Source organism: Coffea arabica, chromosome 9e (assembly GCF_036785885.1).
Source record: "Coffea arabica cultivar ET-39 chromosome 9e, Coffea Arabica ET-39 HiFi, whole genome shotgun sequence".
NCBI lineage: Eukaryota > Viridiplantae > Streptophyta > Magnoliopsida > Gentianales > Rubiaceae > Coffea > Coffea arabica.
In genome coordinates, this window is record NC_092327.1 from 30,655,044 (window position 1) to 30,708,859 (window position 53,816).

Here is a 53,816-nt window from a genome sequence, read left to right on the forward strand (position 1 = left end):
TCGGCGCCTCCACCATCTTCCTCCGCTGATAGCCAGCTTGCAGCCCTTCGGTTCCAGATGCAGCACATAAACACTCGTATGGATCGGTTGGAGAGCCAAATGGGAGGGATGGCCCAGAATTTGGCACAGTATCTCCACCACGTGGGTTTCTGCCCGTCTTTCCCTCCGCAGCCGTGATTCATTTCTGCCCTCCTCCGTTTTAAGGGAAGTGTCATTGCCCCAATACCTCTGATTTGGTCTTTCTTTGCTTGCATTGAGGGCAATGTAAGGTTTAGGTGTGGGGGAGGGTTAACTATGCTTTGGTTGTGTTTTCAGTTGCCTGATTAAATTTTTCCTTGCCTTAGTAGTTGTCTTTCTTTAAACTGTGATGAATGAAATTGAGATATGAGTAGACGTAGCAAGTTCATGCCATGGGGTGTTCTATTTTCCTCGATGACGAATTGATTGATGAATATGCTGAACTTGACATAAATTTGACCACTTGTGCGATTTTTGGGCCTAATTTTTCGTTTGTTTGAGTGGTTATTGCACATGGTTTGTCTTTCTAGAACTTGTTCGGTTATGCATGTCAAGACTGCATTTAAATGAGTTTAATGCATCGAAATGATAGGGCACCTAGGAATGAGCCATTTTTGGACTTTCTTAAAACCAACCCTTGGATTATTTACCATTAGGGAGCCAAGTTGAGTCTTAACTCCTATTCTTCACTTGAGACCTAGTTTTTAGCCGAAAAACCTCTTTTTAGACTTTCTTTTTGAATCTCGTGTGAAGAAGTGCTTTGATTTCATTATACAGAATTTTGGAGTATTATTTGAGAGGCATTACACCTATCTATGAGAAAAAAGAGAAAAACAAAAAAAAAAGGAAAGAAAAAAGAAAAAGAGGGAAATGTGAAAAAGGAGACAAAGTGCAGGAAATCAGCAAGTAAAGTTGATTTTATGTTGTGCAGAATTGACTTTTCCAATCAAAAAAAAAAAAAAAGGGGAGAAAGAAGGTCGAAGGTCGTGGCAAGTGCCAATTCACTTCACTTATATGATGGTTGAGATGTCTTGAAGATTCAAATGTGCAAAGCATCTGTGTAATGAATTTCTGAGCACTTTCTTTACACTTTTACACCCTTTTGATTCCTTTTATCCTACCTTCTCACCCTAGCCCCGTTACAACCTTGCAAAGTCCCTTGATTGCTGCACTTAAATTCATAAGTAAATGGTGGAGATATGATATATGAGCAAGTTTATGGTAGTGTCATTCTATTGTGTTGATTTGAGAGCCATCTTATATACATACCCTATACACTTTGGAGTGAAGGAGTGCACTTTGAACTGTGAGCATTGTTGATTTGGTATATTCTGATTTCGGTGAGGTTATTGGGAAATTTGGAATGCCATTCTTGGTATGAACTGCTATGAATTGCTTAATATCTTGATTGCGCTTCTGAGTTAATTATGCTTGAGAGCAAGCATAGTTTAGGTGTGGGGGAAATTGATAGGTCATAATTTGTTAATAAATTTATAATTATTTTTCCCTTGATTTTAGCCAAATATTACTTTAATTGTCGGATTCTACTTATATTTGGTGTTTTATATTAATTGCAGGGCATTGGAGTAAAAAATGCTAAAAAGAGGTAATTTTCTTGGAGTTGATTGTCAAGCGCAAATGTTCTAATTCAAGATGGAGTCTACGTGGAGCATTGGTTGAAAATTAGGAAACTGCCACCTTTTATTAGATGTTTTATTAGGGAATAATTAGTATTATATTTTAGAAGGTTTCCCTTTTTCAATTAGAATTGGAGTTCTATTCTTTTGCGAGCCTTTAGTTAGTGGAGGCCAAGGTATTAGTACTTGATAGGAAACAAAGCAAATAAAAAAAAAAAGAAAGCCGGATCCCGCGGGATTGCTACTTGGCCAGGGCTCCTGTTTGACTTCAAGAAGGAAACAATAAGAGACGTGAGGGCACTAGACTTGGTCTCCACTTTTGTCTCCTTTGGCCGACTTTGAAAAGGAGAATTGCTTTGGTTTTTATTCTGGTTTTTTTTTTACTTTTTCCTGGGACGGAATTTGGGAGACGGCAATTGTAAGCTTCGAATAGGTTGGTTCTCCATTAATGGGGAACTAGCTTCTTAATTCTAGTCAAGGGGACAACTGATGAAGTGGTTCGGCAATTACTGTGAGATCTAAACCGTTTTTAATTATTTTTCTCATTTATTGGTATTTATATGTTTCCTACTTTTAATTGTTATAACTCTTGTGTATGATTGATTAGTGCGCAATAATTAATTATTCATATAGGTTATTTTGCTAAATAGGGGTAATTGAATCCGTAATTGTTCGTTATCTCTATCTCAGTAGCAACTGGCGTAATTGGGTTTATGTCAGAGAAACATACGATCTAACTTAAACAAACCCTCTTAGCGTGTTTGTTAGTTAGGACTGGGCCTTTCTAATTAATAAAGCAATCTAGAAATTAAATCCTACGGTCGTACCTAGGGTTGTTCTTGGGTTAGGGAAATAGCTAACGGTCGTACCTTAACTATCGATAAATTAAGGAAGGGTTGGTTGTTTATCGCGTGCATGACAACTATAACCACTCTATTAATAAATGTTGGAATTATCTCTGAATCAATGATCAGTTGCATGAACCATTTCTGAAGTGTACCCTTGGCTAGAGTTTCTCCAATTATTTCTTTAAATTAATTATTTTCTGCATTTAATTTGTCTAGTTGGCATTTGATACCAAAACCCCCCCATTAATCTTGATTTGAAAAGAAACAAAATATCTTGCTAGTCCCTGAGGAGACGACCCTGCTTACCACTGTCTACTAGTTAGGGAACTCAGTTAAATAATTAATTCAGGTATATCGGATTAAGCAAACTCTTCGGGAACAGGGTGAATCAAGTAACCCATTGCACACCTAGAGTCCCTGCTCCAGTACTCGAATTGATTATTGACTGCTTTAAGTGGTAGTTAGGTTTTATTTATTATTATTGCACAGGTTCGGCACCTGTCACTGCACTATTATTATATTCGCATTTACAAACCATACTGACTAAAAATTTTCCAAGGAGACTCAGGAAAATTTGATTCACTAGAGAGGATAAGGTTCACGCATTGTTGCAGTCTCATCTTGCACTATCATATTAGGGCTCCATTTGGGGTTGCGATATTTTTGCTGAAAAAGTGTTTTTGAAAGAAAAAAAAAATACTTTTAACATGTTTGGTGAGTATCACTTTTAGAATTTAGGAGTAAAGCATTTGTTCATTAAAATACTATTGGCATAAACTCAAAATTGATCCTTTTAGAGCAACTTTTATATTTTAAAAAATGAAAACATTAATTTTAATAATTTTATTGTAAATTTTGAGCTAAAAGAAGAGATAACAATGTTTTAGAATTTCAAAATTACATATTATCAAATAGCAAAAGTAGTTATGCAAGTATATATGTATCCAAACAATATGATTAAGCACTTAATAAGTATTTTGATGAAAAAAACTCTCCTAGCTGAAGTGTTTCTTGCAAGCCACCGCACCCCCAAACGTGCCCTAATACAGGTGAGGAACTCAAGACGCAAACGATAACAAAGAATTCTGAAAGCGTCACAAACATTGTGCTCTTGAGACCACAGACACAATAAAATGTCTAAACTATTACCCTTTGAGGTCCGAGAGCTTTTGGAAACAAAATGAAATTCCACATTGGCATTGCTTTCATCATTCAAGTAATACGAGCAAGAGATTGAGACGTATACTGACTGATGTCACGTTGTGTCCATGTCTTGTAAAACTCTATGCAAGGCATGTACTAGCTAGCAAAGTTTGATCTTTTTTTTTTTTTTTTTTTGTCGACGCAGGGGTGTCCGGGTCAATTCTTACAGGGCCCGACTAATCCCCTGCGGCCCGGGTCGGACGCCCCAACCCGATCCGAACGCGATAAATGCGCGGAGGAACCCAGCGGAGCGGAGACTCGAACTTGAGACCTTAAGGGTCACCGGTGAGAGGCGCTACTGCTGAACCATTCACGTGGGGGCAGCTAGCAAAGTTTGATCGAAATTAATGTTTTACCTTCAAAATATCAGCTCTAAATTTTTTTTAGTGGGGCTAATGATATAGTAAATTTTGTACTCTAAGTATATGTTTATGTACATATAGGGTTCATCTCGAGGGTGGGGTGCCTAGTCCTAGTAGGGCCACAAATGTTATCTTTTATCACATAATTATAATTGTATAAGAAATTGTCTACATGCAAGAAGCAAGTACACAAATGTGAGCATGTGCACTATAGGTGGGGGAAAAAAATATTGGATTAGATAAATTAATATGCAGACCCAATTTGTAGATATCACGGACAGGATGAAACGGGGTACACATTCTCGAACAATTCATTTTGGATCGAGTCATCCTCAAATAACTAATCCTATTTGGTTGGTTCTGAATTAGATTGGATCACTTATTTATAAATTAAAATACCCCTTTTTGTCAAACCCACAACTAGAGGTGTCAATGGGATTTTGATAAGTCCAAATTCGACAACAAAAAGTAGAAATTTTGGGTTTGGAGTTCCAGGCTAACACTATCAAACCATAATCGGCTCATAAATATAGTGGGATTTCGAGCCTGGTTTGGGCTTAACACAACTCAATATCAATACTCAATTATGTGTTTAATATTATATATTTTATTAAATAATTAAATATAAATTATAAATTTTATGATACATATTTTTTTTATAATACATACTTTAAGCTATGCAGATTATTATATATAATATACACATTTATATTAACAAAGTTCTTGACGGTTTGTCCAAATGAACGATGACTTTTTTATGAAATAGATATCAACCAGTAGGTTCCCATTTTCCCTCCCCAGCGGGGCATAAAGGGCATATATATAGGTGTAAACAGATTGCCTCTAAATACTAAGTAGTCTAGGTTTTTGTTTTTTTCGTGCACAAAACTTAGCTCCAACAATCAAAAACGAATTACAATAACCTAGTTCCTAACCGCCTAGCTAGCTCCCCAAGGAAAAAATGACGGCAGTCGCGGCCAACTCCAACTTCAACATAACTGAAGAAGCAGCCAATAGTAATCTTCTGCCTCTAAAAGTTCATGCAGCAGTTTTATATATTTTCTGCATGCATGTCTACACACTTATATTACGAATGCTTTGTTTTACAATAGCAAGGGATAATTATATCTGTCTCTTGAAATCAGAATGGGTTTTTGTTCCTTGATGGAAATCAGTGGCTGCAAAGGGATTCCAGCAGGCCGAGGTGGAAGCTATACTGAAGATAGCTGGAGATGATGGGATATGGATGGAAGGCAATGGAGGGAATGAGGGATCCAACAACATGGACATGTACGATGAGGACTTCTGAGCCACTGCTGTTGGTGATGGACAGGTGAATAATGATCATATCCTGGAAGATCCATTTTTCTTTCTTTTGCGTTTTGACTAGTTTACGCATGTAGCTTGAATGGTTCCCGCAACAATATCGCTATAAAGTTGCACCAAATTAATTCCTTTCAGCTTATTCACGACCATCGAGTTTCGATACGAGCTCTGAATGCCCCGGGGTGTAAGTATTGTTGGGCATTCGCCCCACTATTGAATAAACGCTGAGGCATTTGGAGCGTTCGGGGTGTTTTTATAATTTTAAACTTTGGTTTTACTATTTTATCTTCCTATCTTATCTTTGTTTTCTGTCTTTATTATTGTTTAATAATTTTGAAGAATAATTCCATTTATTTTCTCTTTGGAAATAGTTTGAAAAAAATACAAAATAATATATAGCATCCATGACTTTGTTTCCTATATGCTTTTTCTTTTTTTTTTTTATCCCAAAATATAACTATTTTTTATTAACATGATTCTAGAGGGCTAATGTGTAAGTTAGAGTTATGTTGTGATTTCACTTGTTAGACAATAATAATATTTTGATAATTTTCTTAATTTTATCAATTTTTATAGTCATTAGTAAGATATATACACACGTATATGTATGATACTGTAATTTTATAGTATTATTACATATTTTATTTTTATATACTTAAAAAATCAAAATTTGTGAGATTTACGTCCCACTTCTCGAGGCTTTCGCCCCGTTTGGATGGACAGAAAATGCCCCACCCAACGTCTTGCCTTTTGAAAACATTGTTCACAAGTATTATATATGTACTAGCATTTAATTTTTTCAAATAATCTTCTATCCAATAAAGCACAGTTTCTTATTAGTTTGTTGAATCTGAGATTCTGGCTGTTTCTTGAAAGGATCCTGACTAATTTTGGGAATTCATATATGTACGGTTCACAGAACGCCAAATTCATTGGTTTAGGTCTTATTCCTAAGCCAAAACCAGTGGACACAACAAGCGCTCAAGTGATAAGGATCGCAAAATTTGCAGTGCAAAAGCACAACGAGGATACTGGGACCAAGCTAGTGTTCATCGAAGTGGTAGGCGGGGTCTCATGGAACGTTGTTGCCGGCACTTTGTGTGCACTCATTATTGCAACTCAAGACACCAAGGGCACATATTGGGACAAAGCAGTGATCCGTGATGCCATGTTTGGTTACAAGAAACTCGTCTGGTATAGGCATTAATCAAGAAGCCCTACTCTTCGAGTGGAGGATGATTATTGTATCCTACATAGTACTGAGTACTTTGATTTTCTGGTGTCTCTGTGTGGTGAAGTATGGGTTGGATGTTTTAGACAGTCGACGTACTGCTAATACACATCTTCCAAATACTGTATTGCATGTAAGAAGGTGCATTTGTGCCAACAAAAATGCGTCATAAATAAATAAATAAAACCAGCAAGCTCTGTGTTTGAGATAAATATATATATATAATATACGTGTATATTTTGTTTCTTTGTTAATTAATTACATGTGTGCAATGGCTGAGCAAAGGAGGGCTGAAGGGGACCATGGCCCCCCCAATTTTGAAAATTTTAATTCATAGGGTGTAAATATATGTGTAAAACAAATTTTGTCCCCCACATTTTTTACATTTTTAATTTATATTATAAGAGTTTATATATATATATATATATATATATATATATATATATATGAATTAGCAACCTCTGAATTAATTTTTTTTGCAAGAATAGTTATTAATTTTTTATTGTGCTAATTATTTAACTTACAAAAATTTAAACATATAATTTGATGATCCATAGTAAATTGATCTAATTTAATATATTATAATAAAAAGACTCAGTTCATAATTATCAATGGATTAAAACAAAAATAATTACTTTAGTGGCCCGTATACAAATATACAACTTAACCCAATTGATAAAAGATTTAAAATCAGTGATCTATTCTCTTATTGACCCATATACACCTACACAAATAATTATTCCAAGACTTGGTGAATATAAGAAAATGAGTGATCTATTCTCTTGTCAACAAATTGATTAGCATTGTTCTTCCTTGTCCTATATCAACTGCAACTACAGAATGGACATTTTTAATTATGAAAATAATCAAGACAAAGTTTCGAAACAAGTTGAAATATAATTTCTTGAATGGTTGCCTAACTATGTATATAGAAAAGGAAGTTGGTGAAAAATTTAGCACTGATTCAATCATAGATGAATTTAGTTATGTGAAAGAATATAAAGTTCAATTTAGTTTCAAGAAAAGAGGTTGAAATTTCACGGTATTTTAATATAACTTTTATCTTTTTTTAATTGAAAATAGTTATATTTGTATTGCATAGTGTTATATATATATAGACACACACACACACACATATATTTGCACAAGTGACATATTGGAGCATCTTCTCATAATGTGCAACTTGGGTGGTTTGCAATATTATAAGATATTTAATCAAAGGTTATTTCTTATTTTAATTTTCGTTATGACTGTGCTGCATATTTATGAAATAGACATACCTTTATAATTAAAGTTAATATTTGATGTTGTTAGATGTCATATATTTGAATAGATGGAAATTACTTTGAACATAACATATTAAGATAATTTTGTTAGGAAAAATTTTGGCCTCCTAAAAAAAAAATCCTAACTCCATCACTACATGTGTGTTAACCACTGAGATCGATCCAGTGGTTAAGGGCAGAATATTAAAGTCTTCTTCGCCTTAGATTCAGGCATTGCATGTAATTTCATCTTCTCATGAATATTTTAAAAATAATGATAAATGAAGTTGTTGGCATATTAAATCAAGACTCAAAAATAGAAATTTTTATATTATTATTTACTAGTATTTTAGTCAAGTTAAGGTTTTACTAATTATATTAGAGTCAAGTTATAGTAGTTTTATTATTTAGGAATTTGTAATTTATTATGAAATTTTTTATGGTTGTAAGACTTGTTTATCAAGTCATATAGTCTACAAATAGGGTGCTTTATTATTATATCAGTTGAGAAAAGTGAATGATTTGAGAGTCTTGTTATTATAGTATGTGATTAATATATTATTATTGATATTTATTTCTCTCCTCCTACACATACTCGTATATGTGTAAATTACCTCCCCGTATACATTAATTTTATAAAATATATCTCCTATAATATTTGATGAATTTTTTGGGTTCTACGGAAGTCTTGCTAATAATGTCTTATGTACAACGAAACCAATCCCCAAAACAAGCAAAAGTTAATTGATATACTCAAATGACATGTAGCCACGCTAAATTTCAAACATAAGACGTTCTCCTTCCTCTCTACTATATACTTCTCTTTGAGTCTATCTCGAAACAGAGTTTATTTGGATGATTTATTTGAGATAATTATTGTAACACTTTTTGTGATGTGATATATGTGAGATAAAAAAATGATTGGAAAGATAAAAAGGTAATTGAAATTTGTGAAGTAAATTATTTTACTTCAAATCTTGTTTGTCCAAACACATTCAATGTGTATCCTAATATGCATGCAATAATTAAGTGTACAGGGCATAATAGATAAGCCAGGAATTAATGGTTCCTTGTCTTGAAAATGTGTTGATAGAATCTAGAGACTAACGAACAGTTGGACTATGATCCCTTTATTTTATTTGAAACTCAATGGAGTAGTAATCGTGAGATTGAGCACCAAAACCACTTACCATTTTAAGCAGTAAAGAAAACGATATTTTATGGTCAACACTTAAAAGTATAAGTTGTATTTCATTCACCTTTTGATTTCCCAACTGTCAATACCAATTGGAAAACCTTGAAAGTTGATCCCATGTTGTTTTGACTACCTATTTCCTGTATCATTACTTCATTCACCTATTACCTGTTTCTTCTTCTTTTTTTTTTTTCCAAATCACTAACAGCATCCAACATATGCAAAAATTTAGTGAGACATTCAAATTACAAAGGGCATTCGTGTTTAAAAAAATAAATAATTTTAGATACCTAAATTATGAAGCTAGAGTGATACAGAATGAAGATTCCCAGCTTCAAGAATTCCTTGTCTGTATCATACACTGATATATTGAGTTATAGTGATTCATTCGGATGGAATATATATAGGAGCATCAACGTTATCTTTATTTATATTATTTTCTTAGATATGTTATATCTATTGATTTCAGATCTATATGTATATGTGTCATGCTTGTTTAATGTATTTTCTGCCATTAATACAGATTTATTTGAATGAAATGATCTTTTCTAACAAAAAAAAAAAATATTCCTTGTCTGTATTGCCTTTGCTTTTCACGCTTCCATTACCGCATCATATAGTCTTGGCGCTTATTTGTTTTGGTTATCATTTTTATCCTGTCTACGTGATTTTGTATGTAATATGCAAAAAGGCATTAGTACACAAGTTATTACATCATGTAGACTTCTGATTAGGGATGGCAATGGGGCGGGGGTTCCTTCCCCCATCCCCCGCCCCATTGTCAAATAACTCCCCCCGTCTCCCGCCCCATCCCCCGTCCCTTGCCCCCCGTCCCCCGCCCCGCCCCTGCCCCATTTCCCCCGCGGTTCCCCACGAGAAAAGAAATTAACTTATCATAAAATGTTCATTTACAATAATTCACTGAATTTTTTATTAAGTTGCACTTGATTGCCCCTCTATGTATATCTGACTTTTCAGTTACCAGCCCATCTCCTGACCGAAATATATCATTTGGAGTTATTTCAGCATTATACATATATCCATGGCTATCTTTTTTTTATAATACTAAAATTTTTAACCATTTAATTACCGTAAAACGAGTATTAGTACATAAGATGCCAAAGATTCATATCCAAAACTACAACATAAATTTACAATAATATAGAGCTTTTCCCATTAAGTAATAGCATTCACAGGTCTCCTGAACTAATTAGCTAAAGATGACCCCCATCATAATAAGTTATATCCATGGCTATCTAAAAGGATTGAACAACTCAGAAATTTATGCACACAAAAGCCAAGTACATGAAGCAAAAAAAAATCAGAAGCAAGCCTATACGAAAAGCAAAACTCTCCTCATATGTCCAAGCATTTTTGAGAACTAACAGGAGAAAGGAAGAATTCCCAAACACTAACCAAAAATACCTTGAACAGTTAGGGGTTTTGTTACTTTTGTATATTTATATATATATTTTTTATACGGGGGACGGGGCGGGGGATAGGGCGGGTGTATGTTGCCCCATCCCCCGCCCCGTTTTAAGGTGGGGGTAAATATTTTGCCCCCGCCCCGCTCCATTTGTACCCCCGCGGGTGCCCGCCCCCATTGCCATCCCTACTTCTGATGAGTTAGAACAGGAAGCCTTCGCAGTATTAAGTATCCAAAAATAAAATGCCTACTCATTCAAAAAAAAAAAAAAAGAATTGCTTGATAAGTAAATCAAACTAGATGTTACTGAAATTTCTTATATTGTAACTAGTTTTCAATATTCTAATGAATAAATCTTACATACACTGACAGTACATACACTATTACGGTTGGATGTATGGCACATGAGCAAAATTTGGATTGTAATTTTAAATTTAGATGAATTGTCATATATCCAATGGCAATGATGTATATACTGTCAGTATATAAAAGATTAATCCTATTCTAATTAGCAAAACAACGAAAAATAAGGAAAAATACCCAAAACCAAACTTAATTTATATTGAATGGGGGGACCTCTGGTGAAATACAAAGCCAGAGAATATGAAAAAAAAATGAATATAATTTGCGAATTTTTTTTTAGTGGGTAAAAGACTGCACAAATTGTAAGCTCGTAAATTGCGGAATTTCAATATCAAAGATCAAATATTAGGTAATCGCTGGAGTATCTTTGAATATCCATGTATTTCTTAGAATTTATTTTCCTATTTTATTGTTGCTTGTTAGATCATGTTACCCCAAGACTTCTTGCTATGATCCTTATTCGATAATAATCAGAACACCACTTCAGGCATCCTAACCTAAAGTACTTTACTCACGTGCTATTATTTGATAGAGACAAATCAATTATTTGATAGAAACCTTTAAGCATTTCACTACCATTTATTCCATTAACTTAAATTACGTAAACAGCCATAGACAATCTCAGATAACAGGAATGATATTCTATATTTAAATTCTTTTCTTAATTTAACCGTTTGGAAAAATATTTATCACAAAATACTTGCATTGAATTGTTAAAATAATTAAACCTATACATTTTTAAGAAAGTGGACATTAAGGGTTCTAATCCCCCTTCTCTCGCTTTGCTTTTTAAATCCCACTTTTCGTCTTTTTCCTCATAGGATAAGAAAAAAGGTGGACAACTCTTCCAACAAGGAAACTTTACTTTAGAGATAATCCATTAATTTTTTTTTTGTTGGACAACTTGTAGTCATATTAGTGTAATGAATTATGTAATATTATTTGTTTGTTTAAAATTATAATCAAGTTACTTATAAGAGCACACGCACACACATATTCATACATACATATATTGACATTCTACAAATTACTAGGAATAAAATTTTTCCAAAATCTAGTATCTAAAACAAAAATATTGCCTTTGGTCATTGGGGGCATATTTGCAAATTAGTATAGTAGAATTTATTTTTTTTTTAAAAAAACCTATATTCTTACTAAGGCCTACACATTTGTGTGCCATTATGATTTTATGACTAATGAGTCTATATTCTTCTGTTTCCACTATGTTTTGCCTTGGAAAAATGCGAATGTGAATGATGAAACATCATCCACTATCAAATGTTGTTTCTAGTTTGCTCTTGTGCCATTCCATTTTGAGTGAAAATGATCAATGACTTTTTCAATGCATTTATTTGTTTGTTAAATAACAATTAATGCATCTCAAAGTAAATAAAGTTAAATGCTTTCCACCACTAATTCCAACATTTATGCTGATGATATATTATTTGACAACTTAGACGAGCTTTTTAGATATAGGGTGAAATGCAGAAAAGACCCTTGTGGTTAAGCTAACCTATAAAAAAAGTCCCCTATAGTTTTAAATCATACATTTTAGGTCCTTATGGTTTGAACTAATAAGAAATAGTGACGGAAATCTTCAAAAGTAACGGGAGCGGATGAAATGACACAATTATCCTAAGATATATATATATATATATATATATATATATATATATATATATATATATATATATATAAGCAAAAAATCCTTCTAACAACTATCTTGGTTAAGCAAACCTACGCAAAAACCCCATAATTAAGTCAATTTTCCAAAAAAAGCCTCCTATGGTTACTAGTTGCCACCATCACTCTTCATTTTTTGCTGTCATCCTCTTTTCCATCAGCAACTTGCTCCTCTTCCTCAGTGGCGGAACCAGGACCTTAGGGTTAGGAAGGTCAATTTTCGGCATCATATCAAATATAATCATAGTAAATTTACAATAAAAAAGTGCTTATGTTAAACATACTTTCTTTTAAGTCAATTAGTCTTTGACATCTAATTTATGCTATTATACAGTGGTAGTTTAGTAACATCAAAAGAGTTTTTTTTTGGATTTATATCAATAATTAACCTTAATTAGATCTAACACTTTTGTGAAGCTTAAGAATTAAGAATTCTTAATTTATTAAAGGTAGCCAATGTAAATAAGAAAGACACACTAAAAATTTTAGTGGGGACAATATAGATAAAAAAGAGAATTTCAAAAATATTGAGGGGCCAAGTTGAGAAGAATAAAAATTTTAAATATTTTAGGGGGGACAAATAAAGGTGTAACCATCACAATTTCAAATTAGTTTAAACCACAAGGTATCAGAGTGTATGTTTTGAAACTATAGGGGCTTTTCTATAGTTTCGCTTAACCACATGGATATTTTTGCATTTTACCCCTTAAGGGTATAATAGGTATATCAGTTGAAAATCTTTTTGTTTCTAGGACAAATAGTCACAAAAATGGTGCATGTACCTCAAACCCGTTAATTCAGATGATTTTTGTTACTTTTTCAAATTAGTTCAAATCATAAAAATACCAGAGTGTATGTTTTAAAACTATAGGGGATTTTTTAGTAGATCCGCTTAATTAGAGGAGGTTTTTTTTAAAAAAAATTTACCCTTAAATATATTCTCATTGTCTAACTATAAAGTGTTTCAGAATTATGATGTTTTACTGTAATTGCTTAACAGAAATTTTAGAAACAAAATAAGTACTAAAAATAACGATACGCTTTAAACAAAAAAAAAAAGAATATTCATAATGTAAAATTTTTTTGCAAGTCTAAGTACCTACCTATATTTTCGAATTACAGAGAATGATATCTTTGAATCTAGACAGGTGTACCTGCATTTCTCGTTTGCATTACACTTGCATTTAATTCCAACATAGACAAAAGAGGAAGGAAGATTAAAAAAAAACTTATTCCTCTAATTTTGTTAGTAAATTTTTATCGCACTCCACTTTTTGTTAGTCGCACTCCTACCATTTATTTTATCATATTGTTTAATAAATGAAAACTATATGATAGATATGATAGTGGGAATATGATTAATAAAAAGTAGAGTATCATTAACATCTCTCATTTAGTATAGCAGAAAAATTTTATATTTTTCGTGAACATATTTTTAATCACTTTTTTATCTGACATACATTAAATTACTATAGTATATTTTTCTACCAAAATTTCTAAAAATAGCAATCCAATCAAGACCCTTGGCCTACAACAATTTCTAAATATATAGGGTATGTACCCTTTACTCTACTTTTGGGGCAATGAACTATAAACACAATATGACACTAACCAGTGCACTGAGTTGGACTTTTGTTAGTTGTCCGAAGTCCAGAGAAAGTGCCACTTGCCATAATTGCTGATTGATCAAGTCCAGTTATATATTATATTTATGGAGATGGTCAAAACTACTTAATTCCTGTACTTTTCAACTCGTTATCAGGACATTATAGATCAAGAAACGGCCACAACTAAATAGCTACAAACTTCGGTTTCCAATATCCCACATCGCCTGGGGGGTTAAGGGGATGGGTAGTTAAGCTCCTGGGTCGTCGTCAAAAGTTGCCGGCTTTTGACGATTGGTTTGGGACTCAGTTTATTTACGCTTCTCTCTTGATTTCTCCAAGAAGTTGAAAGAAAAAAAAAATAGCTACAAACTTCTCTGTCTCCTCTGCCCATGATTACATCTGGTAGACTTTTGTTTTTTGTTTTTTTTTTTTTGTTGAGGGAGGGGGGGGGGGGGGGGTGGGTGTTCTTAATTCATTTCTTCTACAAAATTTTCTCTCTTTGATATTTTATTGTTCTTGTTTTCTTGTGGAGGTTTTCATGACATTTGTTTAGAGCATGGAAATCCCTACGTTTTCAATGAAATAATGAAAGGTATGACGGGCGAAAATAATAAACCTTAATAGCAATAGGAGAACAAAAGATAATAGTAATTATTTAATTTCATAATATATGTATTATAATATTTTTAACTATGATTAGTTTTGTGGCATGTATCTCCATTGAATTATTAATCAACATTTATTTTCTAAGTTTTTTTTGAGGGAGCATTTCCTAAGGTTTCAACTACTTTAGTGCTTAGGAAATATTCTGTCTTCTCTATTATGTGGAATTCTATTCTCATTAACTTCCTCCAATTTCAAATTCTTCTTTCCAACTTGTTTCCTTCTTGAAGGAAATAAACAATGAAGTTTTATTTTTTCTTTTTAAGTGGAAGGTCTTGAATTTACGAATTACGATGCCTTAAAAAAACTTCCTTAAAAAAAACTTTCTATTAACGATTCTTCTCATATTACTATCTAACCCAACCCTGTGCTTATAAACAATGAAATTGGAAATATAATAGAAGAATAAATGAAAAATACATTGGAACCATTAGAAAGGAGCCTCTAGATAAATTATATCACCCAAACACGATAAAAGAAAACAAAAGTAGAAACAAATAATCTTCACGAATTTATGAAAGAACATGCTTGAATATGCCTCCTAATTTATCCATTTTATGCCCATTTCTCCACAAGAAGATAACATACCAAAACATTGTGATGTAAAGATTTTCCTAATAAAACATAAATTTACTAAAAATTCTCATTTGTTCTTATTTTTTTAAATTTGTTATAAGTGACCATGTGTTATCCAACGTGGAAGTAGAAAATTTTTCTATAAGAAAAAAGAAAAAAGAAAAGAAAGATGCAATAACCAATATATATATATTTGTTTGCAGATTCTTTCCCTGCCGTCCCGACTCCCAACAAACTCAAGAAAATATTACAGTTGTTATGGTTGAATTTCAAATCCAAATAAAACTGCCTTTCCTTGTTTGCTGCTGTGAACTTTTCCCATCTCTCTCTCTGTCTCTCTCTCTCTCTCTCTCCCTGGACACAGTCTGTGATTCCAAGTGTGCGAGCAAATCCTGACAATCCCAGGTGAAACTTTCTCACACTTTTCTTTTTCAGATCTTTCATTTTTTTTCTTTATTGTAGATTCGATTGTTTTGATATTTTCAGTGCATCATCATTTCATTCATGTTGGTGAATGATCTTTGGAGGGCCATTCATTAATTCAATAAACTTCTGATTGATATTTGTTAGCTGTTTTTTTGTCTTACTTTGAATTTGTAATTTGGATGGAATCATTTGTCCAAACTTTCAATTATTTGAAAAGGGTTCATGTCCAATGATAATTGTAAGTTAGAAAAAATGTTTCTTCTTTAGTTTATCTGGGATTTGCTGGTTTTGATTCAAGAAATGAATTCTCAAAAAGATTGGATTGTTTATTACCTATGTACTAAGAGATAGACATTTTCCAGGTTGTTGACAAGGACTAACTTGGTTCATGATAGTGGCCTGTTAAGAGAGCAATGAGCTACCGTCAATCAGCCCCTGGGAGACCAACTTCAGGTATGATATAATTCTTTCTGAAGTTTCATTCAAGTGTGGTTATGTGGATTAGTGCAGTTTTACACCTGATGTTTGATGCTATGTACATTCAGTTTCTTATCTTCTGATCGTGACACTTTAAGTCTCTTCAGTTTATAGTTTATGCTAATCGAGGACAAGTAAGAGCTAACTTCATGCATATTAGTCACCGGTGTTCTGTTTATATAGCTTAGCTGCCGGTTCCCCTTAAATGGCAAAGTTCAAAAAAAGTTTTCACGTGAATGTGTTGAAACGCATTGGCGGAAACCAGAAGTCCTAAACACTCAGGGACCAAAGCTAAAAGTTCATTCTTTTAATTAGTTCTTTTGTGCGTCTATATGGAATTTGAGACCTCTGTTTTACTTCTGGTTTCGCCCATAGAGGAGTGACTCGATGATCTCATATTAGCTGAAATTGCAATTTTTTTTTACCGTGCACAAAATTTGACATTTGAATCTTGCATGTCAGATTTAAAGATCTTTTGCTTATATTGTTGCTTTATTGCAATTCGACATTTAGGTGTTGCTACTTGCTTTCAATTTTTTAATTTTGATGTTGTGTTCTTGAATTTTGTTTACTTTTTCCAGAATATAACCTGGATCTTAAAATCCTTTTGGATTCAGTAAGATCAAAGGGGGTAAGGTGTGATATGTTGGGAAGTTTCAAAGTGAAAATTTACCTTGATCTAGAGCGGAATCTGATAATAATTCACTTTGGGCAGAACTTTCACTACTTTTAGCCATTTTTGTGTCATACTAGTCTAGCCATCCTACCGTGAAGTTAGACATGCTAACAGTAGCCCTTGGATGATCAAATGTAAAGGCCTGACCTATACCGGTCATGCAGAGTTTTTATTTTTACTTCCTCGGCCAGGATTTATATAACTTTGGATCATGTTTTGCCTTATTGGGGACAAGTTTTTGGCTCAAGGCTTGTGATTTCATCTTTGTTGACTTGACAGGTAAACGAAGATTAAACGACCTTTTGCTTCAAAGAGATAATCGTGTTTGTGCAGATTGTTCCGCTCCTGACCCTAAATGGGCGTAAGTCTTTGCAGCTAGATACCTTCAATTTCTGGTAGTTACTACAGTACTAATTTTTTCGGCTTGCAAATATTAGGTGTAATAAAGTTTATCCGATATTTGCACCTTATATATTTCATTTTAGATATTACCCGTTAGCTTGTGTTCTAATTTGTTTTCATCTTTTTTGCTCATGTTCATCCTTTTATCTTACTATGCTGTGAAGAAGTTATAGTTGCACGCAACAAAGAGTAGGTTTGCCTGTGAGAGCAGTGACATCTTCATTTTTCCTAAAACTCCATTGCTTTTCTGTGCAGTTAATGATTGTCTATAGTCTTTGAAATGAAAGTCAACATGCTTACAGCCTTGTGACTAAAATCCTAGATCCCATTGCCCAAAACCAAAGTTATTTTAACTTGTGTACTTACACATGAACTGAAGATAACAGAGGCTCTAAAATAAAAGTCAGCATGATTGCTGTCTCGTTGCTTATCTTGTTTAAGTACATAGGGAGAAAGAATTGATCTTTGATCACATTGTCCAGAACCTATAATTTCTATTCAGTAATTTGAACTTCTGGTGCCTGATATGATGGTGTCATACCCATTATCGTTTTATATGTAAAGGGAGAGGAAGGAGTGCGGTGTAAACTTTTTTGGTCACTTTTTGTTTTTCCTTATTTATCCTCCCACTAAAATGCTAATTGGCAGAAACCTCCAATTAACTGCCAATAATTCTATTTCCTTTTTTGTTTAACAACACACCAAAAAAAAAAAATCGCACTACACAACCTAATAAAAGCTTTTAATAATTGCTTATTGTTTTTCCTTATAATTGTTCTTTTAATTTGCACACACATAGGGTGTGCATTTCCCACTAGTATGTAATTATACAGCCATTTTTTTCTTTGGGAAAAAATGTAATTTGAAGTTTCTTCTGCTGGAATAATCTTGGTACACTGCATCTTTTTACCTCTCTTTATCACTATTGTCGTCTTCATTTTATTTTCCCAGCTAGAGATATGTGTTAAATTCTCTACTCCACAGTATCTTTGGCTGAAGTTAACCTCATGATTTTTGGATGTTTTTTCTCCTAGCTGCAAATGGATGTGGCCTTGGTCAAAGTAATGATCATACTTAATCTCAGAGATTCTCCTTTACTGGGAACAAGGAATCTGTTGAGGCTTTGTTTTATGTGTGTTCTCTTTTGTTTCCAAAATAATTTCATTTTGGCACGAATTTGTTTGCTTCGAAAAGCCATAAATCCTCAACTAGACTGGTGAAAATCAATTTTCCTAGGTGGCCTGAATTTTGGCATAAGCATGTCATAGTTTTGCTTCCCAGTTCAAAAGTAGGTACTTGACTAACAGTATTAGGATGACCACACCAGATTAACAAATCTAGCTTTTCCCCCAAGGAAGGGGGATGTCATTCAGCTGAATGGCTTCAAGGTTGTTCTTATGTTTTAGATGGAACCTCGGAGTGTTAAATGCTAAATGTTTTAGGATCTTAATATCAACTGTAGAACAGTATACTTTTGTTTGAAGCCACATGTGATTCATGTGCCTAGGATAGAGGTCCCTATCCATCTCCAATTGGAGAATGTCATGGCAGCAACCCCAATAACATATTCCTAATGGTTATAGACTTCTAGTATTATAGATTGGACAGGGTAACCTAGTCTGAATAAACTTATTCGGCTCTCCAATTTAGCATCCCACTTTTATGATTGGCTTACACCTTTTATGTCAAAACTAGCAATTAAGACGAATCTATGGACCAACTTTTACTGGTTCTTCTTGACCAGTTTTTTTCCAGACAAAATTAATCCAATGGTATCTGGTAACAAAGGTAACCTAGCAGAGCACGCTAAATTTTTTCTCAGTTAAATGAGTCTAATTATTTAGAGATTTTCCTATCGTTTTGTTTGTGTTCTCCTTTCCACGGATATTCAGATTGTATACTGACTTTTCAGGTCGGCCAATATTGGAGTTTTCATATGCTTGAAGTGCTGTGGTGTTCACAGGAGCCTTGGTTCACATATCTCAAAGGTAATTGCTCTTGATACATTTCTTTTCCTCCTCCCTGGAGACAGATAATATATAAAAAGCTCAACCGTGATACACTAGAAAGATCCCAAAATGTTCAGTTGTGCACGAAAACAAACACCTCCTGAAACCAGACAACGTGAGATATCGAGTGAATGTCTTTTGGAGAAAAGTCACTTTTTGTTGTTTGTTATAATATATTCAATGATTCAACTAGTTAATGCTAAAAGAGGCTTGACAAATAAATCTGTTTATCAATTAAAAGGGGAAGGTTTTCAGCTCTGAGATTGGTTGTTTTCAGTCTCCTTTTTTTTTTTTCCCCAAAAACGAGTATCTTAATTGCTAGCATGATTGGCTACATAGTGGTACCAAGTTGGATGTACAGTTCTAAAGTCCTATATTTTGAAAAATTTGTGATATTCTGGTCATTAATTTACTGTTTAAGGTTTTCCCATTGCTCCAAGAGTAATGGTCCTAGTAAATCTTCCTCACTGATTTTGATGGAAATATTTAGACGTAATGCCATGTCAAAAGTAAAAAGGGCTACGAAACATGGTAATCACAGATGGCAGGAAGACCATAAAAAGGTTCTGATTCTTCTTCAGGAGTAGGTTAAGTTTCACTCTTGCTACTTGGTTTTGCAATTTTACTTAAATCAATTTTCATGGATGCCAAGAAAGGATCCTCTTTCTTTTTGGTTGGAGATACACTGTTTAAGTAACAGCCTCTGGAAAGCTTCATTTGGTCACTTCCACAGATGTAATTTTTCTGGAACAATAATCAATCAAGAAAATAATTACCTGATTCTCTTTAAATCACTTTTGTCCAAGCTATTTTATAAAACATTACATAGAGGTTTACATGGTTTGTTTTATGACCAAAAAACTCCCTTGAGAGTAACAAATAAATAATGAACTTCCTTTGGACAAAGTTTGAGCTGAATAAAACTTCTGAATAAAGCTTCAGAAGCCATTTGTGTGATGAATTTTTTCCTTAGGTTGAAAACAGCGGTTTGGGTCTTTTTCTTTCATAGCTTAGTCTCTTGTCAAACAGGAATACTAACAGATCTTTGGTCTGTCAAAGCTTTAAATCTCTCTGACTATCACATGCAGGTTTTATCCGTGACCTTAGATGAATGGTCTGATGACGAAATTGAGTCGATGATTGAGGTTGGAGGAAATGCTTCTGCAAATTCTATCTATGAAGCTTATATTCCTGAAGGAATCTCAAAGCCTGGACCAGATGCCACCCATGATGCACGTTCAAAATTCATTAGGTTAGGGAATATTTAAAGATATCAATTTGTATTTACTATCTATTTATGTAAGCCTTTTTTCATGTTAATTCAAGATATTTTGGTCATACCAGCTGGAGAACCCTTTTTGTTTCTCAACTGATATGAACTTGGTCTGGCTCTTATATAGAGAGATTTGTTTTTGAAACTTAAATGTTTTATTTATTTATTTATTTATTTTATAGTTGTTTAGCTAGATTACTCTGATTAGATCTACAAATAGATAAAAACAGTTGACACATGGAGGCAACGTTTCTGCTGGGCACTTCATTTTTTTTTTTTAATTTTCATTTTTCTCTCAATTTTGTAGGTCTAAGTATGAACGTCAAGAATTTCTGAAACCGAGTTTGCGTATCTTGTCAGCTCCAAAGTCGAGCTCTCTCCAAACAAGTCTTTCCAGAAAGATTATGTCTACCTTCAGAAGTGCAAGTTCATCACATGCCTCAGTAGGTTTTCCTAACTTGGTCGATGTGTCGATTTTTGTCCATCTAATATCTAAACTAGAATGGATTTCTAAAGCTAATGAAGTATTAGTAATGCTGCAAGTGCAACTTACTTGATGATCTCTTTCTTCTTGACATACTATTGTTGATGAAAAAGCTTTCTTTCATCCTGCCTAAAGGTAATTGTGCCTTGAATAGCATTTACCATCTAAAGGTTTGGATCAGAAACAATTTCTGTTCCTCTCACATTGGTGTTTCTGCTTAAATACTTGCAAAGGAAAATTGAAAATTTTGATATGATTAGAAAGAACCTATAGTTTTTTATGTGTAAAAGTTGCAAATGACAAATGACTGCAGTTGTTCTTCTAAATGCTTCTGAAAAATATTAAGAAAGTTAACGATTTGTACATCAAAGTCACTCGAAATTGCATGATGGTAGTTGAAGCTTTATGTATGAATATAACGTTCTTAACATAAAAAGTATACTCTGCAACTTGATATGGATCGTTTGGCAGCCAAACCTTTTAGCTCGTATTTGTTCTAATTGAAAGTGGATGATTCAGAAGCTGTCATAGGACTAGCATAAAGCACATTCTTATTGGTTTTAGTTTGTGAACACTTTCAATATTCTTCTTGTTTCCAGAATTATCTTCTTTGCCGTTTTATTTTAGATATTGCAATCAAGGCACAGTAACACTTTCCTATCGATTTTCATAAGATGATCATTCACACAATATGAAATAAGAATGTAACATTTCTTGGATTAATAAATCATGACATGATAAATTGTGGTTAAATTCTTATTTTATTTTGTGAAAGTTATGAGCAGATTATGAGCTCTTTGGAGTTAATTTTAGTTCATTAATGTATTATGGGCAAATCATATTCTGTCAATCTTGCGAATTTTTGGTCTACAGTCTCGGAATTTCGGTTTAATATTTGGCAAGGTATCGACGATGCCATTGTGAAGTAAGTGGATAATGAGTCTACTGGCAATTCTGGTCCTTAAATCTTGCACTGTCTGAAAACAAATTGGTTAACCAAAATGCATTGGAAACCTTGTTTATGTTCTATTGACATTCTCCCAAGTTTACAATCTCTTGTTTACCTCTTTTGTTATACTTGTATCCTTGGATGTGTTGTTTCTTGTAATTTGTACTGCATGAAGGGAGGGAGGGAGGGAGCGAGAGAGAGAGAGAGAGTGCAGAAACAGGAGAGGTGTGAGAGATAAAGGGATACAGAAAGTTTGCAAGTATAGTTCTATTTCTCTTCCAGCTCAGTTAAGTTGGACATGACAACATCAGAATTGAACAAAAAGACACCAAAAGGTTGTGCACACAAATTTTTAATTTGGATTTAGTACTTTTGATTTGATTTTATTTTATTTTTTTAACATTCGTTGGATCTGGATGGAAAAAATTAACCATTCCATACTATTTCTAACTTTTTTTCTCATGAATTGGATCAAAATAATGAATGTTTATAGCTAGCAAATCAAACACATCTGACTTCTCTAACAGGAACTTGGTCCAAATATTTTAGCTTATTAAGGGCTTTCTCATTCTTCTTCGTTTCTTAAACAAATGCAATCGGTGTGCCATTGCTAGTTGCAAATGTCAGGGTATAGTATTATCCAGATGAAGTATATGATAATTATGTTTTAAATTCTTCAAATTATCCAAGGTGCAAGATAATTATTCTTTAATCTTTTACATGGTCCCTTTCTAGTTACTAATGCTATAGAGATTTACCAAATTAAAAGTGGCAATTCGATTAAGGTAAGTACTTTGAAATTTTGGAATCTTTTAATCACTATTAGAGATTGTCAGGATATAGAATTGTAACCATTAGAGTGCTGACTGCAATCTAATGGTTTATGTGACCACTGCCTTTGTTGTAGCATTTGTGAGTGACAACATTCCTCTTTCATGTCCATAGTGGTTCAGAAGGATGCTTTCCTTTTGTGTTTTTTTTCCCCCTATTTCCACCCCATGAAAAAGAATACATGTTAGTTCAGTTGAAAGTTAATATCTAATGGTTCTCTTTATAGTCAACCTGTGAACAGGATTCAAGTGGTCTGCCTTTTGGTGGTTTGTGTGACACTAATCTGCAGCTGATATTGAGTGTGTGACAGGAAGGTATGGTGGAGTTTATTGGGATGTTGAAGATTAAGGTAGTCAAAGGCACAAATTTAGCTATCCGAGATATGCTGTCAAGTGATCCATATGTTGTCCTGACTCTTGGACAACAGGTTGGTTGCTCTCTGTTCCTTTTGGATTTTTGTGACTGAAGAATATCATGTTACAGCTTGTGAGTGTTTCCAGACTTTTCAATGTATGATCATGCAGTAGTTTATCCCATTTCATTATGATATCACAGAATGTGTTGTACTTAATGTTGCAACTTGTCTGGATCAGACAATCTTGTTTATCCTTGCTACTTGATGAATATGATGGTGCCAATTTCTTACTTGTATACATATATTTTTGGAAGGAAATAAAAGCGATGGTTCTTTACTATATTTTCATTTAGAATACAGTGTATGTTCGATTTCTGAAAAAGTCAGATGCTAAATGCTTTTTTCTTTTTTTCTTTTCCTCCCAATGTTTTCTGTGATTGATAATGCATTTATCGCCTCAGATCTTAAGGGTATTCTTTTACCGTTTCAATTTTGTCTTTTGGTTAATAGAAGGCTCAAACAGCTGTTGTAAAGAGCAACTTGAATCCAGTTTGGAATGAGGAACTCATGCTTTCTGTTCCTCAAAATTATGGAGCTGTAAAGATGGTAATACTTATGCTTGCCTCTCTCTCTCTCTCTCTCCCGCTCCCTCCCTCCCTCATTGTTATACCTTTTTTCTACTGTACAGCTTCAAATGGTATACAAATATCATAAATTTACTTTATTTACAAAATTCCTATAAATCTTCTTTCAACTCCATATATATTTACAAATATCATAAATTACTTTATTTACTTTAGTTTCTTGCTGTTTTGTGCTGCTTATATTTCTGGGAAAGGTCTGTAGTAAGGTGGCTTAATTTCCTTCAAGCTGTCTGTCATTGTTCTTCAAGTTACTAGTCATGCGTGCGTCACATGATTGTTTTTTCAATGCTCTTATTCTCTCAAACTCATGAATCATTGTACATGTACATTGAAGTTGTTTCCAATTCAGTTCATTCTGAAAGTGGGACATTTGTTCTGGAGTTTGATAGAAAGGGATGCATATCAGGCAGAATTTGTTGACAATGGAGTTATAATTCCTTCTCAAAGTCCATATGGCCACTAGACCATACTTGTTGCCCATGTTTTGCCGCCATTATGTCTATTGTTATTATTGTTCGATGAGGTGGAATGTATGTGAACAGGCAGATGATGTACATTTTTATACTTCCACGTGCTTATTCTTTAAAAATAGTATGTATTCCCGCTCTTAAGCTGATGTTCTAAGTGTGTAAATAAATTTCTCTGCCATTTGTATGTAAATAAACTTTTCTGCCATTAGTTGCTTTATCTTTATGACACTTCCCATACAACTTGTGCAAAGAAGCCTTATTACATTTGCTGATGACATCTGAGTGTTAGTTTTTATAATTTCCATTTAAGCGGTAAGAATAACTTCAATTGTTTATCCAGGTCAAAAGTGAAAAATAATGAAATTAGTGTGGTTGTGTTAAAGGATGAGTGAGCAGCGAAAAACTGTGTTTAAATAGGGTCATTAAATCGAATAAAAATAGGAAAGTTGTGATAAGGAATTGGTCTCTGGTGTCTTAATTCTTCCAGCAAGGGTTTTTCGCTTTATCTTGTCATTTGTTCATTCCATTATTTTTTACTTACATTTTTTTTCTGCTTTGTGACTGCAGCAAGTGTATGATCATGATACATTTTCTGCTGATGACATAATGGGGGAAGCTGAAATTGATATCCAGCCAATGATAACCTCTGCAATGGCATTTGGAGATGCTGGGATGTTTCAAAACATGCAGATTGGGAAATGGCTGAAATCAAATGACAATGCTCTGATAGAAGATAGCACTGTAAACATAATTGACGGAAAGGTGAAACAAGCTGTATCACTCAAGCTGCAGAATGTAGAATCTGGGGAAATAGAACTAGAACTAGAGTGGATTCCGCTTGATCAATAGGTGTACATAATTTATTCTCTCCTGTTTGCATTCCAAAATGAACATACAGTAACGAATCACTTTTTGTTCAGAAATACACCATGAACACTTTGTATTTGTTGTATCTTGACTTTAAGTTTTGATCCTGGAAATATTTTAGAAAGTTCTTTTCATAAGCGGATCAAACAAGGACAGCATGTTCAATTTGAGCTCATACTGGCAAATAAAACATCTAATTCAACTGTTAATTTTCCACTTTGTCTTCAAGTATAATAAAGTGTTCAAATTGTGTTTCTGTACTGATAATATGTTGAAGTGTGCTATCATGGATTTTATGGTAGGAACCATTGAGACATCAAGAACTTGCTAAATACATGAGAAAACAAGCACTGTAATACAATCTTAGTTCAGGCAAGTTACTTGAAGCATATTGCAGATGATATGACATGGATTACATTCACATTATGGGGCTAATACCTACTATTGCATATATGACTCTCTCCTGATTTATTCATACATTTTTAGCTTTTCATGATGGCTTATTTTGGTTTGTATGAGATAGCATGTGGATACTATGTTATTAGTTTATGAGATGCCTCTGGATTCAGGCATATATGATAGATGGGAGAATATAATTATTTTGACAAATAGTTGTAGATAAGTGAATTTTATGGTGTACTGAATACACAATTAGTTCTACAAATACTTGTACAAACGTGAAATCTTAGCCTGCATTTGAGTACACAGTTCCACAAATAAGTGTACACACTTGGAACTTTTCAAAAGATGTGAGTAGTGACTTTCAGTCTGGTTGTTCTTGTTATATTTCATCCTTGACTTATTGTCATTCTTTGCCCATGAATTCTTGTTGAGAAATTAGTTGCAGACCGGTATTGTACTGGAATTTGACATGCCTCATGATGATTGTTTGTTGCAGAAATTTCCATGGTGAGTACAAATAGGATAAGCTTCCATTTTAGTGTTCATTAATGAAAGTGTCAAATATTTTAAGTTGAGCAAAATTTTGTATAAGGTGACCACTTTCTTCTGTGTAGGAGTTGTGTGCTTTTTACCAATAGAAGGCGTGATGTCTCTGAAATGACTCCTGTTTGGATTCAAGAGTTTTTCAAAAATTAGTTTTTTAAATATTATTAAAATTTTTAAAAAGTACTCTAGAAGATACTTTAAAAAGTAATCTAAAATTTTTTTTAATGTCTAAAAAATATCCCAATAAATATTCTAAAAACTCTTCTACTCTTAAATATTCCAAAATATTTTCTAAAAATATCTCAAAAATATACTATAAAAACTCTGCTACAGTAAAATTTTACAAAATACTTTCAAAAACAGCTAATCCTACAATGAACTTTGATCCGTCCAAACTCACTTATTAATAAGTGAATTTTAACTCACTCACTAATAAGCGAATTTTAGTATGCAATGAACTTTGAATCGATTTAGATAACTGATTCAATTAAACTGATTTGATTAGTAGGTGATGAGTTGACTCGTATTACTGATTTACACTTGAAAATAATTACATATTAAATTCAATTTTTGGAGAATGTTAAGCAAATAAATTTAAATTTCTTATCAATCCTACAACAATAAAATGTCATTATTCCTTGTCAAACAACATTCAGAAAAAAAAAACTTCAAACAAGTCATAAATGTACATTTCAAATTGTAAAATTTTTTTTTTTAAAAAAAAAGAGCAAGTAAAATTTCAAACAGGTCATAAATGTACATTTCAAATTGTTCCAATTACTAGAGATTCCAGTCTATATATCATGTTTAGCCGTAAAGATCACAAAATGCCAAAACATGTGACACTAATTACCATGAGAAATAACCATTGAATCTTCTAAACATGATCAAATTTGACTGGAAATACTGGACTATGATATTGGATAAGAAGCTTCTAGACCTATATGGAGGGAAAAATCCTGCTTTTCTGTAATTAAAGTTGAGGGAAAATCCAGAGAGGATGAAGAGCAATCTTCTGATACTCGTCCTGGTGAGAAGGGATTGAGCTCCTCTCCAGTAAAATTTTCCTACAATTTCCCTCAATAAATATCTGGATAATTGATATATGTATTAATATGATGTCAAAAGTTCAAAATCATTGTGTCTAACTATGGCCCATATCAAAAATTAGATCCAAAAATTTATTTGCCTCTACTATATTTGCCTTTACTAGAGGCAAAGGACACCTAGAGGAAAGTGAGAAAAGACTCAAAGTCCATCTTGTTCTTTTTATATGATTTTATGCAACAGCATAAAACAGGGCTTATAAAGAAAGCTAGTATGCTCAATTGCACCCTTTTTTTAAGTGTAAGTAGAAGGTCTTGAACGTGAAACTTCTTATTTATACTCCTTCTCCTTGTACCGTCCAACTGATCCCTTTCCCTCTATGCTCAATCGCACGCTATGTGACAAAAATTTCCACTTCTTTGTAACACTCCAAAGGGCTCAAAAGGATTGTCATTGCATATGGTGAAAATCATCTCTTTCTTCTGACCATTCTAGTGTCTTTGTTTGATCAAACAAAAAGATTTTAAAAAAAAATTTGAGGGTCTCCGGAAAAGAGAATGAGCATTCCAACCATTCGTGAGTAACCCTTGATTCCTATGCTTTATTTTGGCTGCTTATTTTGGCCTCCAAGATTCCTTTATGCTTGTTTCTGCGCAATCCTTCAATCATAGGACTTTCTTTTGTTCACCACAAAGACATCATTTTTCTATTGCATGGTGTTAAAAATGAGCTTTGCTTGTTTCTGAGATGCAATGAAGGATATTGGGTGAATGTCACATGTATCCAACCTTTTGATCTATAATACTACACAATCAAATAAGTTAACCTAATTTACTGTTTCATCTTCTGCTGGCCCTCAGACAAAACTTACAATGGTTGGGTGCAATTGAACTTGTGCAAATAGATATTAATGTGAGATTATCATGAAGCTAAATAGCCAATGATTTTTCACCTACATGCATTCTAACCAGTTGCCCAGGTCATTCTAGCATTACATGGTTTAAGTTGCAGCTAGAATTAACCACACCAAACATATTATTATAATTCCAGAAAAGAATACAAATATGTAAAAAGATTTAAAGGGAAGCGACACAAAATATTTTCACGGCGTAATAATCCTTGACAAGAGAAAAAAAAAAAAAGGAAAAACATAGGCTAGTACACATGCTTAACGCCTATCAGATGCCACCGATTCTGCAGAGAAGAGGTATCTCACACGTGAAAGAACAGAGTCATGGGCAGGATCATATGGATAGTCCTTGGAGGGGATCTCCAGAATTGCTGGAATTGGTTTATTGTAGCTATCAACCAAAAACCTTATCATGTTTGCAATCTGTGTAGCAAAAAGCAGAGCAAAGATTTAATAAGATTGAGAAAGGAACAAACATGACAAGCATGTATGATTAGGTCCCTATTTTAGGAAAACCTTGGAGTGAATCCCACAGAATGAAGACTGCTATCATTAATCAGCATGCCAAAGGCAAGACATTATCAATCATAAGTTCCATGTGGGGTACAACCGTGGCAAAGATAGCGTTAAACAAAATGCCAATCACATAGAGATCAAAATAACTCCTTTTTCCATGGCGACTGCCAATCACATAGAGATCAAAATAACAAAATGCCAATCATTACAAAATGGCGACTGCAGAGACCATGATATTAAAACACATCAGCAATTGGTGAACTAGAGCTCATAAAACATGCCATGATGAGATTTCAATTGCATTTGCTAATAATTTCACATGGTTATGGATATCATGGTATTGGAAGTTTTCGCTAGTTGCTTTCAAGTCCCATCGGCCAATTCCAGAAAACCATGTTCTATTTTGAAACTCCAATTTCTTTCAATACTTAGAGAGTGTGCTCCAGAACAATAGTGCTATTCTTACGTGGTAAGTTTGTCCTCTTGGTAGAACAGCATTTTGCCCCACCACCCATGTTCCATGACAGAAAATAAAGTCAACTCTTATAAGTGAGTCCTAAATTATCTTCTCGCATAAATAGCATAATATATGTCCATGTATCAAAACCTTGTAAAAAATAAAGTATTTATTGACCAACATTGGGTATACAAGTGGCCTTTCCAGAGTAACATCTGCAGCACATGACACTATTTTGTCCTTGAAAAACTTCTGCACTAACAAGAGGCTTTAGTTTGATGAGAAAGATGGTTTATTTCTACCTTGTGAACATATATGACACAAGAGATTGGCTTTCATTGTAATGTTTTAAAGCGTTTGAAATGTCTTTATAGATTACTTCTGAAGTAGTATCAACCAACTTTAGAAACATCCGCTTCAACACTGAAAATTTAAGTCTTTCCAGGCTTAGATTTCAAAATGATATTTTGCCGTGTTAAATCAACAAACATATTTTTCTTCTAAAATAACTAGGTTTTTTCATCCCATAAAACATCACGGCAGTCTTCAGTCTTATATTTAAAGTATAAACACATACACATTAACAGATCATTAACAAAATAAGTAAGCAGCCATCCACATGGCTATACACCCATGAAGCCCGAATACAGACCCTTCATTCATTGTTCAGTCTTACGTGTAAGCCACTGATGAAGCTTTTTCCCTCCCCTTTCTCTTTGAAATAGGAAGATGATTTTGTTTCATGGTATAGAAAATCACAATATGATCAGCGGAACTTACATATTGGCTTATCAACACCACAGCTACATCCTCTCTTGTCGTGAAGTCTTTGAATGCCTCTTCAATCTGTTTCACTGTTGTTTCTAAGAAAAAACACCAAGATCATTGATGAGTTTGTATCAAGATTGGCATAACCTACATTTTCTAAGAGAAAAACAATCCAATCATAATGTCAAATGTTTCTGACACAACCAAGAATGAAAAGTGAAAAGTTACGTGTGATCCAAAATTTCTTCATTCCACTTTCCAGAAACTAATGAGTGTTAACCACCTAGCACATTTCCTTAGCAAAGTAGTCACTGATTGTTCATCATAGCAGGAAAATCAGAGTGCAACCACCTAATACAGATGGGAAACTTTTCTTGCTTTTTGATGAACTTTCATAACTATCCTAAGTGGCAACAACAAAAAATCACGTAGCCAATGAAAAGTATCTGGGTGTTTGCCATACTAAATAAGGGAGGAGCACCCTTCAATCTGTGGTGCCTCTCCATTTTTTATCATTTTCAAAATATACATAACTTGAAGGCTTTAACTTGGTATAACAACTAAAAAGGCTTTTACTACACACTAGTATGGTGACTAACATAAACTATCATTGAGATTATTTTTTCTGAAAAAGACATATACAAATATTTAATTTCCAACTCCTAAATTGTAAGCATCATTTCCTCTAATTAGTTTTGTCAAAATAATCTTACATCTAAACATAAAATCATTTCTGTTAGATTTTAAAAAACAAACAAATAAACACAAAATGGGTGCACCACATTTTCAAACAGTCAAAGAAGCTACTAAAAGAAAAGTTCAAGATGTTGTTAACAGTTTGCCTTATGCTGCATACTAAAATTTGATCTCCTTGTAAGCAAATAGCAACATCATTTTAGGTGAAGATAATACTAAATCTAAAGGACTAAACAAAAAATAGAAAATCAAATAAAAAAATTCTGCACGCTTATCAGAAAAGAAGTCAAAACACTGTGATAAGATCAACAGAGAACTTGACTCAGTTGCAACAGTTTCATTTAATTGATTTGTGACCAACAGAAGTTTTTGGAATAAAGATGAAGAAGTGAAAAACTTCTTCGGATAAAAAGACATATGCATAATTATTGGATTTTATGCATCCACATCAAGGAGAGGACACAACACTAGTTCAAAGAAACTAAACCAAAAAGACAGACAAAAATCGCAACCATTCAAAAGATCTATACATTGAAAATAAGCCTGCCTATATGGATAATAGATGATGGCATCTAAGAAAGTACAATAATCGGTTGATATTTCTCAAAATCCATCATTAAAGAGAAATAATTCCAACATTTAAAACCCCCCCCCCCAAAAAAAAAAAAAAAGAAACGAGAGAGAGAGAGAGACTACATTGCACATCTACCAATACAGAATAGTTTGCTACTGTTACTATCCATATTAATTTCTGGCATTGCCCTTGCAATTCCAACAAGGCTCAAGCTCCTCCTTTCATTTGAATATTCAGTTGATCACTTATCGCGACTTAATCAAACAAAAAGTTAAAATTCTGGAGAAGATGTATCAATTCTTTTCAGGAAGTAAAATATATGAACAATAACTGAACAAAAAACTATGTATTAATGAGAACACTTAGGTGTAAAAGCATACTTGAGTCCACGATGAGGTAATTTGTCTTCCTCCTCAAGTCTACATTGCCAACCCCAGCAAGTAAAAATCCAGTGATAGTGTCCTACATAGACAGTAAGTCATGAGAATAATTTCACTCTACTAACCATAACAGAAAGAATATCTAACTTCCTGATGTAGAAACCACAGTTTAAAGCATCATTCCACAGTATCCCCTTGTGTATTCTATGTCAAGAATAGTGTGAATTTCCCTAATGAAGCACCCTTCCCATTAACACCAATACAGTCAAAAGATGTTTCCATCCCAGGAATGTACTTGTAATTGTTTGGAAATAGCAAAAGCAAACCCACGATCAACCACATCCCATCCCATTCTTTACATTTGTCTACCTACATAAATATCTATGATGCATCTGCAACTACTTCAAGAATCATTTCAAGTTGTACCGAGACAATTAACTTGTATTGGAGTAGGAACCTTGGAGTGATTATAAAAAAAAAAAAAAGAAAACACGGAAATTGGTGAATGAAGAATTTCTTTTGATTGTTATGACAATAAATATGAAAACAAAATCAGGCTTTAATAATTCTCTAATGAACATAACAAAAAAACACGTCTCACTCCATCCTCTTCAAAATATGTTAGAAAATAGTACCCACAGAAAGAGGAAAAAATTAAAAAAGCAAAAGATCTCTTGCTGCAGTGTTAAATTGACCATGCACCATTATCCATACCTCTTACTTCATACACTAGTAACTTATTACGAAACATAAATTCCTTGGTACAAATTCATAACACTTGAACCAACATGTGATTCACTAAATAGGCCATGATCGCTATAACCTCTGAGCCCATAAGAATATACAAAAGGGTATGCACTAAATGTCATCAAATTTAGTAGATACTATCCAATGTTAAGAAATATGGCAACATGTGAACAAATCCAATACAAAAAAAATGTGATGGACCTTCCAACTTCAAAAGACAGAAAGAAAAAGTTCCATAAACAAAAAATTTCTGCAAAGGGCACGACAGAAAGGTCAATTAATAAAGAAGGCACCATTTTTGTGCTTTTTATGAGAAATGGGTAGATGATTTACTGAAAAATGCACACATATGTACCCCAAAAGAGTCTTCATTTTGTTACAAAGTCAGTATATACAGCATTTAGAAATAGCCAAAATTATACTGTCCTTATTAATTAAGGATCCAAGCCCACCCTTTTCACAAATTTTCCCAGCTATGGATAACAGATTAAAAATGCAGTCTTTACTGCAGAACAAAAAAAAAATTCAACACATATGCTTCCTAGTACACAAATCAAAACACTGAATTAGATTAAACAGTCATAAGTGAGGTCGATAAAAAAACCCTTTTCAGCATCAGAGACAAAAATTGCTCTATCCTTGAAATCAATTCAAACTTCAAAGATGCCCTCCAACATATCACAATCAATATGCTGCATAGAGTTTTATTATCTAAATAATGATGAATTCAAAATCTTTTACCTCATCAGCAATCATAGCGATGAAGGCTGAGTTCATAGTGCGAACTGGAGCTCGGCCGGCCATCCTGAAACCAATAAACAAGTAAACATGAGAAATCTGCATCCAATTCATAAAGGGAAAAAAATGAAAGATCTGGGTATCAAAGAAAGAAAGAGAGACCTAACTGGTAAATGGGTTTTTGAGCGGCAACAGGAGGAAGGTGAAGGTGGCTGTTCGGGGACTGCCGGAGATGGTGGTAGTTGCGTCGTCGGGTGGTGGTTGAGGGTGCTCTAGGACGGTGGGAGGAGAGCGCAAATGATGACGGATCTGTTTTGTGTTGGATTTTGGGGTAATTGCGTTTTACCCCCTTAAATATTTAGTGAGTAGCAATTGACCTCCTAAACTGTGGGGGTGCTGCCGTGCTGGTAAAAGGGTTTGTGATTCTAAAACTTTTGAAGAATTTTCAAATGGAAACTTATTGAACTAACCTTTTTTTTTTTTAAAGAACAGCTACCTGCATTTCAGAAAACTCCACACCAAACAAGAAAACAAGAATTTGGTAGTAGGTGTCTGAAGAATGGTAGATACAATACATGTGAGTAAAGTAAGTAGCAGATTTTATATAGAAGAAAAGTAGTACAATTGTTTATCGAAAGATTAAAAAAAATCAGCACCAGAGAATTTTCCTGACTTGGAGGGTTGGAGTTATAGCATAGAAGATTTTGGAATGAAATCTTAATTTTATGAATCCTCATATGCTAATCATTTGGGAGGCTTTGGCTAATTGCCAGATTTGAGTCTTATAACAAAAAGAAATAACAACAATTTTGAAGTGTTTGACTAAATCAATATCTCTCAAGGTCAATAATTGACAAATACTCCAAATTACTGATTTATGAGGTCTTACATGTGGTGAACAAGTTGAGTCCCAAGATCATCTAATTTTTCATTGTCTATTTTCTAAGATTACATAATAATTATCTCCTATTAAGTGGGATAACCTCCATCTTCCTCACTTTTTTGGTCTTGGCGGTTAAAGCCAACTGAAGTTGGTAGGCAACAGTTTGCTAGATCAAATATCTTTCATAGCCTAAGTACTATAGGACGTCTGTACAAAGGTTGCTGGATATCAAAATTGGATAGTATCAATTTTGCAGCTCAAAAGTTCCAGTGGAGATGCTTGAACCAGGGTCTTCCTATGAATGAAGTGATTTTCAGCAGAACAGAACTGGGAAGGGTGAACCATGGTGCAAACATTGTAAATAGAGAAGAGGAGACCCTGGAGTATGTGTTACTGCTTTGCCACAAAGCTGAGGAGATATGGAAATTTGCACTAGTTCATTGGGATGGGTCGAGTGAAAAGAGGGTTACTTTTGGGATTGGATAGAGGCATACAGGGTGCTAAATAGAGAGTGGATGGATATTCTCATATCACACTCACAGTTTATTTGCTATGGGCCATCCGGAAAGAGATAAACAACCTGCTGTTTAATGGAAACGGGATGGACTTTGTAGATGTTGTACAAAGTGCATGGCTGGAGTGGGATGAATATGACAGGTTCTCAATAGGGAAAAGGACTGGGAGCAGCAACTGGAAGGATGAACTCTACCAAGCATGGGCGCTGACAGAGGATAGTGTTGCTTCGCCCGAGTTGAAACTAGCAACTGCTTTTAGATTGGCTCTTACTGAAGCTTGCGAGCAAAGGCTGGAGCTGAAGTTCAAGTCATGATTGACAACAGAAAGCTGCTAGACAAAATCTCAAGTACTGCTGTCAATGATGCAAATGTAGGCTACAATACTAGAGGACCTGAATCACACCTAAAGCAAATGTTTGCGAGCTGCTCGTTCAAGAGAAGCATAGAAGATAAGAATAGTAGTAGTAAAGTTAATAGACTAGCTCTAGTTGCAGGCTGTTTGCTGCATGAATCCATTGGAAGCTATGCTTTCCAGTGCTGTGGTTAGCAAAAAATGTTGATATTAATGGCATTGACTTGCCATTGATGACTGGACACTAGTTTAGATTACATAGATACCTCTCGTAAGTCTGATTGTAGAAATGGAATTGTTGATGTTTTCATGAGGATATAAAATTGTTCTTGCAGCAGTAGCACGAAATTGTTATGGTAGCATGTTAAGACTCTTAGTTTGGTCCAATCATGGAATCCAAATTGAAGATTGCAGAAGCAGTTGTTTGTATGATTTCAAGCTCATAAACAGAATTGGTATCTAATAGGTTTATTCAATGGCTAGTAATGCATATTTTCTTGCTGCTCTTTTATCTTCTTGCAGATTCGCATGGATTAGAAGACAAGGTAATTGGGTAAGGCATGTAGTGGAAAATAATGCTACAAACTTTTTATCAATTGTTCAAGCAGCTAGCAGGACCCCTTCCCCCCTTGTGGCATTTTAATGAATAAGTCTATTGCCCATGATCTATAAAAGCTTAATATATATTTATCAGTTTGTAAAAGCACATTTAAATAGATCTTCTTTTTTTTTTTTTTTTTCTAAATCTAAAGTTTGTCCCATTGATCCTAATTAGTAGGGCAATTAGGCACTCAATAAACTTTTGCAACGCAAGTTTAGAGGGTTCTAATACTCGCTTGAGCGGCTTGACTTGATTACTAAAAGTCAATATACAGTAGCAACTCATAATTAATCTCTTTCACCCTCTTTCATTTTTGTTAATATAATCCAATTTCGTGCTCTAATTCCTCTGAATGAAATAAATAAGGAACAAGGTAAATACAGAGGTGAAACGAGCATCCCGTAGCATCCCATACCTAAAAGGCACCAAGACAAAATTAAAATTTTCGTAAAATGCAACCCTAATAGAGCATTTCTTTCTTCTTTTTAGATTCGAAAATACCATCTTTTATGAGAAAGTGGTCCGTCTTTACTAACGAACCAACTTGTGTTTGCAAATATTTACATCGGTGTTGTAATTCTCCGAAATGTCTTGAAATTACAAAACTGCCCTTTTCACTAAGGCAAATTATAACTAGGATATTATCAAACTACAGGCATCCATCATTAAAAGGCCGACATAGGGCATGTTTTCTTTGATAGAGCATCTGCTATAAAGTTGCACTCTTCTGGTTTAAAAACCAAGTAACAAGCTGATGACATTTGTCATCATGGCTCGACAGTCCAATTGACTAGATTGCTTCTCCTATGTTCCGGACGCTAGTCTTGTTTGAATTGCTATTTTTAGGAGTTTTCGTAGAAAAATATATTATAATAATTTGATATTTATAAAATAAAAAGGTGATTGGAAAATATATTTATGAAGTTTTTTTTTTGGTGAAAAACCACATTCCAAACAAAGGAAAGTTGACAGCCAAGGGCAACCCTATTCTTATGACAAAGTTCTACCATCATATTAGGATGCATGCCAACGTTCAAAGCAAATCCGATCTAAAACTTTCCTAAATGATGTCTTATGAGTCCAAATCGTAGTCATGGTTCACTGTCGCAGTTTAGGTCCCGACTGTGGACATTGGACACAATTGTTCTATATTGGTTGTGACGCAAGGATCACGAATAAGGTGATATGCATGTTTTCATGTAAAATTTTTCAAAAAATTTGAAAGATTTCTTAAAAAAATAAAAATATGATAAGAAGTAGAATGATCAATTTAAGTTTTCTATATATCTACATTAATAGATATAATAACTAATTTTATAAACATCGTGATGCTGTTTTAAATGAACATAAGGCTTGTATAAAAAAAATGAAAATTCCCATTCCCTTGGCAAAATGGATGTTTTTGGGCCACACAGGCGGCTTATTCAAACAATTTCTCCTTGGGTTGAAGTGAGCTAATTCTACTTTTGGTACGTAAGAATGGCCTAGAAATAAAAGATCTTTCCAACTTATTCATTCGATTCCAATTTTGGTATGGATCATTTAAGTAAGAAAACTCTTTTCTCCGGAAATGTTCATACCCACTTTTTTCTAGAATCCCATTCTTCCCAAAAAAAAAATCTAGAAAATAGTCTTTTCAACTTCATCCTAAAATGCCCAAAATAGTAGGCTGTCAAGTTTATCCTTATAAATCTATTTTCCTTCATCACCATATTTTTGGATATTTATGAGTTCAATTAATAATTGAATGTAATTGTTTTATGACATAATTTTTCTTGTGTTGAAATAAATTTTTCGTTTTACCAGCAAACAAATATTTTAAGGTGCTTTATTCTTTGACTTTCAAACAATTTTGTGAAATTCTTTTTATTGTTCTCATAAAAATAAAAATATAATAATAATAATAATCAAGAATATATTACATTTGTTTGTATTCATGTAATTTATATTTTATATTGTTAATTATATTGCTAGTGAATACAAAATTTTAACATAAAAATCTATATGCTAGAATGGATCAAGTATTGCAATTAATATCCATTGTCAATTATTCTCAAAAATATGTCAAAAGTCCTTGTAAACAGACAAATAACCTAGTAGAACAAATAAAAGAAAAGCAATAAAACATATTATATCTTGTAAACTAATTTAGGGCAATTAAGTCAAATTTTTATTAATTGTACTTCATTCTGACATCTAAATATTGATTATACCAAATATTGGAAAGTGAACGAACTTTCCACTCCGATTTGTGTACTAGACACTTGAATGTTAGATTTTTTCTAAAATCGAGTATGTAGAAGTCTATTTATATTAAACATGCACGTATTAGGAAGGAATTCAGGAATATGGAGAAAAAATTCTTAAAATACCACAATACAATAAGGAAAAAAATAAATGAGAGAGATTTCATATCTATGTGATTAGGTATAATAACCTACTAAACCCCAAGTAGAGTAAGAGTAGAATCTCACTATGATAAAGAAGAATATAAGCCTTATCAGAGCATTCCTGAATCCACCAACATAACCACAAGAAAGATACAAAATAGCAAAACATCACAAGTAAGGTCTAAAGACCATAAATACCAAAGTAACTACTATATCTTTCTTTGTGACTCTTAAGTCTTGATCAATATGTCTGTCAACACGTCCTCACAATAGATCTTGACTAAGAGAAGGAAGAATTCTTAGACCAGCATGTTGTGTGGGTATCCACAATTAAAATCCAACATTTTTGGAAGTTCTTTAACCACTTTATTTGTTTATGAATTGCATACTTTTATTTAATGACAGGGAAATGAAGCACGAACCTTTCCAATCAACCAAATTTTTCAGAGTCAAAAAATGAAATTTTTTATGAACATAAATTCAAAAAAAATAAATGTAATCTTTAAACAAACTATTAGATGCTTTTGTGTGATCTTTTATGAATTTTAACCATGATTGGAGCAAATCAATTGGGTTATCTCTTTTGTGTTTTCCCTATTGCATCATCTTTGTTGAGAAAGAATTGTTTATAATCTTTTTCATGGTGAGCAGGAGAGGAAGGAAAGCGGGTGTGATTATTGGGTAAAGCCATCACGGCGGGAGAGGAGTGTTTTAGCATTTTACGGATGTTTTGGACTTTTAGCCAGCTCTGTTTGACCAAATTAACGGATGTTACTGTCAGGGGTTCTTTGTTATTTTGTCAAACTACAAGGTTTCTTTAGTAATATATCTAAACCTCAAGGGAGATAAATGTAATTAACCCTATTTTTAATAATATGTTATGACTATTTTACCCTTGTTAGTTAGGGTACAATAGAAAATATATAAGGTAGCCCGCCCCCTGAATAAAGAAGCCAAGACGTGCCTCCCAAAAATACCCCGTCTAGTTCTCTTCTGCTGTTCCATGTGGGTCCTGCGTGAATTGTCTGGGTGGAAAGCTGGAGAATACTTATTAGATGGTGTTGAGAGGGTCTAATTCAATAAATTCTCTAGAGTAATGATTGTGACATTCTATTCTGTGTTTTTATACTTTACTCCTTGAACCTATCTTGCAGTTGCACTTTAGCCCATGGAACCAATTTAATTTAGTAATTGCTGTACCCCATTGAATAATTGTGCAAGTATAAAGAACTACAAAAGGATGATTTTAACTTTTTTTGGGTGGGTTGGGGGGGGGGGGGAGAGGGGCAAAAATGCCTCCTTCAAGATGTTCCTGGCAATATTTTTTTTAAAAAAATTTGTGACTGTAAAAGTACTTCTTAAATATCACATTTTTAAAGGTTTAATTACAGTTTGCTCCTCTAAACTTGATCTTGTAAAACTTTGCCCCTTTAACTTCAAACATATACACTTTACCTACTACATTAACTAGTCAAACATTGGTGATGGACTTTTCATCCGATATTTTGATAAAATGACATTAACACCCATAAATAGTAGTTGTTTGGATAGTGTATTATTTGAAATATTATTTGGAATAATTACTGTAGCACTTTTTATGATGTGATGTATGTGAGATAAAAAAATGATTGGAAATATAAAAAGATGGGTTGGGAAATTTGTTTATGATGCAAGCGAAATATTATTTGGGATAAAAGCACTATCCAAACAAACCCGCGCGCTATATTTTAAATATGGAGTGTCTTATTGGAAAAAGACTAAATCACATAATATAAAAAAAATAAAAATAAAAGACTGCAAAATATCAAAGAGTTGAAAATTTTTGTTTTAGAAGTTCAAAATTTTTAAAAGAATCACTGAAACTTCTATACTAGTTTTTCATCGCCTCTCTTTCTTCCTTTAGATTGTAAATGAATTGGTTTTGATAATTTTTCCTTACTTTGTCGTCTCACAAGATTCTTATGAGTCAATAAAATGCAAGTTGGTATTTTTATGCCACATTCACATCTCACGAGTTGATGAATTTCTTTTTATTTTTTACCTCTCATCCTCTCTACACCCTTCTATCCAATTGCCTAGACCAAGATTTAAAACTTGAACCTAACAGCAAGAAGGACAATAAATGCTCTCCCTTGGAATAATTTAAAAAAAAAAATACTGTAACACTTTTTTTGTTGTGATCTATGTGACATAAAAAGTTGGATAGAAAATGTGTTGATGATGCAAGTAAATAAATTTTTACTAATAATCCACTAACCAAACAAACCAAATTAATTCATTTGTATCTTACCAGCTCCGTTTCCTTGTTGTTACTAAATTATTCCACGTTTTAGAAAATTAAGACCTGAAGTTATTTTTATCTTGTTATGTGATCCTTAAATAACTACTATTGTTTGCTTACTTGCTTATTTAATTTGTTTAGATATTGAAACTTCAAAATAAACAAAAAAGAGCCTATATTCTTACTTTTTTGTGTAATTATATAATAAATAAATTGTTTAAAAATGTGATGATTCCAAAAATATTCACATACTCACGAATTAGAAAAAACTTTAAAAAAATATGTGACGTGATTAGAAAAAATAAATGACTGATTAACTGTGCTGCAAATTTCTGTGAATGGCAAATGTGTCATATTCTATATTTGCAAAATATGGCAAAATAGATGCCATATTCTATATTTGCAAGTATTGTTGTAATGGGTAAAAGTGTCTTTCAATTTGATTGAAGGGGTAAAGTATAAGTATCCCTTCTCTCTCTCTCTCTCTCTTTTTTCATAGACGCTTAATTTTCTGTATCTTCTTAAGCAAAATGTACAAAAGAAAATGGAGCGAGCACAACAATAATTACAATGCCAAATATAAAAGTAACCTCTTTTGGATTGCAATTCTTTAAAGAAAATTTTTAAGTTTTCATAAATATATTTTTGCAATCATTTTTTTACTTCATATGCATTAAATTATTATAGCACATTTTTTTTAATAAAAATTTCAAAAACTAGTAATCCAAACGAAGAAAAAAATTTCCAAAGAATAGCAATCCAAACAGGTTCATTTTACTAGGCCTAGACCTGTCTCGAAAGAAAGCTAGCTGGAGAGGTCTAAAATTCTCCAACAACCATGTTCATCATCATATGAGGTGTCAATGGACAAAAATCCGACATTTCACACGGAAGAGAAATCTGAGATTCTCCAACCTTTTACATATCTGCAAATGGATCCTATGCAAAAGATTGTAGCATTGATGTTCTATGTTATGTTTTAAGGTGGTCGCACACTAAATATAGATTGAAGTTCCGCAGTCAATACTCATATCATATACCTAGTCCAAAAACATATCTCAAATACCCTAGTACTTTCTTGTTGATTGAAACTTTGGATTAAAAATTTGCATTTTTTTCTAAAAAATTGTATATTTTTCATGAACACTTTTTCAATTATCTTTCTATCTTACATATAACAAATCGTTACAGTATAATTTTAAACAAAAACTCCAAGAATAGCAATTTAAATGAGCTGGTACATGGATGTGTATTTTGCATGATCCACAAGAGCAATCCCACCCTTGAACAAAGGGGAAAAAAAAGAGCTATTTATCCCATTTTTTGAAAAAAAAAAAGAAGAAAGAAGATAACAAGTACCAGTGTAAAGAAGCAAGAAAATACACAAAAGTTCTGAAATCAATTTTGAGAAATTAAATTCAGTTTTTGGTTTGCACACTAATTTTCTACATGCGTCAGAGATCAAAGAATCTATGCTCAGCCAACAAACAAATGGAAAAGGTCCAAAATGATAAAGTCAAGTTATTCGGATTCTTTTTGTTTTTGAATCAAGTTCACCCCTCAAATAAGCCACCTTATTAGTTATTGCACTGTTGTAGTCCAAGACAAGTTTTTGCAAAGGTACCAAATTCAAAAAGGTTGTAGACCGTTCAAAGTTTTTTTTTTTTTTTTTTTCATCTTCCAGGCTTTCTGACCTGAAATCCAATATTTACAATGGTAAAATAATTGGATGGCCCAAATTAATAACAAAATACAAGAAAAAAAAAAGGAATGCCAAATAAGCTGTCAATATAATCACCCCTTATGTTATGCGTGAAGATGGGTTTATCATGCTAGTTTTCTTGAAAAAGTGTAATTAAATTTAGTAATTATCAAGTGCAAGCAGGTAATAAAATGTAAGAGAGTGTATTAAAATGATAAATAAAGTCTATATCATGTAGCTTAATGGGCACCATTTCGGAAATATAATAATAACGACGAGTTAATTTTATATAAACTGACAGTGTATACACTGTCACAATTAAATACATGACACATAAGTAAAACTTAAATTCTTAATTCAACCTTTGCACATGTATCATGTATTTAACGATAATAATATATATACATATACTTACAATGTATATAAAATTAATCCATACATATACAAAAAAAAATGTAACTATCAAGTCCAATATTATCCGGTTGTTTTGGCCTTTAAACAATGGGGGAAACGAAAAGAATGGATGGCCCAAAATAATAAATACAAAAAAAATGCATGGTCCAAATTAATCTATCAACATCATAATTCATTAGTTACACCCAAGTCCCAAGCATGCAGCTTTTAAATCCCACTCACAATAAAGGGCAAAAAAATAATATCACTGGAAATGTAACTGTCACTGCAGCAATTTAGTACTAATCAACATTTACAAATACATCAATTAAAAGTGCCATTTTCATATCCACTAATTATTATTATTAGTTCTTAAGTGCCAAAGGCAATTGTGACGCGGACGCTGACGTAGACACAGACCTGTCCTTTGACTCTTTTGACCTTTGCACCTCCAGCTGTGGCCGCTGCTTTCTGTACCGCAGAATAAACAGGAAAGCCGAAACCACCAGCAAAACGACGCCGCCCAGCCCGCAGACCAGGCTGCTTATGAGTAATATTTCCCTCACGTGATTTTTGTGAATGTCACGTGACCTCTTCTTTTCTCTGTTTCTCCACCACGCCGCCGCCGCCGGATCGGAACCAGGAGAAAAGCCTCCAGCGGAGCCGGCGCCGGTGGTTAAGTTCTTGGCCTCGGGTAACGACACCCTTTTTCCGTTGTTAAAGAAGGAGAGCATTTCCGGGTCGGTTTCTTTGGTCGGCTCTGCCGTGTCTTGGTATGATAAGCCGTGGTCTGATGGCCGGAGATATCTGCCGTCCGATTGCATGACGAGAAGAGAGAGTGTTAAGTTGAGTGCTAGGAAGCAAATGACTGGGTAGACGACGTAGTTTTGGCAGCCACGATCCATTTCTGTGTGTTGTGATTTGAGAGAGGGAGGTGTGAGAGTTTATGAAGATGATGAAGTGTTTTTCACTCATTCTCACTTTGTACTTCCACTTATATATATGTGTTGTAAAAAGATTAGAATAGGGAAAGTAAAATAAGCAAATAAATTGATGTTTTATATAAATAGCTTTTTTGCCATAAAGGGTAGTCTACGTGGGCTCCATTTGATTTGCATTTTCTTGAAGACATTTTGGATTGAAAATTATGTAGAAATATTTTTTGTGATATAAGATGGAAAAAGAACTAAAAATTTACAAAAATGGCCTAAAATCGTGTTTAAGAAATAATATATAGTAAATTCTTAATGTGCAAATAAAAATAGGTAGTGTGTGTGGATAGGAAATTATTTGGGATAATTTTTTGAAAAAAAAAAATTTGTAACACTTTTTTGATGTAATGTATATAAGATGAAAATTTGATTGAAAAATGTGTTAATGACACAAACAAATTAATGTGTGTAAATAATATGCAATCCAAACAATTTTTCAAGAAATCATTTCAAGCAATCCAAGGTTTTTCGGGTGACATTTGTGAGTGATGATTATTTGGTCTTTTACGAAATAAAATTTAATTTGTTTTGTTCTTATAGCATCTTTGTACATTTTTCAAGTTTGTGTCAAATTTTGAGAAGTTTCAAAGTGTGTTATTTCCTTTTTGACAGAATATTTCTTTTATGGTCATTTATGTCCCAAAAAAAAAAAAAAGAGAAAGAGGTGGTTGGTAGTCTTTATTTTTCTTTTTGACCAAAAATTTATATGTATGCAGCAAAAGATAAGGAACTACATGCTCTTTTCAAGATTTACGTTAGACAAAAATCTTTTATGGATAAAGGTTTGTCTAATGGAGGTTGACCGGCAATTGCTAGCATGAGTTTCAATTTAATTACCAAAAAAGAAAATACATATTTACACTTTTTACATTCATTACATTTAAATTTTCTTGATTTGATTTTTACTTTTCTAAAATATTAATACTTAGACACCCCCTTGATCTATACTTAAGGGACACTCTCTCAACAAACCTCATAAACAAAGTATTAATGCTTATTAATCATATTTTCAGTTTTTAATCTTTTTTTTTTTGTAATTTTTATAATGCATTTTAAAGATGGATTATACACTGCCGAGCTTAACACATCGCTAGAGGAGGAAGCTGGCTGACTACGTTGGTTCCTTATGTTGATAAGAAATTGAATTTGCTAAATTCTTTCTTTGTTAATTCTAAAAATATTGTCTACTTTTTTTTTTTAATATATACTTATTGTTTTCAAACTTTCTTTGAATCAATACATAAACTTCCTAGCTTTTGTATTCACTTCCTCGCTTAAAGAATTACTATCAATTTCCAAGTTTTCTACCCTTTTTTATAGGACAAGCCCATCATCATTCAACATAGCAATATCACTAAACCGACAAGTGTTACTTTCTGGTTAACCCATCTAATCACTGCAATTATATCGAACTTTTTCTGTTTTTTGTGTGTACTTTGTCTTCAACATATTTGCAAACTATAAATGATTGAGACCCACCATGGACACAACCAATTTCCATTTTTTTTTTGTTTTTGGTAAAAAAATTTGGATGGTCCAGTTCCAATCATCTCGTGAATCATATATGTTCTCGAGACCATTGATTATTTATCAAAACTCGTACAAATCGTTCGCTTACACAATTTTCATATCAACAACGACAGTCAAATGCACGGTCTTTTTATATGAAGAAGTGATCGATTCTTATACTCTCTCCGTCCCATATATTTAGTCATGTTTGGACATATATGTTTTTTATGCATAATACACTCCACTAAAATTTTTTTCCTTTTATTTCACTTTTACCCATAATCATGTGTTGATAAAAGTAAAAAGTAGAAAATAATCACATCATATTTGTTTTTATGCATCATTAATGAAGGTTATAAGAGAAATTTTAAAATATAAAGTAATTAAAAATATTAAATATAATAAATATTTTCGAACAATCAAAAAAGAAAAATATGACACCTTCAACGGGGCGGGAGAATAACAACTAAGACTTGTGTTGGCATCTATCGGTTTCCATGATTGCGAATAAATAATCAAACCATGATAGATAACGCGTGAAATCTTGTCGGGGACAATAAAGGGCCTTATAGGACGGGAATTACATTAGTTGGTCGTTGGTCAGATCCACCGCGCCATTTATTTGTCCTTTTAACACTTGACGAAGGTAGAAGACAGCGATTTGGCAGAGTTAGCACATTAGGTTGTTATGAGTCATGACTTGCCAATCCAAAAATAAAATAATTCTCAAATTTAACCCTTTTTTTCTAAGCAATAGAGAAATCGTCAGAAGCAATTTAAGATAAATTGAACTTCAACAGGGAGGACAAAGGGTCATATCTCCTTGTCTTTGAAATTGGGGTATAGTTCCAAGTTGACGAATTTTTTTTTTTCACAAGATTTAATTTAAATTTTTATAAGTCATTGGTTGTCACATTACTAAATTGGTGTTTAGTGCTTAGTTAAAGTAAGCAAGCCAGTCATACAAGCCAGTGAACTAGGCAACCAACTTGCTCCAATCATAAATTAACAAAACTAATAAATCAAATAACGGTCAGTAGTAAAAAGTCAAAATCAAACTAATAAATGAATAAATTTATGCTTTCATTACTTTTTTTCCCCCTCCAAATATAAAAAAGAAGAAACTAAAATAAAAATAGATAAGTAAGAAGTAGAAAATACCATTATGGATTTGGTTTAAAAACAGAGAATGATGTTTGTAGTAAAAAAAACTTGATATTCTTTCTTATTTATTTGTTTTATATTTCCCTTGCATCTTTTTTGTTTCATACTTATTTATTTTTATTTCCCTTTCATCTCTTCTGTTTTTGGTAAAAATTAAGATTTTGTAGGCCAAAATATAAGTTTTCAAAATCATCTCTTCTCTTCAGAGAGAGAGAGAGAGAAGGAAAAAAGAAAAAAGAAAAAATAGTGAAAGGGTAGTATTTGACATTGATCACTGCTCTAGTTTAACAAGCTTGGCTGTGAATTTCTTGTGTGATAACTAATTAGCTCAAGCGTGAATTTAATAGCTTATTTCCTCGACAATTTCAGAAAACGATACTGATCTCCCGCATAGAGCATGTAACATCAAGCAAATGACAAATTTTTTTGTTTCAAACGCTCCTTAATTGACGTAATATTTGACAATTTATCGTGTTAGCTCCTCAAAGAATTTATTATTTATTTCCTGAATAATTCCGATTTCAGTTTTGGTTTCTACAAAATTGATCGGAGTTACGAAATATTGACCTCAAAAGATTCAAAACTTTCCCAACAAAATTTTTTTTTTTTTTTTTTTGGTTGGAGGGGCGGTGGGAGGGCCGGGGCAAGGTACAATTTCAACAGATTATCTTTCTGCCTTTTTAGATTATATTGAAGAGCTTAAATATGACAAATAGAATATAATAACCGAAAAGAGATGTATAAAGCTGGCAGAAAGTCTAAATTAACTTTAAGATTCTTGATTGTGCTTTTGCTTTAAAGTCGATCGATCACATGAAAGTAAGACTTTTCTCACGAAAGAAGCCACTGATTAGTGAATAGCATCACATGTTCCTTCTAGGCTCTGTTTTCAAACTCGGACCGGACCGGCCGGTCGAACCGGTTGAACCGGGAACCGGCCAGGTAGCCGGTCCGAGTCACATTAGAAAACCGGAAATTTAAAACCCGGTCAAAGCCGGTCAAAAACCGGGTTTGACCGGGTTTGACCGGGAAAAAACCGGTTTTTCCGGTTCAACAGTATTTTTTTAAAAAAAAAATTCAAACTTTTTAATATTATGTTTTGACCCCCTAAATTGTTAAAACTTATTGATATACCTCAAATATTTGATACTTTATAAATATTGTCCTAAAATTTGATGTTATTTTTCAATTAAATTCATAATTTTAATTCTAAACTTGTTAATATTTATTAAATAATATAAATTGCTACTTGATTGTTCTAATTTCTTTGTATTTTCTTGTTAAATATATTTGAAACATCAAATATATATGAATATGCCTTTATTAATATCAATATATTATTAGATATTATATATATAACATTTTAATTTTAAAATAATTTTTATTTATGACGTCATCCGGTTCGACCCCTATCGACCCCCGGTCGAACCCATTGACCCCTGACCCCTGACCTCGGCCGAGTCGCTATCCGGTCCGGTTCTGAAAACATAGCTTCTAGGTATGGTATTATTAGGATCTATTTATTGCTTCATGTGGACAGCCTTCATTGAGCTAATTACCCAACAACTTGTCATGATTCAGCCTGTGGAAAAAGTAAAAACATTGAATTAGTGCTTCTTCTTTTTTTTTTTTAAAAGTGAGAGGATTTAAATTCAAGACCTCTTATTTACAACTCCTCCTGCCTTTTCATTTAATCTAACCCGCCCTTGATTTAGTGCTTTTTTAGCTTTTCTTTCTGCAATATATTTGTATATACTTAAAATTAGAAAGGATTTTGATTGAAGAAAGATTTGCATTTTATACATTTTGCCATAACATAGGTCATTTCTTGAGCTCTGTTTTTTTATTGTTAAGTAAAAGAAGTATAAGGATCCTGCTAGTTGACTGTGAGAAAGGTATGGAGAGGGATAGGAAGGTAAAAAAAAAATAAAATAGAAATGATAAAAGAAGTATTAGGAAATTAATTTAGAGGAGAGAAAACAAACTCAAAGACTCCTTTTCCCATATTTAAAAATTATTTTTGGGTAGAAAGAGGGGAAAGAGTTTATTTTGCTTCGACCATTCTAACTAAAACTTGCAGATAGGATTTGCAATAACACAAGGTCAAGTTTATATGCCCTTTTTTCGTTTGGTTAAGAAACATTGATCTCATATATAGTTGCGTTTTGGAAGAGTAGAAATTTTTTTAGCCTTAAGAAGAATAACAGTAATAAAATGTAGCTGGAGATATTTTTGGATAGTATTAAGAAACTTTTGTTAACTAATAAAAACTAATTCTTTGGTAAATATTATTGTTAAGTTAAGAAACCCTCCATCAATTTTTGCTAATCATGGCTAGGTTTTGAGCTAATTTAAAGTACCTGATCCAACAGACCATCTTATTTTTAGAGTTTAGGCAAGTTTTTCAATTCCTTTGCACCTCCTTTCTTTTCTTTCCTACTATTTTGGTAGGGATCAAGTGCCTCAAGAACTTGGACGTTTGTCATTCCACTCTTATATGATTCATTAAAATTTCATTACACTTTTCTGCATGAGAACTTTGAATAATTCACAGAGACTTTTAGGGCATTAGTTTTGAACATTTCTTGGTGGGGTTACTCTATATAAAGGTTGGTTGAATCATACCAGCAACCTTTTGAAGAGAATGAAAAAGAAAGAGAAAAGAAGTATAGAAGCAATAGCAGAAGCTCTTGATTATTCTATTTCTGATGGGATAAAGATGCCCAAGAATGTGAATGTAAGACTGCTCATCTCTCATCTAGGGGCCCTTTTTGTCATAGTTGGAGAAATTTCTAATTTTGTGATGAATTTTAAAAAAATTCTACAAAAGAGGTGATTTTGGTAATGAATTCCGTCCGGGGGGTCTTCGCATTCGTGAAATGCGAGCTCAGTAGAGCTCGCATTTCACGAATGCGAGGTTAGAATAGAGCTCGCATTCGCGAAATGCGAGCTCTACTTATTGAGCTCGCATTCCGCAAATGCGAGCTCTAATTTAATGTTTAACTCCTAGTTTGCTGGTTCAGACTTGCGGCTTTGAAACTTTATCTACTTCAGTTGCTGTTTGGTTGTCTTTGTTTGGCCGCAAGTTCTGATCTGCTGAGATTTGTGTTTATAATCAATAACCCTGGTTTCATTTGAAGTGTTCAGTGTTAAGGGGTATTTGGGGTGATAGGTTCACTAGTTTTGTTTGAAGCTTTGCATGATTTTTCTGCATCGAAATTTGCAGAAGCATTGTTGTTGAAGAAAAAACTGTTCTTTGATGCTCGCATGATCCTTTCATCTAATTTGTTTTGTGCTTAAACATAAGGATTTTTGCGGCTAAAAGATGGAAAATGTTTAGAATTTTTATTACTATAGTCTAAGTGTTAGACTGTTCAAGTCATTAGTTGCAGTCGGATGAAAGGAAACTACATCAGACACCATAAAGGCTGTGCCGCGAGCCTGCTGCCGAACCATCTTGCATGAAGTATTTTCAATATTTGCATGATTTCCTCCTTGTCTTGGCTCTCAGTGAATGCGAGCTCCAATTCGAGCTCGCATTCGAGGAATGCGAGCTCAGTGAGCTCGCATTTCCCAAATGCGAAGACCCCTATTTGCAGAATACACTCCAAGAATCGCCCTCGTTGTAGAATTCTTTTTTTTTTCCATCATAAACTAAGAATTCACCCGTCATAGTTGGGGGTTGCCCTTGTCCCTCTAGCTCTTTATGTTGTTGACTTAATTATCAACTAAATGCTTTCTATATATAAGAGATGGCGGATAATATAGTCCTTAAGTTTGATCCTTGGGAACATCCACCATCAATTCTCAACCACGAAACAATAGTAGTGTGTAACGAGTAGCTAGTAATATTACTAAATTATGATCACATGAACATTAAATAATCCCAAAAGAGGATTTGATCTGTGACACCATACACAATAATCTTGAGAGAGATATGTCTCTTTAATATACTTTGTTCCATTACTCATCCAGGCATTTTTGTCATAGTTTGTGGTTGTCCTTTGCTTCGCCCTTCATTATTTGGGCTAAGGATGGGAGGTCATGAATAAATATACACAAAATAATCTTAAACCCGACAAAAGACCCCATAAACTATGATGAAGCAACGTTCCTCTTGATCAAAGCTACCAAGATAAGAGCCCCTTCTTGGATTTGGGGCATGAATGATTTGGAGGGCATTATGTTGACTTGGTGCACCGAAAGATGAGAGCCCCATCTTGCAGTTGGGACATGAATGATTTGGAAGGCATTATGTTGACTTGGAGCAAACCAAGTCTAATTAAAAGGTTGGAGGTAACACAAGTTAGTTCAGTTTGTAAGCATGGATTACTTTCTTACAAAAGATCATGTATTTAAATCTCACTACTAATCTGATGTGAGCACTATGCTGGTGAGCGATATATGAGAACTCGTGTAAGCGATTTATGATTTCTGGGGCAATGCTTTGATCTATGATGGGATGGGAAACTGAATCTACCTAAACTTTTTATTATCCAAAAACAAAAAGGTTAGAAGAACTTTTTAGTTAATCACCACCTAGAGCTATTTCACAAAGGAGAAAAGAGAATTCTCTGCCCATGTTTTATTGGATCATTTTTTTTCTCATAATCTCCATTTTTCTTGGCTTAGTTTCCAAAGGAAATGGTGAATCTTGAAAAGAACAGAAGTGAAATTGCTCAAAGGTAGCAAACCTCCAAGGGATTAATTATTTTCTTGGTCAAATAAGAGCTACTGCGCACTGCCAAATTGGTGAGTTTTTTGTTATAACGAACTCTTTGAGCTCACTAATCATTATTATTAGGGTAAAATACCAAAAAACTCCTTGTGGTTAGCTAAATGTTCAATTTAACTCCCTCTAGTTTAAAAACCTATACTATAACTTCTTGTGGTTTCAACTACATTAAAAATTGGACGGAAAGCATCCAATCTAACGGTTATACGTGAAATGTTAATATTGCCCTTATATAAATGAACTCCCTATGGTTTGTTGAATATTCAATTTAACTCCCTCTAGTTTGAAAAATGACACTATAACTCCCTATGATTTCGATTAAATTGAAAATTGAATGGAAGCATCTCATGTATAGTAGAGACAATATTGACATTTCACGCACAACCGTTGATTTAATGCTTTCTGTCTAATTTTCAATTTAGTCAAAACCATAGGGAGTTATAATGTAGGTTTTCAAACTAGAGGAAATTAAATTGAATATTTTTCTTCCATTTAATGTAGGTTACACGCTCTGATGTATTGAAACCCATTCTCTTTGAATATCACAATTATACCCCTAATTAATTTGAACTCTTGAAAAGAACAAATGTCAATGTACGAGGACGTGTAACATGAGTCTTTCATATTAGTGTGTAATATAATACCCATAGTCGTTTTGAAAATTAATTACTTTTATTGTTTACCCAAAGTAGTACTTCATACCCAAATCTTTGCTCGATACAAACAAAGAAGAAATTTATAATCCAGCATGAATAAAGATGAATTTTTTAAAGAAGAAAGAAAGAAATTTGTCCAGGCTATTCTTTTTTCTTTGGTAATAAAAAGTATAAGCGGTTCGACTTCGAATGCATTACGAGTCAAGACATACCTCTGAAATCATAAATTACGAACACAAGACCTTTGCTGAAAATGCATCACCTTAACAACCTTTACCATTTAAATCCTACATTTGTAATTTTTCCTATGTAAGCGTCTAATAATTCTTTACGCTTTTTTTCTTTTTTTGAGGAATCCTTTACGCTTTCAAAAGTCTTTTATTTCTCCAGTGCCAGTTGTCTTACTACCATATTAAAAGTCTTTTATTTTCTCCGGTGCCAGTTGTCTAACAAAATATTAAAAGCCTTTCATTTCTTCAGTGCCAGTAGTCTGACGTTGATCTGTTCCCTGTGTGCTCAACCACCATTTTATTTGATTACATTTATTTGTTTCCCATGCATACGGTTTTCCTCCTAGGATCCATTGATGCCCACAATCCTAGACTTTTTTTTTTTTGTGGTCCTCATCTCAGGTAGAAACAGCTCTAAATTTCCCTGCTTGCTATTTTAAAAAACGGGTTTGATAAGACCGAATCAAAATCCCAAATAGAGCTTCCCACTAGGAAGTTTGTCACAGGAAAAAATGGAAGAAAAGCACACAAGGTAGAGGCTTTGTTATCCTGAGGAAAGAAATTTGGAAACAAACATATTAGTATATCACTCTTGCACAATTAAAAGGACTCCCATACACAAAACTTGTTTTATAGAAATTACTGCAGTTTTCAAAAAAAAAAAAAAATTAATAGGGGAGGATGGAATTTAAGAAGCAGCGAGGGATTTTTTTTTTGGCTGTGGATTAACAAACAAAAACGATAAACAAGAATTCTTTGCCACAAAACTAATAAATGAAACATATGCATCTTTGTTCACTTGGTTGCAGCTGCTGCCTGAGCTTGGAACTCCTTGAGACATTTGTTCAACTTCTCAGGCTCTGGCACAACATTCTTAGCAGCTTCGTTTGAGCAGAAAGTCTCAGCCCACCCCAAAAGAGCTGGTGTCTTGGTTTCATCGAGCAGTTTCACAGAGGCCAATTTTTCTAATTCCTTTTAGCCCTCCCAAGCAGCAGCCTAGAGCTATATCCAGGTAACCTATGCTATCTCCACCAAAGAAAGCTTTCCCTTTGCTACACTTTACGAAAGCAGCCTCCAACAATACTAGACCTTCACGTACTTTTTCTAGCAGGGTTGTCTCCTTCTCTTTGGCCTCGTATATTTCCCAAAGCAAAGGAAGCCACTGCAACATTCTTATTCTACCCGGTTTAGTCAACATATTTTGATGATGAGGCATGAAAATGAATTTCTAATTAACTGGTAATTCCATTCGATTGGGGACAAGAAGGCAAAATAACATTCTAATTGGTTTCACATATTGTCACATGATTTTCCTAACGTTTCAAAATATTCAACTAACATTCCTGTGACTTTATATGAAGCGAAAATTTGATGAGAAGCAACCTCCGTAATGTCATTAATTGAAATGCTAGTGTTATCTCTGAACAGAACGGCGGTCTAACCACTTTGAGGATTATAGAGTATTAGGTTGATGTAATAGTTTGATTACACATGTTTTGGAGTGCATTGGTGTTAACCATTGTAACTAGAGGTGTTTTCGTTCTCTTTCCACTTTATATAAAATCACTAGGAGAATTATGTAGATACTTTGAAACGTTAGGGATGATCATATGACAATATCCAAAACTACAAGGAAGTTACTAATAATTTACCCTATAATCTATCAACACGAAAATTTCAATGACTGGAAAAGTAAGCGTTTTAGTTATGGCATTTAAAACCTAGAGAAGGTAATTTTAAGTGAAGTTTACTCTTGGTTTCTTGCTCCTATCACTGAAATTGCAGGAATAATTATAGAGTAGAGAAGTTGTTTAGGTACCTTTTCATCAATGTAAGCAGCCCAAAAACGGGACATAGCACGATCACGGGGATGAGAAGGAAGAATAGAAGGACCATCTGTCCACACCTCATCAATGTACTGTACAATGTTAAGAGATTCACATATAGGCTCATCACCATGGATAAGGACTGCTATTTTCTTCTGGACAGGATTGGATCTAAGGAGGAGCTTGCTTTTGTTCAGAATATTCTCTTCTATGAATTCATGGTCAATGGACTTGAGGTTGAGTGCAAATTGAACACGATCCACATATGGGCTATCCCAGAAACCTAGAAGCTTTACAGGTTTTGTTGCCATGACTAAAAATTCTCGGATGAAGTAAAATTAAGTTGGAAGTAATCTGACGACTAAGCACTCTTTTGGGTATTGCTTACTGCATGAGATGGCTTGCTAATTTGCTATACCAAAAACATGGGATATATATATATATATATATATATATATATATATATATATATATATATATATATATGAGGCAGGTTAAAAAGTAAGTGCATCAAGACAACGTTTCATTAAAGTACTTGCT

The 53,816-nt window shown here is 33.4% G+C and overlaps 3 protein-coding genes and 1 pseudogene across 4 annotated transcripts; 1 reads left to right on the plus strand and 3 right to left on the minus strand.

Moving 5' to 3' along the window:
- The first annotated feature begins 15,617 nt into the window (after window positions 1-15,617).
- On the plus strand, window positions 15,618-25,379 carry LOC113711645 (ADP-ribosylation factor GTPase-activating protein AGD12-like). The gene is made up of 9 exons (XM_072066108.1): window positions 15,618-15,808; window positions 16,192-16,282; window positions 17,262-17,343; window positions 19,297-19,372; window positions 20,482-20,645; window positions 20,974-21,109; window positions 23,241-23,357; window positions 23,796-23,891; window positions 24,967-25,379. The coding sequence occupies exons 2-9, from the start codon at window positions 16,243-16,245 to the stop codon at window positions 25,246-25,248; spliced, it is 993 nt and encodes a 330-aa protein (XP_071922209.1). The 5' UTR covers window positions 15,618-15,808; window positions 16,192-16,242; the 3' UTR covers window positions 25,249-25,379.
- Window positions 25,380-28,273: 2,894 nt separating this feature from the next.
- On the minus strand, window positions 28,274-33,399 carry LOC113709142 (V-type proton ATPase subunit F). Of its 2 annotated transcripts, none has more exons than XM_027231894.2 (5): window positions 33,210-33,399; window positions 33,051-33,114; window positions 31,563-31,644; window positions 29,925-30,007; window positions 28,274-28,594 (listed from the first exon to the last, which is right to left on the minus strand). In XM_027231894.2, the coding sequence occupies exons 2-5, from the start codon at window positions 33,111-33,113 to the stop codon at window positions 28,430-28,432; spliced, it is 393 nt and encodes a 130-aa protein (XP_027087695.1). In that variant the 5' UTR covers window position 33,114; window positions 33,210-33,399; the 3' UTR covers window positions 28,274-28,429. The 2 variants fall into 2 exon arrangements, with proteins under 2 accessions (XP_027087695.1, XP_027087697.1); XM_027231896.2 differs by having other exon boundaries at window positions 33,215-33,362.
- An 8,924-nt stretch (window positions 33,400-42,323) lies between these two features.
- LOC113707834 (uncharacterized) lies at window positions 42,324-43,156 on the minus strand. The gene has a single exon (XM_027230169.2). The coding sequence runs from the start codon at window positions 43,067-43,069 to the stop codon at window positions 42,530-42,532; it is 540 nt and encodes a 179-aa protein (XP_027085970.2). The 5' UTR covers window positions 43,070-43,156; the 3' UTR covers window positions 42,324-42,529.
- An 8,981-nt stretch (window positions 43,157-52,137) lies between these two features.
- LOC113710162 (glutathione S-transferase U15-like) lies at window positions 52,138-53,673 on the minus strand (annotated as a pseudogene).
- Between the last annotated feature and the right edge of the window lie 143 nt (window positions 53,674-53,816).

Bases quoted from the DNA above. Each gene is read 5' to 3' on its own strand.
- LOC113709142 (XM_027231894.2), bottom strand. From the start codon at position 33,113: ATGGCCGGCCGAGCTCCAGTTCGCACTATGAACTCAGCCTTCATCGCT. The intron at 31,645-33,050 runs GTAAAAGATTTT...CTGTCTATGTAG, and splicing joins TCGCTATGATTGCTGATGAG to GACACTATCACTGGATTTTT. The intron at 28,595-29,924 runs GTAAGTTCCGCT...TTTGCTACACAG, and splicing joins TGGTGTTGATAAGCCAATAT to ATTGCAAACATGATAAGGTT.
- LOC113711645 (XM_072066108.1), top strand. From the start codon at position 16,243: ATGAGCTACCGTCAATCAGCCCCTGGGAGACCAACTTCAG. The intron at 20,646-20,973 runs GTTAGGGAATAT...TCAATTTTGTAG, and splicing joins GCACGTTCAAAATTCATTAG to GTCTAAGTATGAACGTCAAG. The intron at 21,110-23,240 runs GTAGGTTTTCCT...AGTGTGTGACAG, and splicing joins CAAGTTCATCACATGCCTCA to GAAGGTATGGTGGAGTTTAT.
- LOC113707834 (XM_027230169.2), bottom strand. From the start codon at position 43,069: ATGGATCGTGGCTGCCAAAACTACGTCGTCTACCCAGTCATTTGCTTC.